The sequence below is a fragment of the Phocoena phocoena genome, chromosome 13, assembly GCF_963924675.1.
Source record: "Phocoena phocoena chromosome 13, mPhoPho1.1, whole genome shotgun sequence".
Taxonomy (NCBI): Eukaryota; Metazoa; Chordata; class Mammalia; order Artiodactyla; family Phocoenidae; genus Phocoena; species Phocoena phocoena.
The window spans coordinates 64689400-64758857 of record NC_089231.1 but is presented as its reverse complement, the minus strand read 5'-3'; the positions used below and the strand labels follow the sequence as shown (position 1 = coordinate 64758857).

At 53.0% G+C, this 69458-nt stretch overlaps 2 protein-coding genes across 2 annotated transcripts; both read left to right on the top strand.

Annotated features, from left to right (window-relative positions):
• The first annotated feature begins 32673 nt into the window (after positions 1-32673).
• Positions 32674-46347, top strand: TOP3B (DNA topoisomerase III beta). The gene is made up of 17 exons (XM_065889687.1): positions 32674-32743; positions 33798-33929; positions 34978-35084; positions 35584-35658; positions 36785-36981; positions 37368-37524; positions 38257-38370; positions 39767-39857; positions 40559-40713; positions 40818-40923; positions 41590-41736; positions 41818-41991; positions 43412-43540; positions 43939-44088; positions 44417-44517; positions 45022-45223; positions 45869-46347. Exons 1-17 carry the CDS (start codon positions 32674-32676, stop codon positions 46345-46347), a joined length of 2586 nt encoding a protein of 861 aa, XP_065745759.1.
• Positions 46348-53747: 7400 nt separating this feature from the next.
• PPM1F (protein phosphatase, Mg2+/Mn2+ dependent 1F) lies at positions 53748-68926 on the top strand. The gene is made up of 7 exons (XM_065889494.1): positions 53748-53944; positions 58935-59056; positions 62331-62533; positions 63057-63245; positions 65267-65410; positions 67363-67456; positions 68619-68926. The coding sequence occupies exons 1-7, from the start codon at positions 53748-53750 to the stop codon at positions 68924-68926; spliced, it is 1257 nt and encodes a 418-aa protein (XP_065745566.1).
• The last annotated feature ends 532 nt before the right edge of the window (positions 68927-69458 follow it).

The following is a 69458-nucleotide window of genomic DNA, read 5'->3' as shown; positions in this document are numbered from 1 at the left end:
TTTTGGAGGGGTCCCCATTCAGTGTAGGCTGACTGCAGGTAACAGCATCAGTCCCAAAAGGACTAAGAGATCTTGTATCTGTGTGAACATTGTGGATGCTAAGAAGGTCAACGGCTGTTTCTTGACATGTCAGGGCTGGAGCAGCCCTCAGTTTGCCAAATAATCTTCAGGATTTTAACTGAGGTGGTGCGGCTTTGCATTCTGTGTGGGACAGTGGCCCATCCTCCTCCTGTGAGCCCTTTTGTGTCATATCTCCTTAATGAGTGTGTCAAATGAATCTCCCTAGAGGAGGATATCATCAATATAGTGTCAGATCTGTGCTTCTGGGGAAAGTTCTGCCAGAACGTCCTGTAGCCAATGACCCAGAAGCCATGGCTCAGGATGCAGGCAAGTGTGGCTAGTTGTTGGCAGGGATGTGGAGAGAGAGGGTAGACTCATGGTCACTGGGCTTGGCTAGGCTGCATCTGCTCTAGAGTCTGAGCTGGAGGAGCTCACTCATGCTAGGGTGCAACCCCCAGGTCTCTGAGGATTGTCCCCACCCACACGGCGAGAGAGAAGCAAAGGAGGCCGAGCAGGCTGTGGGGCTGGGCTACCCAGGGCCTTTCTTCCCCTTCACTGACCCACGCAGGAGGGGCTGCTCCTATAAACTTGTACCCGCCCAACGCCTTCTCCAGCCCCTCCCTGAGCACTGCTTCAGGCCTGAGCTGAGGGCCTGTGGGGAGGGCTGTGTATGCCATTAATTATTTAAGAAAAATTTTAAGAGCACAAATAAATGACACCACTACCCAAGGAAATTCTGTGCTTCAGTGGATTTTCTTCCATTCATTTTCCTGAGCCCATTATGTACCACTGATTGTAAATTATTTCTCGAACATAAAAATAACATGGTCTCCTATAGGGCAAAGGAATGGGTGAAGACCAGAGGAGACCCTATCAACTCCAGTTAGCTAAGTGGGGGTGTGTGAAAACACCAGAAAAACCACCGTCAGTTACTCCCCATTCCAATAAATAGTTATCCAGGTCTGATGGTCACCTTTCGCTTCTCAGGAGAAGCAACATTATGGGGAGACTCTCAGATGTAACTACGCAGCTGTGTGGGTTGGGAGGTAGAAGGATAGGAAAGCAGCTTCCCCGAGATCAGCCTCCACATTCTCAACTCAGCACAAGCCAGGCTGAAGGCAACTGCCCTGTTCTGTACCCGAATACACCTGGTTCAGAGTGTGGCATAGTTTGTCTGAAGGCAATGAAACTCCAGCAGTTCCCTACCTCTTCTGTCCTCTAACGGGCAAGCTAGTGACAACGTTGAACTTTAACTGAGTCTGTGCTCCCAGAAAACAGCCATGGTTAGGAAATCCTTTTGTTTTCTGAAAACCTGTGTTCTAGGAAACAGCTTACCTCAAAGAATTACCCTTCTCCATATGACTATGATAAGACTCACTGTCCACTCTCTCATGACTCCCTTGTTTACCTGTTCTGAGGCCCTAATCCAATATGACTAGTGTCTTTATAAGAAGAGGAGATTAGGACACAGAGGAAACCCATGTGAGAACACAGTAAGAAGTTGGCCACCTAAAGCCAAAAGAGACGTCTCAGAAGTACCCAACGCTGATCTTAGACTTCTAGCCTCCAGAACCGTGAGAAAACAAATTTCTGTTTTTCGAGCCACCTAGTCTGTGGTATTTTGTATTATGTATGGCAGCCCTAGAAAGCTAATGCAAACGCCTTCCAAAAAATGAATGAATTAACTAGAGAATTTAAATTCATGCCAGGCAAGTCTTACTAAGTACAGCTTTCTGATTCTCCAATACTCACTTTAGCAAAGGTGTAAAATTCAAATGATCACATGCTTACAAAAATGTGAAAGATTAAAAGATGCAAAATACGAATAATCGTAATGACTAGGACTTACTGTGGTCTTACTGCACACCAGGCATTAAGGTAGAGCTCTCCGTGAAATTTTTGTTTACTCCTCCTAACAACTTCATGATCAACCTACTACTGCACCCATTTTATAAATGAGAGTAGGTAATTTAGTCAGATAACTTAGGGAGTGAGTTTTCAACCCAGGCCACCTGACTCCATGCAGAACCCCCACTCATAGCCACTGTGTTTCTTTGTCATTCTTGGGAAATCTCAGTTGTTTAGCTTGTGCTGCCAATACCTGAAGCAAGTCAAGGGAAAGTTTCCCTCACAAAGCAAGAACATATATCCCTTTCCCTCTTTCTCCAGTGCAGCATTAGGAATTAGGAATTTAAGTTCTCAAAACCACTGCTGAATGAGGCTGCATTGGCAGTAAACAACTTTAGGATGTGTTGTGGTCTGAACACGGGTTGGAAAAGAATTTCCAGACACAAGGCAAAATGTAAAGAAGATAGGATTTATTAGAGGTAAGGGTCACTGCCAGAACAGCAGGCCTACTTCCTAGTAGTCTGGGAGAGTCGAGCCTGAACATGTGCTATTGATCAGTTTTTATAGCCAGAAAACAAAGGAATGGTCCGAGGTGAAAATTTCGTTTACTGATTGGTTGAGGCACATATACCTTCCTTCTATAGGGTGGAAGTGGGACAGGGCAGATTCCTTTCCTTATTTGGGACAGGTCCTGTTGCCCAGGTAGGCGTCGCCCAGATGGGCTCAGGAATTTCATAACCGTCATGGTGGGGAGGGTAATTGATTAAGAGTCCAGTAGGGGGTGTAACACTGAAACTTTTTCAGGCAGGGTCATCCTTTGCCCTTGAAGCACCATTGCCCTTGGAGCACCACAGGATGGTCTTTTATCCAGGTGCCACCAGGCTCCTCCCTAGGGGAACTCCCTAAAGCTCAATCAACCACTTAAAGTAGAGCATGCATTCATGCCACATCTTGTGTGGAGCTAGGTGTCACTTTACCTGGTATCCTATGGAAAGCTGGCCTCTGTTACCATATGGGGTAGCTGTCATTTGCCAATTCCATATTGTCCATATCCTAAGGTTATTAATCTAACTCATACATTATCAATACATGATCAGGAAGGGTAATTTGAACTCTTTAACAGGACTTTACAGGGCCATACAAGATCTGGTCCTGCTTTCCTCTTTACTCCATTCCATTCCCTCAACAACATCTCAGTTCAAATGAGGCTAACTTCAGTTCCCCACACCTGCCCTGTGCCAGCTTGTAGCTGAGCCTTCTCACATTCTGTTCCACTTGCCTGGAATGTTCATTTTCTCTCACTTTCCTCCCATTGTCTCTTCTTCCGGGAATCCTTTCATGAACCTAAAGGCCCTAAATTATGGTGACAATCCACCTTTCAGTGTTCTTTTGCCCTTTTTAAGGCATTGTGAGTCACCTTATTTATACTTTCCTAAAATAGTTCTCAAAATGTTATGACTGTTTGTTTTGGCCTAGCTTGGGTGCTAAGAGTGTTCCATAGGCCAAGGACAAGATGAAGCAAAGTAGGAAGAGTTTTCATTAATTCACATAATGTTAAATGAGCATGTATAAATCCAGTACTTACTATGCACAAGGCTCAGTGCTATGTGATGTGTATATTTTCTCCCAGTAACTCTAAAACAAGTACAATTATTTTCCGCAATTTAGAGATTAAAAAGAGGAAGTTTAGAGAATATACGTAACTTAACAAAATCACACAGGAAACGAGACATAACCAGGATTTCAGCACAGATCTGTGTGACTTTATTTTTTTTTAATTTCTCTGTTTTATTTATTTATTTTTGGCTGCGCTGCGTTGCTGCTCGTGGGCTTTCTCTAGTTGCGGAGAGCGGCAGCTACTCTTCGTTGCGGTGCGCGGGCTTCTCATTGCAGTGACTTCTCTTGTTGTGGAGCACGGGCTCTAGGCGCACGGCTTCAGTAGTTGTGGCTTGTGGGCTCCAGAATGCAGGCTCAGTAGTTGTGACGCACAGGCTTAGTTGCTCCGCGGCATGTGGGATATCCCCAGACCAGGGCTCAAACCTGTGTCCCCTGCATTGACAGGTGCTATAACTCTCCTAAGCAGTGGGAAAACCTCATGGGGAAAGACTGAGGCCAAGGCCTGGCCCCAAAGACCCCTTTGAGCTTTTTTTTTTTTTTTTTTTTTGCAGTACGCGGGCCTCTCACCATTGTGGCCTCTCCCGTTGCGGAGCACAGGCTCTGGACGCGCAGGCTCAGTGGCCTCGGCTCACGGGCCCAGCCGCTCCGCGGCGTATGGGATCTTCCTGGACCGGGGCACAAACCCGTATCCCCTGCATCGGCAGGCGGACTCCCAACCTCTGCGCCACCAGGGAAGCCCCCTTTGAGCTTTTTAAAATCCTTTTCCTTGGGGCTTCCCTCGTGGCACAGTGGTTAAGAATCCACCTGCCAATGCAGGAGACACGGGTTTGACCCCTGGTCTGGGTAGAACCCACATGCCACGGAGCAACTAAGCCCGTGTGCCACAGCTACTGAGCCTGCGCTCTAGAGCCCAAGAGCCACAACTACTGAGCCCGCATGCCTAGAGTCCGTACTCCACAACAAGAGAAGCCACCGCAATGAGGAGCCCACGCACCGCAACGAGGAGTAGCCCTCCCTCGCTGCAACTAGAGAAAGCCCATGCGCAGCAACGAAGACCTAACACAGCCAAAAATAAATAAATTTTTTTTAAAAAAACACAAAAATCCTTTTCCTTTATCTTTAACCATGACTCCAGTTAGTAAAGGGCTTTATGCCAACTCTTTACCTCCAGTCTGAGGAGGAGAAAGAGGCTCATCTCACCGGCTGCACCCCCATTGTATCACTCCCTCATCCCCGGCCTTCTGGACTTTTGAGGACCAGCCCAGCCTTCCCTTTAGAGATCATTCAAGGAGATCCAGTGTTACCAAATCCAAGCTCAGTCTGCTTGCCGCATGACAGGCCAATAATTGGGAGATGAGGTGTGGAGGCAAGGAATAGTGACTTTATTCAGAAAGCCAGGCACCCGAGAAGATGGCAGGCTAGTGCCCTAGAGTACCATCTTATCAGGTTCTGGATGCCAGTTTCTTTTATAGAACAGAGAAGGGGAGGAGGTGAGGAAGTAAAGTAAAAAAGCCATAAATCTTGCTAAGTATCTGCTGGCTTGTCCAGCATCAGGGAGGGGATGTGTTCATTTCTTCTTTTCTACAGCCATTCACAGGTGGGCAGGGTCAGAATGTCTCCCTGTGAGTTGAACAAAGGCACTTCAGTTTAACATTCAGGCATAGGGGCAGGGTTCCCTGAGGCCAGCCACTATGTATGCTTACAGCTATAGACAGCATCCTTTTCGTGATTATAATAACAAAAGCAATGAAAAGCAAAGGTTAAAGTAAGAGAAACAGATCCAACATGGAGTCAGATTTTTGCTCTTCCCTTTTACACCAGTACAAGGCTCAGTACCTGTGAAATAGTGGCCTCCCCAGCCCAAACCTGAAGCGTGATAGGCCCTGCCCTCCTCCCTCCCTGGCGCCAGCCCACATGTGGTTAAGGCCACTCTGCCACTGCTCTCCACGTGTGGCCGTGCTTAGCCCACCAGACTGGCCCCGTTCCCACTGCCCACCCACTGCACAAGTGGGCAGGCGGGAGCTCCACTCTGGGGACACCAGCTCCTGGGCCACCTCATTAGTCACGAACTGACTGGTGAAGCCAGCAGCAGGCTGAGCCCACAGCACCCAGGCCTCAGACAGTGATCCCGGTAACGGGTGTGTCACCCACCTCCGTGTGGCCACCGGGTCTCCACAGCTTGTGCACCTCGCTCCACTGAGAGCTGCAGGACAACATTGCTGGAGTAGCCCAGTATTTGTTCAGCCCCAGCTGCTCGCTGGTGTCACACCTTTCGACTCAAGGTGTAATAGTGGCGAGGCAGGCGCAAGCTATAGCAGCCCTGCTCAGCCATTGGTTGGTGCCGCAGTGGGCCCCTCCCTTACCCCTGTATATAAAAGAAGCCTGACTTCAGACTGAGGTAAAATGGTTTTTCGAGACGCTAGTCTGCCATCTTCTCGGTCTGCTAGCTTTCCGATTAAAGTCGTTATTCCTTGATCCAACAACTCATCTCCAAATTTATTGGCCTGTCATGCAGTGAGCGGAAAGAGCTTGGGCTCAGTGACACCAGGGCCTTAAGAGCCTCAGCCTCATTCAATCACTAGGAACTAAGGAACAACACTCTGCCAGCAGCCCGTGGAGTGGGACCAGGGACAGACTTCCGGCTCGGCTGGATGTGCCCGGGGCCACAGCGTGCAACGGATGCCTGCCATTTTTGACTCCTCCTGCTGAGTCCCTGGAGGGCTCTCCTGTCACCTTCCATAGCCAGCTGTGGCTGGAAGTGGATCCAACTGGCCCCTAAGTGAGACTCTTCATGGGGGCTCCAAGAATCCCTTTGCCAATGTAATGTTCCTGGAGTCGTTTCAGGGTCTCATCCTTTTCTGGAATCTTAGGTCAGCTCAGACAGGTCACTCCAGCAGCGCTCCCTTCCCACATTCTCTGAGGAAACGGTTTCTCCCTTTGAATGGTTCTTTATACTCTTAGTGATAACCCGTTGCCTTCTTAAAACACTCCTGGGGGATTTCCCTGGTGGTGCAGTGGTTAGGGATCCACTTGCCAATGCAGGGGACACGGGTTCAAGCCCTGGTCCGGGAAGATCCCACATGCTGCGGAGCAACTAAGCCCATGTGCCACAACTACTGAGCCCGCGTGCCACAACTACTGAAGCCCACACACCTAGAGCCCGTGCTCTGCAACAAGATAAGCCACTGCAATGAGAAGCCCGCACACCGCAATGAAGAGTAGCCCCCGCTCGCCGCAACTAGAGAAAGCCTGCGTGCAGCAATGAAGACCCAATGCAGCCAAAAAAAAAAAAAACTTAAAAAAGCTTTAAAAAAAAAAACCCTGCGATTGTAATAGAGCGGGGCGGTGTGCAGCCCTTAGCACGAGGCGGTTGCTGGGCGCGTTCCCGACAACCCATTACCATTAACGCAGGATGGTTAGAGAAGCAGTTAGAGGTCCTGCTCAGCCATTGGTTGGCGCCGCAGTGGGCCCCTCCCCCAAGCGAGCAACTGTCAATGAGCAACTTTAGTTGGTCCCAGTCAGCCAAAGGCTGGTGGAGCGGTGGTTGTCAGGAGGAGAATGAGGTGAGAGGCGGATCCTAGCCTACTCCCCAGGCAGCTTGCCTGGCCTCAGGGTGAGCTGGGGGGCCCAGGGAACAGGCTGGAGGCTGTGTCCTGCAGGGCTCCAGAGCCCTTGCCCAGGCCGCCCACTGGCAGGACCCAGGCCCTGAGGTGGCAGTGAACCTCTCCCCCATCCCTGCCTCTGCGATCTAATGGCAGCGGCAGTCTGCGTGAGACTCAGTCTGTGGGACCTGGACCCTGCCATTCGGGTGACCTGAGGAGCCTGAGGGCCATTTGGGTCCAGGGCACCTGGCTCTGTCAGCTATGACAGCTGGGCAGGGTCTGGGGACCTGGCCCTGAGGGAGCCGCCAACTGAGATCTGCCTCTTCTTAGCCAGGACCTGGACCTCAGAGGGTGTAAGTTGTGCCTTGGGACCTTGCCCTTTCTTGTCAGAACAAAGAATAACACTTGTTTGGTGGAGATTTACAGGAACATTGTGACCTGACCATGACCTGACCTCAAGAACAAAGAATCTGACACCAAGAAGTTTGCAACAACTAACCACGCCCCTCCCTCACCTTTCCTATAAAAGGGCTTTGCTGAAAGCTTTCGGGGAGTTTGGGATTTTTTAAGGGATGAGCCACCCATCTCATTACATGTCCCTGCAATAAACATTTCTTTGTTCCAAACTCCAACGTTTTGGTATTGTTTGGCCTCACTGTGCATTGGGCCTGAATCCAGAGAAGTTAGTTGACCTGAAAGTCATCACTGAGTTAGAAAGGTAGGAGTTCTCATCCTGAGGGCCTTAATAATAATAAAAGTAGGCAAGACTTTGTCCTAAAACCCCCCATGAGGTAGGTTCTATTAATATACTCATTTTATGGTTGAAGAAACTGAAGCTTAGCTTAAGGGAAATGTCTGCTGTTACTCAGCTGCTTACTGTGGAAGAGCCAAAATTTCAGCACCAAACTGTTTTTTCCAAAACCTCATCCATTTAACCAGAATTGTACACAAAACATAAAACATCTGGGCTGATCTGCTTTACTTCTTTTTTTTTTTAATATGTATTTATTTATTTATTTTTGTTTTTGGCTGCATCCGGTCTTAGTTGCAGCACATGGGCTCATCGTTGCAGCACATGGGCTTCTCTAGTTGTGGCCCACGTGCTCAGTAGTTGTGGTGCGTGGTCTTAGTTGCCCCACAGCACGTGGGATCTTAGTTCCCCGACTAGGGATCGAACCCATGTCCCCTGCATTGGTGGATTCTTAACCACTGGACCACCAGGGAAGTCCCAATTAACCACAATTAACCAAGATTCATCTTTGTTGCCATTTCTAGTCTTTAAAACATATTTTTCTGTGTTTCCCTGGTGGCGCAGTGGTTGAGAGTCTGCCTGCCGATGCAGGGGACACAGGTTCGTGCCCCGGTCCGGGAAGATCCCACATACCGCGGAGCGGCTAGGCCCGTGAGCCATGGCCTCTGAGCCTGCGCGTCCGAAGCCTGTGCTCCACAACAGTGAGAGGCCCGCGTACCGCAAAAAAAAAAAAAAAAAAAGTATTTTCCCCGTGGTAATGAGCTTATGAGCTTTCTCCTTTGAGCCATTAATGTGGTAAATTATTTATAAATTTCTAATATTGAACTATTTTTGCATTTGCAGAATGAAATTCACTTGCTGGTGATGGGTTCTTCTTCTAATAGGCTAATAGGCTTCTGTTTGTTCTATGCTTATGATTGCTAATGAGAGGGCTTTTCCCTCTTCTCCTCTTTGTGTTAGAAAACAGTGAAGGCCGGTGAGCCCACTGCCTGACCTGAGAAAGGGAACACTGACAATAGTTCACATCTTCCTCTGTGCCCACCCCTGTTCCAGCCCCCTACCCAACCCACTAGCATGAACCACTCTTCCAAATGTTATGATAATCATACTCTATCACAAATACGTGTCTTAGTCCATTTGCGCTGGTATAACAAAATACCACACTGGGTAGCTTATAACAACAGAAATGTATTGCTCACAGTTCTCGAGGCCAGAAGTCCGAGATCCAGGCAACAGCATGGTGGAGTTTGGTGAGGGCCTTCTTCCAGGTTCATAGCTGGTGCCTTCTCTTTGCATCCCCACATGGTGGAAGGGACTGGGGAGCTCTCTGGAGCCTCTTTTATAAGGGCACTAGTCCCACCCATGAGGGCTCCACCTCATGACCCAAGAATCTCCCAAAGGCCCCACCACCTAATACTATCACCTCTGGGGGTTAGGATTGCAACACATGAACTTTGGGAGGACACTAACATTCAGATCATAGCAATGCATTTGCCTAAATGCCATAATTTATTGTTTAGTTCTAATTGTGTTTGAACTTTACAAAAAAAGGTATCAGGCTATATTTATGCTCTTGGAGTGTGTTACTAAGATTCACCTCTGTTCTTGCTTGTACGTCATTCATTTTCACTTCAGTGTAACATTCTATCATGGGAATTGTGCCATGGTACATTCATTCATTCCTGTCTATGTGCACTTGTGCTGTTTCCAGGTTTTGGCTGATACAAACTGCTTTTCTGAACATACTGGTACATGTCTCTTGGTATATGTACGAAGAGTTTGTCCTAGATTTATATGCAGAAGTAGAACTGGTCCCCTGGTGCTGTACTCGGGAGGGCAGCAAGATAGGGCATCCCCCCCTCTGGGTTCTGTGCAGGAGCACCCCTGGTGCCCTGAGGCCCCAGTCTCTGTAGCGGGGCGGGGGCGGGGGGTGGGGGGGCAGGGAGGCTCTGGAGGGGGAGGGGCAGGGGAAGGGGGTAAGTAGGAGGATTGGGCAAGTGACTCAGCATCTGGAGAGGACGGGTGGTTGCATTCCTGTACATGAGACCTGAGAAGGCTGTGGGTGTATCTTTTTTTTTTTTTTGGTTGCATTGAGTCGTCATTGCTTCGTGTGGGCTTTCTCTAGTTGCAGTGAGCAGGGGCTACTCTTGGTTGCAGTGCACAGGCTTCTCATGACAGTGGCTTCTCTTGTTGTGGAGCACAGGCTCTAGGCGCGCGGGCTTCAGTAGTTGTGGCACGTGGGCTCAGTAGTTGTGGGTCACAGGCTCTAGGGCGCAGGCTCAGTAGTTGTGGCACGCGGGCTTAGTTGCTCCGTGGCATGTGGGATCTTCCTGATAGGGACAGAGTAAAGCAACAAAGTAGGTGATTAAATCCCACTAGCGATTGTGAGTAGAAAAAATATGGAAGACCCCTGTAAGTTAATGATTACTCAAGAAAGCAGGTTTACTTAACGAAGGTTTACAAAGCAAAGCAGGCTTGCCTAGCAACAAAACCATGCAACAGAAGCACAAGACATGCCCCCAACAATAAAACAATGGTGGCATGACACCCACATCCTGCCTAGTGAGCTCAGTAAGTCAATGATCCATAGGCATGCTCTCTCCACACATAAAAAACAATTTATGGAAAGGTGCTCATTGTACAGAGATCTGAAATAAATTTTACAGTCCTGGCTTGACCATGTAGGGACAAAAAAACTCCCCTGCTGAACCTGGAGGAGTAGCTGATGATGGAAGCATGACGTCTTCTCAAGAATGAAGAAGAAAGTGGTCGTTCAGCTCCCACACTTTTCCTTTGATTATAAAACCATAACCCTCTAAGTTCTCGGGGTACGGCACCCTCTCACCCACCCACTTGTAAACCTCACAAGCGTCCTATTCTAGTAAACCACTTCTTATCTATCACTTTGCGTCTTGCTGAATTCTTTCTGCCCTGAGACATAAAGGACTGGCTCTTCAGAGCCCCCCGAAACCATACCTATCTGTTTCATTCCCGGACCAGGGATCAAACCCGTGTCCCCTGCACTGGCAGGCGGATTCTTAACCACTGCACCACCAGGGAAATCCTGTGGGTGTATTTTGTACAAATACAAAGACAGAAATATAAATCTTGAGCTGTGGAGGAAAGCCTGGGCTGGGTAAGTTTCTTGGAAATCCTCAGGTCATGGAAGGTCATGGAAACTGTTTCTGCCTTTCTGGGTGCTGAAACTGTGCTTTGATTTTTCCTTTGTTTCTTTTTTTTCTTTTTATCATTCACTTTTTAAAAAAATAGATCTTTATTAGAGTATAATTGCTTCACAATACCATGCTAGTTTCTGTTGCACAACAGAGCAAATCAGCCATATGCATACACATGTCCCCATATCGCCTCCCTCTTGAGCCTCCCTCCCATACTCCCTCTCCCACCCCTCTAGGTCATCACAGAGCACCGAGCTGATCTCCCTGTGCTATGCTGCTACTTCCCACCAGCCAACTGTTTTACATTCGGTAGTGTATATGTGTCGATGCTACTCTCACTTCGCCCCAACTTTGCCCTCCCACCCCATGTCATCAAGTCCATTCTTTATGTCTATCTCTTTATTCTTGCCCTGCAACGAGGTTCATCAGTAACTTTTTTTTTTTTAGATTCCATATATATGCATTAGCATACGGTATTTGTTTTTCTCTTTCTGACTTGCTTCACTCTATGGCAGACTCTATGTCCATCCACCTCACTACAAATAACTGAATTTTGTTTCTTTTTATGGCTGAGTAATATTCCACTGTATATATGCACCACATCTTCTTTATCCATTCATCTGTTGATGGACATTTAGGTTGGTTCCGTGTCCTGGCTATTGTAAATAGAGCTGCAGTGAACATTGTGGTGCATGTCTCTTTTTGAATTATGGTTTTCTCAGGCCCAGTAGTGGGATTGCTGGGTAATATGGTAGTCCTATTTTTAGTTTTTTAAAGAACCTCCATACTGTTTTCCGTAGTGGTTGTATCAATTTACATTCCCACCAACAGTGCAGGAGGGTTCCCTTTTCACCACACCCTTTCCAGCATTTATTGTTTCTAACTTTTTTGATAATGGCCATTCTGACCGGCGTGAGGTGATACATCATTGTAGTTTTGATTTGCATTTCTCTAATAATTAGTGATGTTGAGTATCATTTCATGTGCCTCTTGGCCATCTGTATGTCTTTCTTGGGAAAATGTCTAAGTCTTCTGCCCATTTTTTAACTGGATTGTTTGTTTGGTTTTTATTTATTTATTTATGCTTTAAACATCTTTATTGGAGTATAGTTGCTTTACAATGGTGTGCTAGTTTCTGCTTTATAACAAAGTGAATCAGTTATACATATACATATATCCCCATATCTCTTCCCTCTTGCATCTCCCTCCCTCCCACCCTCCCTATCCCACCCCTCTAGGTGGTCACAAAGCACCAAGCTGATCTCCCTGTGCTATGCGGCTGCTTCCCACTAGCTATCTATTTTACGTTTGGTAGTATATATATGTTCATGCCACTCTCACTTTGTCCCAGCTTACCCTCCCCCCTCCCCATATCCTCAAGTCCATTCTCTAGTAAGTCTGCATCTTTATTCCCATCTTGCCCCTAGGTTCTTCATGACCTTTTTTTTTTTTAGATTCCATATATATGTGTTAGCATATGGTATTTGTTTTTCTCTTTCTGCCTTACTTCACCCTGATGACAGTCTCTAGGTCCGTCCACCTCACTACAAATAACTCAGTTTCATTCCTTTTTATGGATGAGTAATATTCCATTGTATATATATGCCACATCTTCTTTATCCATTCATCTGTTGATGGACACTTTGGTTGCTTCCATGTCCAGGCTATTGTAAATAGAGCTTCAATGAACATTTTGGTACATGACTCATTTTGAATTATGGTTTTCTCAGGGTATATGCCCAGTAGGGGGATTGCTGGGTTGTATGGTAGTTCTATTTTTAGTGTTTTTGTTTTGTTTTGTTTTTTGCGGTACGTGGACCTCTCACTGTTGTGGCCTCTCTCGTTGCGGAGCACGGGCTCCGGACGTGCAGGCTCAGCGGCCATGGCTCACGGGCCTAGCCACTCCATGGCATGTGGGATCTTGCCGTACCAGGGCACGAACCCGTGTCCCCTGCATCGGCAGGCAGACTCTCAACCACTGTGCCACCAGGGAAGCCCCTATTTTTAGTTTTTTTTTTTTTTATTTTTTTTATTTTTAGTTTTTTAAGGAACGTCCATAGTGTTCTCCATAGTGGCTGTATCAGTTTACATTCCCACCAACAGTGCAAAAGGGTTCCCTTTTCTCCACACCCTCTCCAGCATTTATTGTTTGTAGATTTTTTGATGATGGCCATTCTGACTGGTGTGAGATGATATCTCATTGTAGTTTTGATTTGCATTTCTCTAATGATTAATGATGTTGAGCATTCTTTCATGTGTCTGTTGCCAATCTATATATCTTTGGAGAAATGTCTATTTAGGTCTTCTGCCCATTTTTGGATTGGGTTGTTTGTTTTTTTAATGTTGAGCTGCTTGTAAATTTTGGAGATTAATGCTTTGTCAGTTGCTTCATTTGCAAATATTTTCTCCCATTCTGAGGGTTGTCTTTTCGTCCTGTTTATGGTTTCCTTTGCTGTGCAAAAGCTTTTAATTTTCATTAGGTCCCATTTGTTTATTTTTGTTTTTATTTCCATTTCTCTAGGAGGTGGGTCAAAAAGGATCTTGGTGTGATTTATGTCATAGAGTGTTCTGCCTATGTTTTCCTCCAAGAGTTTGATGGTGTCTAGCCTTACATTTAGGTCTTTAATCCATTTTGAGTTTATTTTTGTGTGTGGTGTTAGGGAGTGTTCTAATTTCATTCTTTTACATGTAGCTGTCCAGTTTTCCCAGCACCACTTATTGAAGAGGCTGTCTTTTCTCCACTGTATATTCTTGCCTCCTTTATCAAAGATAAGGTGACCATATGTGTGTGGGTTTATCTCTGGGCTTTCTATCCTGTTCCATTGATCTATATTTCTGTTTCTGTGTCAGTACCATACTGCCTTGATTACTGTAGCTTTGAACTCAGGGAGCCTGATTTCTCCAGCTCCATTTTTCTTTCTCAAGATTGCTTTGGCTATTCGGGGTCTTTTGTGTTTTCATACAAATTGTGAAATTTTTTGTTCTAGTTCTGTGAAAAATGCCCGTGGTAGTTTGATAGGGATTGCGTTGAATCTGTAGATTGCTTTGGGTAGTAGAGTCATTTTCACAATGTTGATTCTTCCAATCCAAGAACATGGTATATCTCTCCATCTATTTATATCATCTTTAATTTCTTTCATCAGTGTCTTATAATTTTCTGCATACAGGTCTTTTGTCTCCTTAGGTAGGTTTATTCCTAGATATTTTATTCTTTTTGTTGCAGTGGTAAATGGGAGTGTTTTCTTAATTTCACTTTCAGATTTTTCATCATTAGTGTATAGGAATGCAAGAGATTTCTGTGCATTAATTTTGTATCCTGCTACTTTACCAAATTCATTGATTAGCTCTAGCAGTTTTCTGGTAGCATCTTTAGGATTCTCTATGTATAGTAGCATGTCATCTGCAAGCAGTGACAACTTTACTTCTTCTTTTCCAATTTGTATTCCTTTTATTTCTTTTTCTTCTCTGATTGCTGTGGCTAAAACTTCCAAAGCTATGTTGAATATTCGTGGTGAGAGTGGGCAACTTTGTCTTGTTCCTGATCTTAGTGGAAATGGTTTCAGTTTTTCACCATTGAGGACGACGTTGGCTGTGGGTTTGTCATATATGGCCTTTATTATGTTGAGGAAAGTTCCCTCTATGCCTACTTTCTGGAGGGTTTTTATTATAAATCGGTGTTGAATTTTGTTGAAAGCTTTCTCTGCATCTATTGAGATGATCATAATCATATGGTTTTTCTTCTTCAGTTTGTTAATATGGTGTATCACATTGATTGATTTGTGTATATTGAAGAATCCTTGCATTCCTGGGATAAGCCCCACTTGATCGTAGTGTATGATCCTTTTAATGTGCTGTTGGATTCTGTTTGCTAGTATTTTGTTGAGGATTTTTGCATCTATGTTCATCAGTGATATTGGCCTGTAGTTTTCTTTCTTTGTGACATCTTTGTCTGGTTTTGGTATCAGAGTGATGGTGACCTTGTAGAATGAGTTTGGGAGTGTTCCTCCCTCTGCTATATTTTGGAAGAGTTTGAAAAGGATAGGTGTTAGCTCTTCTCTAAATGTTTGATAGAATTCGCCTGTGAAGCCATCTGATCCTGGGCTTTTGTTTGTTGGAAGATTCTTAATCACAGTTTCAATTTCAGTGCTTATGATTGGTCTGTTCATAGTTCTATTTCTTCCTGGTTCAGTCTCAGAATGTTGTGCATTTCTAAGAATTTGTCCATTTCTTCCAAGTTGTCCATTTTATTGGCATACAGTTGCTTGTAGTAATCTCTCATGATCTTTTGTATTTCTGCAGTGTCAGTTGCTATTTCTCCTTTTTCATTTCTAATTCTATTGATTTGAGTATTCTCCCTTTTTTTCTTGATAAGTCTGGCTAATGGTTTATCAACTTTGTTTATCTTCTCAAAGAACCAACTTTTAGTTTTATTGATCTTTGCTATTGTTTCCTTCATTTCTTTTTCATTTATTTCTGATCTGATTTTTATGATTTCTTTCCTTCTGCTAACTTTGGGGGTTTTTTTGTTCTTCTTTCTCTAATTGATTTAAGTGTAAGGTTAGGTTGTTTATTTGAGATGTTTCTTGTTTCTTAAGGTAGGATTGTATTGCTATAAACTTCCGTCTTAGAACTGCTTTTGCTGCATCCCATAGGTTTTGAGTCATCGTGTTTTCATTGTCATTTGTTTCTAGGTATTTTTTAATTTCTTCTTTGATTTCTTCAGTGATCTCTTGGTTATTAAGTAGTGTGTTGTTTAGCCTCCATGTGTTTGTATTTCTTACAGATTTTTTCCTGTAATTGATATCCAGTCTCATAGCATTGTGGCCGGAAAAGATACTTGAAACGATTTCAATTTTTTAAAATTTACCAAGGCTTGATTTGTGACCCAAGATATGATCTATCATGGAGAATGTTCCATGAGCACTTGAGAAGAATGTGTATTCTGTTGTTTTTGGATGGAATGTCCTATAAATATCAATTAAGTCCATTTTGTTTAATGTATCATTTAAAGCTTGTGTTTCCTTATTTATTTTCATTTTGGATGATCTGTCCATTGGTGAAAGAGATGTTAAAGCCCCCTACTATGATTGTGTTACTGTCAATTTCCCCTTTTATGGCTGTTAGTATTTGCCTTATGTATTGAGGTGCTATGTTGGTTGCATAAATATTTACCATTGTTATATCTTCTTCTTGGATTGATCCCTTGATCATTATGTAGTGTCCTTCTTTGTCTCTTGTAATAGTCTTTGTTTTAAAGTCTACTTTGTCTGATATGAGAATTGCTACTCCAGCTTTCTTTTGATTTCCATTTGCATGGAATATCTTTTTCCATCCCCTCACTTTCAGTCTGTATGTGTCCCTAGGTCTGAAGTGGGTCTCGTAGACAGCATATGTATGGGTCTTGTTTTTGTATCCATTCAGCCAATCTATGTCTTTTGGTTCGAGCATTTAATCCATTTACATTTAAGGTAATTATTGATATGTATGTTCCTATTACCATTTTCTTAATTGTTTTGGGTTTATTATTGTAGGTCTTTTCCTTCTCTTGTGTTTCCTGCCTCGGGAAGTTCCTTTAGCATTTGTTGTAAAGCTGGTTTGGTGGTGCTGAATTCTCTTAGCTTTTGCTTGTCTGTAAAGGTTTTAATTTCTCCATCAAATCTGAGTGAGATCCTTGCTGTGTAGAGTAATCTTGGTTGTAGGTTTTTCTCCTTCATCACCTTAAATAAGTCCTGCCACTCCCTTCTGGCTTGCAGAGTTTCTGCTGAAAGATCAGCTGTTAACCTTATGGGGATTCCCTTATGTGTTATTTGTTGTTTTTCCCTTGCTGCTTTTTTTTTTTTTTTGCAGTATGCCGGCCTCTCACCGTTGTGGCCTCTCCCTTTGCGGAGCACAGGCTCCGGACACGCAGGCCCAGCGGCCATGGCTCACGGGCCAAGCCGCTCCGCAGCATGTGGGATCTTCCCGGACCGGGGCACGAACCCGTGTCCCCTGCATCGGCAGGCAGACTCTCAACCACTGCGCCACCAGGGAAGCCCTCCCTTGCTGCTTTTAATATTTGTTCTTTGTATGTAATTTTTATAGCTTGATTAATATGTGTCTTGGCGTGTTTCTCCTTGGATTTATCCTGTATGGGACTCTCTATGCTTCCTGGACTTAATTAACTGTTTCCTTTCGCATATTAGGGAAGTTTTCAACTATAATCTCTTCAAATATTTTCTCAGTCCCTTTCTTTTTCTCTTCTTCTTCTGGGACCCCTATAATTCAAATGTTGGTGCGTTTAATGTTGTCCCAGAGGTCTCTGAGACTGTCCTCAATTCTCTTCATTCCTTTTTCTTTATTCTGCTCTGCCGTAGTTATTTCCACTATTTTATCTTCCAGGTCACTTATCTGTTCTTCTGCCTCAGTTATTCTGCTATTGATCCCTTCTATAGAAATTTTAATTTCATTTATTGTGTTGTTCATCACTGTTTGTTTGCTCTTTAGTTCTTCTAGGTCCTTGTTAAACGTTTCTTGTATTTTCTCCATTCTATTTCCAAGATTTTGGATCATCTTTACTATCATCATTCTGAATTGTTTTTCAGGTAGACTGCCTATTTCCTCTTCATTTGTTAGGTCTGGTGGATTTTTGCCTTGCTCCTTCATCTGCTGTGTATTTCTCTGTCTTCTCATTTTGCTTTACTTACTGTGTTTGGGGTCTCCTTTTCACAGGCTGCAGGTTCATAGTTCCCGTTGTTTTTGGTGTTTGTCCCCAGTGGCTAAGGTTGGTTCAGTGGGTTCTGTAGGCCTCCTGGTGGAGGGGACTAGTGCCTGTGTTCTGGTGGATGAGGCTGGATCTTGTCTTTCTGGTGGGCAGGTCCACGTCTGGTGGTGCGTTTTGGGGTGTCTGTGGCCTTACTATGGTTTTAGGCGGCCTCTGTGCTTATGGGTGGGGTTGTGTTCCTGTACTGCTAGTTGTTTGGCATAGGATGTCCAGCACGGTAGCTTGCTGGTCGTTGAGTAGAGCTGGGTCTTGGCGTTGAGAAGGAGATCTCTGGGAGATTTTCGCCGTTTGATATTACATGGAGCTGGGAGGTCTCTTGTGGACCAGTGTCCAGAACTTGGCTTTCCTACCTCAGTGGCACAGCCCTGACTCCTGGCTGGAGCAACAAGAGCCTGTCCTCCACACGGCTCAGAATAAAAGGGAGGAAAAAAAGAAAGAAAGAAAGAAGAAGATAAAATAAAATAAAATAAAATAAAGTAAAATAAAATTATTAAAATAAAAAATAATTATTAAGAAAAAAAATTTTAAGTTTAAAAAAAAAATAGGACAGACAGAACCCTAGGACAAATGGTAAAAGCACAGACAAAATCACATACAGAAGCATACACATACGCACTCACAAAAAGAGAAAAAGGGAAAAAAAAAAAAAATATATATATATATATATATATATATATATATATATATATCGTTGCTCCCAAAGTCCACCTCCTCAATTTGGGATGATTCATTGTCTATTCAGGTATTCCACAGATGCAGGGTACATCAAGTTGATTGTGGAGATTTAATCCGCTGCTCCTGAGGCTGCTGGGAGAGATTTCCCTTTCTCTTTTTTGTTCGCACAGCTCCCTGGGTTCAGCTTTGGATTTGGACCTGCCTCTGCATGTACATCGCCTGAGGGCGTCTGTTCTTCGCTCAGACAGGACGGAGTTAAAGGAGCAGCTGATTCGGGGGCTCTGGCTCGCTCAGGCCGTGGGGGAGGGAGGGGTCGGGATGCAGGCGAGCCTGCGGCGGCAGAGGCCCGCGTGGTGTTGCACCAGGCTGAGGCGCGCCGTGCGTTCTCATGAGGAAGTTGTCCCTGGATCACGGGCCTCTGGCAGTGGCAGGCTGCACAGGCTCCTGGGAGGGGAGGTGTGGATCGTGACCTGTGCTTGCACACAGGCTTCTTGGTGGCTGCAGTAGCAGCAGCCTTAGCGTCTCATGCCTGTCTCTGGGGTCCGCGCTGATAGCCGCGGCTCGCTCCCGTCTCTGGAGCTCCTTTAAGCAGCGCTCTGAATCCCCTGTCCTCGCGCACCGGGAAACAAAGAGGCAAGAAAAAGTCTCTTGCCTCTTCGGCAGCTCCAGACTTTTTCCCGGACTCCCTCCAGGCTAGCTGTGGCGCAGTAGCCCCCTTCAGGCTGTGTTCACACAGCCAACCCCAGTCCTCTCCCTGCGATCCAACTGAAGCTGGAGCCTCAGCTCCCAGCCCCCGCCCGCCCCGGCAGGTGAGCAGACAAGCTTCTCGGGCTGGTGAGTGCTGGTAGGCACCGATCCTCTGTGCCGGAATCTCTCCGCTTTGCCCTACGCACCGCTGTGGCTGTGCTCTCCTCCGTGGCTCCGAAGCTTCCCCCCTTCACCACCCGCAGTCTCCGCCCGAGAAGGGGTTTCCTAGTGTGTGGAAAACTTTCCTCCTTCACAGCTGCCTCCCACTGGTGCAGGTCCCGTCCCTATTCTTTTGTCTCTGTTTTTTCTTTTTTCTTTTGCCCTACCCAAGTACGTGGGGAGTTTCTTGCCTTTTGGGAGGTCTGAGGTCTTCTGCCAGCGTTCAGTAGGTGTTCTGTAGGAGTTGTTCCACATGTAGATGTATTTCTGATGTATTTGTGGGGGGGGAGGGTGATCTCCGCGTCTTACTCTTCTGCCATCTTGAAGCTCTCTGTTTTTTTTTTTGATATTGAGCTCCATGAGCTGTTTATATATTTTGGAGATTAATCCTTTGTCTATTGTTTCACTTGCAAATATTTGCTCCCATTCTGAAGGCTGTCTTTTTGTCTTGTTTATGGTTTCCTTTGCAAAAGCTTTTAAGTTTAATTAAGTCCCATTTGTTCATTTTTGCTTTTATTTCTCTTACTCTAGGAGGTGGGTCAAAAAGATCTTGCTGCAGTTTATGTCAAAGAGTGTTTTTCCTATGTTTTCCTCTAAAAGTTTTATAGTGTCTGATCTTACATTTAAGTCTTTAATCCATTTGGAGTTTATTTTTGTGTTTGGTGTTATGTAGTGTTCTAATTTCATTCTTTACATGTAGCTTTTTGTTTTCCCAGCACCACTTATTGAAGAGGCTGTCTTTTCTCCATTGTATGTTCCTGCCTCCTTTGTCATAAATTAGGTGCCCATATGTGAGTGGGTTTCTCTCTGGGCATTCTATCCTGTACCATTGATCTATGTTTCTGTTTTTGTGCCAGTACCATACTGCCTTGATTGCTGTAGCTTTGTGGTATACTTTGAAGTTGGGGAGCCTGATTCCTCCGACTCCATTTTTGTTTCTCAAGATTGCTTTGGCTATTCGGGGTCTTTTGTGTTTCCTTACAAATTGTAAGATTTTTTGTTCTAATTCTATGAAGAATGCCATTGGTAGTTTGATAGGGATTGCATTGAATCTGTAGATTGCTTTGGGTAGTATAGTCATTTCACAATATTGATTCTTCCAATCCAAGAACATGGTATATTTCTCCATCTGTTTATGTCATCTTTGATTTCTTTCATCAGTGTTTTATAATTTTATGAGTACAAGTCTTTCGCCTCCTTAAGCAGGTTTGTTCCTGGGTATTTTATTCTTTTTGTTGTAATGGTAAATGGGAGTGTTTCCTTAATTTCTCTTTCTGATTTTTTGTTGTTGTTGTATAGGAATGCCAGAGATTTCTGTGCATTAATTTTGTATCCTGCAACCTTACCAAATTCATTGACTAGTTCTAGTAGTTTTCTGGTGGCATCTTTAGGATTTTCTATGTATAGTATCATGTCATCCGTAAACAGTGACAGTTTTACTTCTTCTTTTCCAATTTGTATTCCTTTTATTTCTTGTTCTTCTCTGATTGCTGTGGCTAGGACTTCCAAAACTATGTTGAATAATAGTGGTGAGAGTGGACATCCTTGTCTTGTTCCTGATCTTAGTGGAAATGCTTTCAGTTTTTCACCATTGAGTATGATGCTTGCTGTGGGTTTGTCATATACGGCCTTTATTATGTTGAGGTAGGTTCCTTCCATGCCCATTTTCTGGAGAGTTTTTATCATAAGTGGGTATTGAATTTTGTCAAAAGCTTTTTCTGCATCTATTGAGATGATCATATGGTTTTTATTCCTTAATTGTTAATGTGGTGTATCACATTGATTTGCATATGTTGAAGAATCCTTGCATCCCTGGGATAAATCCAGTTGATCATGGTGTATGATCCTTTTAATGTGCTTTTGGATTCTGTTTGCTAGTATTTTGTTCAGGATTTTTGCATCTATGTTCATCAGTGATATTGGTCTATAATTTTCTTTTTTTGTGGTATCTTTTTCTGGTTTTGGTATCAGGGTGATGGTAGCTTCATAGCATGAATTTGGGAGTGTTTCTCTCTCTGCAATTTTTTGGAAGAATTTGAGAAGGATCAGTGTTAGCTATTCTCTAAATGTTTGGTATAATTCGCCTGTGATGCCATCCGGTCCTGGACTTTTGTTCATTGGAAGATTTTTAATTACAGTTTCAATTTCATTACTTGTGATAGGTCTGTTTATATTTTTTAATTCTTCCTGGTTCAGTCTTGGAAAATTGTACCTTTCCAAGAATTCATCCCTTTCTTCGTGGTTGTCCATTTTATTGGCACACAGTTGTTTGTAGCAGTCTCTTATAATCCTTTGTATTTCTGCAGTGTCAGTTGTGATTTCTCCTTTTTCATTTCTAATTGTATTGATTTGCATCCTGTCCCTTTTTTTCTTGATGAGTCTGGCTAAGTGTTTATCAATTTTGTTTATCTTCTCAAAGAACCAGCTTTTAGTTTTATTGATCTTTGCTATTGTTTTCTTCGTTTCTATTTCATTTACTTCTGCTCTGATCTTTATGATTTCTTTCCTTCTACTGACTTTGGGTTTTCTTTGTTCTTCTTTCTCTAGTTGTTTTAAGTGTAGGGTTAGATTGTTTATTTGAGATTTTTCTTGTTTCTTGAGGTGAGATTGAATTGCTATAAACTTCCCTATTAGAAATGCTTTTGCTGCATCCCATAGTTTATGGGTCATCATGTTTTCATTGTCATTTTTTTCTATGTATTTTTTAAGTTCTTCTTTGATTTCTTCAGTGATCTCTTGGTTATTTAGTAGCACACTGTTTAGCCTTCGTTTATTTGTGTTCTTTAGTTTTTTTTCCCGTAATTGATTTCCAGTCTCATAGCATTGTGTTCTTTACAGTTTTTTTCCCTGTAATTGATTTCCAGTCTCATAGCATTGTGGTCAGAAAAGAAGCTTGATACGATTTCAATTTTCTTAAGTTTTCCAAGGCTTGATTTGTGACCCAAGATGTGATCTATCCTGGAGAATGTTCCGTGAGCACTTGAAGAAAGTGTATTCTGCCATTTTGGGGTGGAATGTTCTACAAATATCCATTAGATCTATCTGGCCTCTTGTGTCATTTAAAGCTTGTGTTTCCTTATTTATTTTCTGTTTGGATGATCTGTTCATTGGTGTAAGTGGGGTGTTAAAGTCCCCTACTATTATTGTGTTACTGTCGATTTCTCCTTTCATGGTTGTTAGCATTTGCCTTATGTATTGAGGTGTTCCTATGTTGCGTGCATAAACATTTATAATTGTTATATCTTCTTGGATTGATCCTTTGATCATTATGTAGTGTCCCTCATCTCTCTTAACAGTCTTTATTTTAAAGTCTATTTTATCTGATATGAGCATTGCTACTCCAGCTTTCTTTTGGTTTCCATTTGCATGTAATATCTTTTTTCATCCCTTCACTTTCAGTCTGTATGTGTCCCTAGGTCTGAAGTGGGTCTCTTGTAGACAGCATATATATGGGTCTTGTTTTTGTATCCATTCAGCCAGTCTGTGTCTTTTGGCTGGGGCATTTAATCCATTTACATTCAAGGTTATTATCAATATGTATGTTCCTATTACCATTTTTTTATTGTTTTGGGTTTGTTTTTGTGGGTCTTCTTCTTCTCTTGTGTTTCCTGCTTAGAGAAGTTCCTTTAGCATTTGTTGTAAAGCTGGTTTGGTGGTGCTGAACTCTCTTAGCTTTTGTTTGTCTGAAAAGCTTTTGATTTCTCCATCGAATGTGAATGGGATCCTTGCTGGGTAGAGTAATCTTGGTTATAGATTTTTTTCTTTCATCACTTTAAGTATATCCTGCCACTCCCTTCTGGCCTGCAGAGTTTCCACTGAAAAATCAGCTGATAACCTTATGGGGATTCCTTTGTATGTTAATTTTTGTTTTTCCCTTGCTGCTTTTAATATTTTTTCTTTGAATTTAATTTTTGTTAATTTGATTAATATGTGTCTTGGTGTGTTTTTCCTAGGGTTCATCCTGTATGGGACTCTCTGTGCTTCCTATACTTGGGTGACTATTTCCTTTCCCATGTTTGGGAAGTTTTCAACTATAATCTCTTCAAATATTTTTTCAGACCCTTTCTTTTTCTCTTCTTCTGGGACCCCTATAATTCGAATGTTGGTGCGTTTAGTGTTATCCCAGAGGTCTCTGAGATTGTCTTCAATTCTTTTCATTCTCTTTTCTTTATTCTGCTCCTCGGCAGTCATTTCCACCATTTTGTTTTCCAGCTCACTTATTTGTTCTTCTGCCTCAGTTATTCTGTTATTGATTCCTTCTAGTGTATTTTTCAGTTCAGTTATTGTGTTGTTCATCTCTGTTTGTTTGTTCTTTAGTTCTTCTAGATCTTTGTTATTTCTTGTATTTTCTCAATCTGTGCTTCCATTCTATTTCCGAGATTCTGGATCATCTTTACTATCATTACTCTGAATTCTTTTTCAGGTAGATTGCCTATTTCCTTTTCATTTATTTGGTCTTGTAGGTTTTTACCTTGCTCCTTCATCTGTGACATATTTTTTTGCCATATCTTTTTTTTTTTTTTTTATGAGTGATATTGTGTTCCTGCTTTACTGGTTGTTTGGCCTGATGCTTCCAACACTGGAGTTTGTAGGCTATTGGGTAGAGCTGGGTCTTGGTGCTGAGAGGAGGACCTCCATGAGACCTAACTCCAATTAATAGTCCCTGGGGTCCGAGGTTCTGTTAGTCCAGTGGTTTGGACTTGGGGCTCCCACCACAGGAGCTTTGGCATGACCCCAGGCTCGGGAACCAAGATCCCGAAAGCCGCGTGGGGTGGCAACAAAACAAAGTAAAAAATAAAATAAGACTGGGAAACTAACAGATATGTTAAAAAGAACGTAAAAATAAAAATAGAAGTGAATCAACAACTGGAAGATACATCAGTACCACAATAGTAAAAAAGAGGAGGAGGGAAAAGGAAAAAAAAAAAAGAAAGGGGGGGAAAGGCCTTGGCTGTGGAGGGCGGGGCCTAAGCAAGGACGAGGTTTGGGCGGTTGGCAGAGCCAATACTCAGGACCCACAGGGCTGGAAAAGGCCCTGGGAGCTGTGGGGGGTGGGGCTTAGGCTCAAGGAACAGAAGGCGCCCAGGCGTGCCCCCCAACCCTGGTCTCAGAGGGCAGAGGACCTCACCTGGGAGCCCAGCAGGCTTCCTGGACTCCAGTGGGAGGGACAAACGCCCTCCTCTACTTTCCTGCTCCTCTGGTCTGGGGTCTGGGAGGGCCCCTCCTGCCTGCCTCTCCTGATCTCCCTGGCCTCAGGGGTGCTGATCCTGCCTGGCCTTCACTTCTCCTCACCCCTCAGCCCCCCTACGTCCTACTGGTTCACTCTGGGGTTCTTCCCGTCTCCTTGGGCGTCAGAGTCCCCCACCAGCAGCCGGCAGGTGCCCTAGTTGTGGGGAGACACTAACTCCGCATCTTCCCACACTGCCATCTTGACTCTGCCTTCCCTTTATTTCTGATAAAATAATTTGTCTCTGTTCTTTTGGGTGTGGAATCCGTGTCCTCCCCTCCCCCACCCCCTGCATCACCAGGGAGCCTGAGATATTGGCAGACAGGAAACCTGGGGGCTGGTTGATCAGGCCCCAGGGACAGCCCCACCAGGCCCCTGCTGCTCCAGGGCATGGGCCTGGATTCTGCCACTGCTCTGCCCCAGGCCCATGCCACCCCATAGAATAACACCCACTGACATCCTCAGAAGGAAATGGGCAGTTGGGTTGGAAATGGGAAACGATAGAGAACAACCCAGTCCAGGGGAGGGTGAGACTTAAAGGAATAACATTTAAAAATTTACGCCCATAAAATTGACCACAGGGGCTTCCCTGGTGGCGCAGTGGTTGAGAGTCCGCCTGCCGATGCAGGGGACACGGGTTCGTGCCCCGGTCCGGGAAGATCCCACATGCCGCAGAGTGGCTGGGCCTGTGAGCCGTGGCCGCTGAGCCTGCGTGTCCGGAGCCTGTGCTCCGGAATGGGAGAGGCCACAACAGTGAGAGGCCCGCATACCGCAAAAAAAAAAAAAAAAAAATTGACCACAAAGATGAAATAGACAAATTCCTTGGAAATCAGTTTCCCAGAAGAAACAGAAGAATACATAGTAAATCTAAAATGTCCTATATCTGCTAAAGAAACAATGTCCGGGACTTTCCTTGTGGCACAGTGGTTAAGAATTTGCCTGCCAATACAGGGGACATGGGTTCCAGCCCTGGTCTGGGAAGATCCCATATGCTGAGGCACAACTAAGCTCATGGGCCACAACTACTGAGCCTGGGCTCTAGAGCCTGCTAGCCACAACTACTGAGCCCGTGTGCCACAACTACTGAAGCCTGAGCACCTAGAGCCTGTGCTCCACAACAAGAGAAGTCACCACAATGAGAAGCCCATGCATCACAACAAAGATTAGCCCCCGCCGGCCGCAACTAGGGAAAGCACGCGTGCAGCAACAAAGACTCAATGCAGCCAAAAATAAGTAAGTAAATAAATAAACGAAAAATATTTTTTAAAAAAAGAAATAGAATCTCTAAATTTTTCAGTTTTCCCCCCAAGAAAGCCCCATGTCTAGATGGCTTCCCTATGAATTTCCCTAAGCATTTAAAGCCCTAGCACTAGCCCTACTGAGGCCCCACTGCTAGAGGTGAGCAGCCCGGCTCACCTGCCCCCCCCGCCCCCCCCCCCCCCCCCCCCCCCCCCCCCCCCGCCAGTGAAGAGGGGAGGTCCTCTCTGTGCAGATCAGCTGCCCTCCTTAGCGCCGGGCCCACCCTCCCTGCGTTCTGTCAAGATGGCCCCGCGAAGGGTGGCCTGGGCAGGCACTGGAAGGCAGCGCTGGGCCCCTGGGGCACTGAGCACCGGGAGGCAGGAGTTGGTGCCCCTGTGCAACGGCCTCCGCATCTCTCAGGGACGTGCCCACAGCGCCCCCTTATGCTTACGAAAAGGTATTACAGGCACTGCCTGCTGACTCCAGCCTTCCCTGACCCTGAATACACACACACACACACACACACACACACACACACACAGCAAATTCAACCCTTAACAGGAGCGTTTAGGAGAGAGTACCTATTAGAAATGTTCCTTGTCGGAGGGATAAACTAGGAGTTTGGGATTAACATATATACACTACTATATATAAAATAGATAAATGACAAGGACCTACTGCATAGCACAGGGACCTTATATTCAGTATCTTGTAATAACCTAAAATGGAAAAGAATCTGAAAACGAATATATATAGGTCCAGCCAAACTGACTTCCAAGTATAAAAGTCACAGTGGTTTATGGTATATCAATATGCCATAGTTAGCCACGAAGGCAGACATGCACGTGGAGCTGACATAAGTAAGATCTGAGCACAAGAAACAGGAAAATGCCTTCTGGGATTCAGCTGCCTAGTTTTGAAACTTGGCTCTGTCATTTACACCTGTGTGACCTGTTTCCTCATAAAATCAAGATAATAACAATATCTAGTCCCTAATGTTGCAACGAGAATCAAATGCGTTAAAAATAGAGATGTGCCTGGAATAGAGTAAGCATGGGGTGGTGTTGACTTTTTTTTTTTTTTTAGACCGCGCTGTGATCCTAGTTCCCCCACCAGGGATCAAACCTGCGCTGCCCACGTTGGAAGCACAGAGTCTTAACTACTGGACTGCCAGGGAAGTCCTGGTGTAGACTATTAACAGAACTATGAAAATCATGGTCCAGCCTGTGCCCAATCAGAGAGAAGAGAGACCCAGGAGCTCTCAGCCATATAATCCACCAAACCCAGCACCCATGCATAAGTAAGGAGGGTCTAAGGGTCCCTCTGACTCTGAGTTATTTGTCCACGTAAAGGTCACCAGGACAGCCTGACGGCAGCTCCCTGGGAGGTCTGTGGGGAAGACTCAGCTGCAGGGCTGCCCAGGCACAGAGCACAGGCCAGCTGCAGTTTCTCAGCGCTGATGGAGACCCTCAGGCTTCCAGAGCCGACCACTCAGCCGACCACTCGGCCCTAGCACGCGGGGGCCACACAGCCCCCTCTGGGTCCAGGCCTCAAGTCCTTCCCCCTGCTCTGCAGAATGAACCCCTGCGCTGGGTTAAATGATGGAGCTCTGGTTTTGCCTCTCTGCCAGCTGGTGGCACCCGGGATCCAACATTAGCCCTGGACTTCTTAAGTGGGGGCTGTGTGGAGACAGACTGTAAGGTGGCAGGGTGGGGGCCAGGAGAGAGATGGATCAGGATGGTGGCAGCCAAGGCAGGGATGATTGATAGGATCTCAAATATATTTTGAACATAGTAATAGATAACGGGTGAGAAAAAGAGAGGAATCCAGGATGCCTGCAGGCACTGGGCTTGAGCAACCAGGACGATGGAGTTGCCATTTTGGAGATGGAGAACCTGCCAAGGAATGGGTTTGCACCAGGAGTTCTTTTTTGAAAGTGAAATCTCACTGTGACTCAATTTTTTGGCATTTCTCAATCTTAACTTGACTGTAGAATTTTCCTTTTTCCAGACTATAAGGGCTAGTCTTCCAATAAAGGCAAGTTGGGGGAAATGTCTAAGGTAGCAAAGGAATTGTGTGCATGGTATTATTTTAAAAATATTAAAATAAAGCCACGAAAATTATTTTAAACCTTCCATAAACCTATTGCTATAACACAAAAAATTACTTTTATTTTCCAATTCATCTTCCAGATATGTTTTACATAGTTCATTCACTCATTCCACAAATGTTTATAGCATTGAAAGAAGCCTGCTATACACGCATCTGTAGTTTTTAGTTTTTAGTTTAATTATTAGCAGTATATATGTTTTCATGCTCAACATCCAGTTTTCATCTTTGTAGGTAATTATTATTGCCTCCCTGCGGCGAGGAAGAACGGGGTGGAGGGCTTGGCGACCCCGGCCAGGGTAGGGTTTGGGGACCTCTGCGGACCCAGGCGGGGAGGGCTCGGGTGGGGTTTGGGGACCCGTGTGGACCCCGCGTGCTAGGGCCGACTGGAGGACATGCCCCGGAACGCGCGAGCCTCGGAACCTGTGGACGCGGGCGTGCGGCGCCGGAGGGCAGAGGGGGACCCAGTCCGCAGACGGACCCGGAAGCAGGTCGCCTCCGGCCGCCGGGAGCAGGAGGCGGAGCGGAACGGAACCCGGGACGCGGGTGAGCGACGAACGGCGAGCAGCGGGTGGAGGGCGGCTCGGGGTGTGGGCCGAGCCCTGCCGCTGGGAGCCGGTCCCGGCCGGGCTCTGCATTCTCGGCGCCTCCTACCGGGCCACTGGGTTCGGGGAGTGACCGGAGGGAGCCGGCGCTGCGGCTGGAGCCTCTCCGCGCCGAGTCCCCCGCGGCCCCCCAAGGCGGGGTCCGCGTCGCAGGCGGGGACAGAGGCCGCGTCGGGCAGGGTTGGGGTCCAGGCGTCGCCCGCCGCCCCCCGCCCGGTCCGGTCTGGAGGGCGCCGGGGTGTGTTTCTCTGAGCAGTTGGTGTAGACGCGGGGGGTGGGGTGCGGAGGGCACTTTTGTGGACAAATTAGCTGGAAAACTGGGAAGTATTTTCTCACAGTGGCCTCGTCTTCCTTCTTTGTCGCTCAGCCTGTGAGAACAGGACGTGAGAAAGTCACCCCAACGTGGGCTGAGTGGCCAGCGAGCCATAGAGTCCCTAGAGACTTGCCAAAGATCACTGACACTAGTCTGTATTGTTCTGATCCTCAGTCTACTCATAGTTTAAAAAGTTACAGCATAGGCTTCGTAGGGTTGCTAGAAAGATTAAACAAAGTAGCGTTTGCAGCTGTAGCGTGCCTGCAAGGGAGGAGCTTAAGAAAGGGTTCTTTCCCTGACTCCATAGGTGTTTGCTAAAGTCACTAAGGTGGGAAATCCTAGGCCTGTAAATGCCGTGCGGACCACTGCTAGGCCTCCACTCCCAAGCTGAATCCACCTGTGCATAAGACACTGACATGGAAGGACTTTATCCACTGTGTCTCCCAAGGACACATACCATTGTGGTATTGCTGGTGAGTTGACAGGCTAACCTCTACTCTCCTTGACTTTCAGCCCTCTTAATTACAGCCCTAATTTGGGGTGTTTGCTGTCAACATCCTCTTAGCACTTGCTAATCTCCCTTTTTGAAATAAGGGGACAAACTTCAGGCTCCGAGCTTTGGCAGGCAACGATCAAACTTGACAGACCATGTAGGTTACTGGAAAGAATCTAGTTCTGGTTATTGATTATAGGCTTTCAGCTCCTAAGAGGCTATGAAATTTCCCTTTTTTATATATTTAAGCTTTTTCTTCAAGGCAGAAACTTAAGTGAATAATAATGTTGGTAAGGCAGAGATATTAAGATGATGTATAAATGAAGTTTGCAAGCCACTGCTCTCAGCTTCTGTTCTCATTGGCTTCCATTTTGAAATTGGAGATGTGCCTTAATGGAAAAATAGGGAGGCCCCAAGATTATCACAGGCAGTTAATCAGTTAAAACTGCCAAAATCTTTTAAAAGGTGGAACCTGGTGCAGTTTAAAAAGAAAAAAAAAAAAGTACCTGGCTGGAAGTAAGGAAGCATGAGTTTCAGCCCCAACTTGGTAAATTTCCCAGCTTACCTTTGGCAAATCGCTTTCTCTGGGTCTTAGTTTGTTCTCTCTTGTGATGGTTGTACTGGATCATCACCAAGACTTCTTCCCCCAGGATTCCATGATTCCATATCCTTAAAGAAAGTGATTTTTTCCCCCTAATAAAGCAGTGGTACTCAGGAGGTTACAAAGTACTCATGCAGTGGTGGAGTATAAACTGTTAAACCAGAAGCCCTGTTTCTTTAGAGCCAGAGCTGCTGGAGACAGGCCACATATCAACTGTGGAATAGCAACTACACAGTGACAGGTGGACAGGTGCTCTGAAATTGGGACTGATGCTGATGTGACTTTTGTGACTGTCCAATTGTATCCCTTGTCCTGGATAAATGAGGTAATCCCTTTGAAGATGCTAGGGCAAAATGTTTGTCTCTAAAGGGGTCTTTACAGAAGAATATGTTAATTATTTACTGGAAGAGTATTTAGGATCCTTAGGTATGAAGGGGAGTAGTGAAGATGTAAAACTTCCAGAAACACCATGGAAAGAAGAACATGGGCTTCCCTGGTGGCGCAGTGGTTAGGAATCCACCTGCCAATGCAGGGGATACCGGTTCGAGCCCTGGTCCGGGAAGTTCCCACATGCCGCGGAGCAACTAAGCCCAAGCGCCGCAACTACTGAGCCTGCGCTCTAGAGCCCGCGAGCCACAACTACTGAAGCCCGCGTACCTAGAGTCCATGCTCCATGACAGAAGCCACCGCAGTGAGAAGCCCACGCACCGCAACAGAGTAGCCCCCGCTCACTGCAACTAGAGAAAGCCTGCACGCAGCAACGAAGACCCAACGCAGCCAAAAATAAAATTTTTTTTAAAAAGAAAAAAGAACATTGAGTAGATAAATGTTTGCAATACTCTTACAGATTTAAAGTCAGTTTTTCAATTTTAGACATCAAAGAAAGTATTTTTATTATTCACTTTGCAGTTAAAATTGCTCTTTATTCAGTCAGTATTTGCTCATCGTCTGTTACTTGTCATTAGAGTAACAGCTCTGTCCTCTTGGAGTTTACGTACGTTCTAGGAACTGTGAGACAAAAAAATAAATACGTAGCTGGAGAGGCTCTCGGGTATAGTGGTTGGTGCTGTAGGGAAGCAAAGCAGGGCTGCCGCTCCGCCCAGGATGCTCACAGAGGCTGGACAGGATGAGGGCTGTGCATGTGTGTTTAAGTCCTGCCGCTTGATCTCTGGTCTTCCCGACCCTACAATTCCTGCCGTGGGGCAGCACAGCACCTCCACCGAGGGCACTGGCAGGACAATTACACGATAATTGCTGGCTGCTCTTGTGACGCAGAAGTGAGAAAACCTAAGGGAATGTTTTAGGATAAGTCCTTCCTACTTTGGAAGGGATGAGAAACTCCCTTTGCTGCCAGTTTCCCCTTCTGGCCTCTGGCTTCTGTGGGTGAGGGAAGGGGAGTCTCTGGGCCGCCTTGAAACTCTGCCCCCGGACACTGCACAGCTCATGCCTGCCCTGTGCCACTCCTGCTCTGCTCTGCCCCTCATGGCACAGGGCAACACACTGAGCGTGCAGTGGGTGCTCTGTAAATCATGTGGGATCCCTGAGCTTGTCCCTGGATGTGGGGGTGCTATGGCCACACGCTCGTAGTTTTGAGAGATGTCATCAAGTCGCTCCGGTCAAATTCCACCAGCCACGTCCGGGTCTGCCTGCCCCCCAGCCCCATCACCTGCGACCCTTGCTGGTGACATAAGTACAGGCCTGTTCTAGCTGTACTTTGCTTGGGGGAATGTTTTGGACATCAGGTCATACCGTAAAGGGCTAATTTCCTCATTATCTAAACGACTCCTTTAGGAGTCTTTTTATTTTATTTTATTTTATTTATTTATTTATTTATTTTAATAAGACAGCAACCCTCTTGAAAAAAATGGGTACAACTATGAATAAACAGCTGACAGAAAAGGATCCATCCTGTCTTTCCCTAAAAGAGGGAGAATCCTTTAAAGAAGAGTTAGTGCCTGAGCCGGGCCTTTGACAGTAGAGCTGCCTTCCCCAGGATCCGTGGAACATTCCAGGCAAACAGATGTATTTTTTTCTTTAGACGACAATGTCCAATTTAACCGGCCAGACCCTGGCCTGCAAAGTGAGAGGTGGGGCAGGGCAAGTGCGGAGGCAGGGCAAGTGGGGAGGTAGGTCAGGGCCTTTTGCGAAGGGTCTCTCGAGCTCTGCTGGGGGCTGGATCTCCTGGCCAGTGGGTCTCAGCCCAGTCGGGAATCAGGAGGACATGGGTGCCCAGCCTGGGCATCTGCATTGGGTAAAGTGCCCAGGGCACCCTCATGCTCAGCCAAGGTGAGGATACTGTCTCAGCCCTGGGGGTAAACGACGGCTCCACGGGAGGGGGGCCAGGCCCAAAGGCCCCCAGGGCTTCCTAGCGTGGATTTGGGGACAAAATTAGCCTGGGGTCATGGGGCCACCTCATCTTTTCAAGCAAAGCCGTGGTCCTGATCCAGTTCAGTTGCCCTAGGCAGTTGTCAGGTGCCTTCAGGTTTCCCTGAGTTTCTTTTTCTTGCCTTGGGTTTGTTTTGTTCTTTAAAGTGAGAGGTTCCACTGGAAGCATCATTGTTTTCTGCATGTCTTTTCTCTTAGGAGTTGGCATGGCAGCAGCGTGACGCTGCCCTAGGTCAGTGTGTGAGCTGTTTCACTGCCATTTCCCTGAGAGCAGAGTGAGGCAGGGTGCTGGCAGCCTGAGACAAGATGAAGACGGTGCTCATGGTGGCTGAGAAGCCGTCCTTGGCCCAGTCCATCGCCAGAATCCTCTCTCGAGGTAGGAGGGCAGCCCCGGCGCTCTCAACGGCTTTGATCTGTGAGCGTGGACGTTCCTGCTCTGCAGGTCAATCCTTTCTTCTTCCTAAGCAACCCCAGCCCCCTGGAGTCAAGTCTGTTCAGGACAGCAGGTGTGGATGAAGCCCTCGGTCACTTAGTCACTTGGTCCCTGTGGGGTGCGATTACTGCCACGCTGAGCGTGAGCCGGGGCTCCCACAAGGTGCAGGCGCAGCTGGCAGCACATGGTAGGCAGGCCACTGGACGAGTGCTGTGCCAGACAGGGTGGTCGGTCACGAGCAGCAGAAACAAGCCCTGCTAACTTGAGCAGAAAGAGTCCACTGGAAGGACCCCACCCGGCCTAGTCTGCTGAGGCCATGCCGTGGGCATCAGCACCACCGCCCTGTGGACGCCCCGCTGCAGCTGCACCCACGCTCCTCACGCCACTTGATGGTGCCATGAGGCTGAGCCGTGCCCCTGAGACCGCAGGGCACTGGGAAAGAGAACACCTGCCCTTGCCTCACCCTAGCCCCTGGGTGGTTGGTGGGTGCTGGGGACCCAGAGATGGCAGGCGTCCACCTTGACCTCCCCTCAGTCCAGCGGCTGAAGGAAGAGGAGACCCCAGGGCAGCAGGCTGAGAAGTCATCTGAAGGGGAGGGGAGACCCCAGAAGTGCCCGGTCCCCAGAGGCCGAGAAAGTTCAGGGAAAGGGCCATTGTTTGGGAGTGGAGAGGTCACCCTGGAGTTCGATAGTTAGGGGGTCTTTGGGGAACCTCTGAGTAGGGTTTAAAAGGGGCAGAAATCAGATTCAGGAGTGAATACAGAAATGCAGAGAACGACCCAAGAGTGTCTGCTCTTGAGCGTCCAGAGGGGGCGCTCTCGGCCCCCACACACACGCAACTCTGCGTGTTTCCCCTGAGAGCCGCTAGATCTCTCAGCACCCGGTGACTGCTGCTGCCTGAGGAATGTTGTCACTGACCACTGTGGGGAGGGGACCCCGGCCCTCCAAGAGGCAGTGTCAGGGCCCCGGGTCCCCGCATGGCTGTGCTTCTCCTGCAGGGAGCATGTCCTCACGCAAAGGGCTGAACGGGACATGCTCAGTGCACGAGTACACCGGGACCTTCACTGGCCAGCTGGTCCGCTTCAAGATGACGTCCGTCTGTGGTCATGTGATGACCCTGGACTTCCTGGGTGAGCCCCTGCCCCCCTGCCCACCTTCCATTGCACTGAGGAGCCCTGCCTGGTGCTGCCCAGGGTCCAGTTGGAGCCCAGGGCAGGCTCCGGGCAGAGAGGTTTGTCCAGAACCCATGAGTCCTGAGACCAGCAGACTGTGGAGAGCTGACCTGGGGTCCCTGTCCCAGTGGTGCCCCTTGGTCACTGTGTGCCCTGCACCTTCCTGTGCAGAGTGGAGGCAGTGGTCCCCACCTGAGCAGGGGCCTGGCCCGTGTAGGCATTCCACAGAGGGCTGCTGCCCCTCCGAGTATGACCTTTGTCCCACAGTCAGTCAGTGGTGATTGGAAGGTCAGCATCAGTGACCCAGTGGGGCTGGGTGCAGGGTCGCAGTTGATGTGGGTCCGACCTAGGCTCTGACCCTCGCTGCACCGGAGCTGGGCCTCCATGCGCTTCTGCTTCTTGTGTGTGAAGGGTCTGAGATCATTGCCATCACCTCCCAGGACTGTTTGAGGCCCCAGTGGGGCGGGAGGTGCAGCACTGAGCGCGGGCCGCTCACAGCAGAGCCTCGGCAGTTCTTGCTCCCCTTGCAGCAGGGCATTCGGACCCTGAAGTCAGGGAGCTGGGGCTTGAACTTGGCTGTGTCTGACCAGCAAGGCCTAGAAGGAAGCCTACAGGCTGGGCGTGTGAGGCCGAACGCCAAGTAGAGAAGTGTGGGGGATGTGCTGGATGGGGGGCCTGAGGACACTGAGGCCCCCCGGGATCTGCTGAGCACCTATCGGGGGCCGGCCAAGTGCTGGGCGGGGAGAGGGTACAGAAACCTGCTGGAGGAGGAGACAGGGCATGAGTGGCAGTGAGACCACCAGGAGCGGTGCCCCCAGCCACAGAGAACATCCGGGAGCAGCTCCCACGTGCGGCTCAAGTGTGTTGTCGGCTCACAGCTCAGGCGAGGGGAGGCCCTGCTCTGGGCAAAGGGTTCTCCAAGCCTCCCCCTCCCCACCCTCCTCCTGGGGTCCAAGTCCCAGGAAGTGTGAAGTGTGATTCGGACGTCCAATGTCTGTGTTTGTAGGAAAGTACAACAAGTGGGACAAGGTGGACCCCGCCGAGCTGTTCAGCCAGGCCCCAACGGAGAAGAAGGAGGCCAACCCCAAGCTGAACATGGTGAAGTTCCTGCAGGTGCGTCCTGAGCGTGAGGGAGCACCCCCAGCCCGCCCCCCACCACGTGCCCTTAGGCCCACTCCTCCCCCACAGTCAGCCTGGGCTCCCCGGCACCCGGGGCAACATCCTGCTTTTAAAGTAGTTTGGTGGTGGTGATTTCCTAATTTTAAAACAAATGCATACATGTGATGAAAATTTAAAAATACAAGTAAGTAAAAAAAAAAATTAATTATAATCTCACTATCCAAGACAACTACTGTTAATAGTTATTTCATTTTAGCTTTTTTTTAAATGCAGTTTTGGAGGTTAAGATCACGTGGCATTTATAACTTTTTTGTCCAAAAAACAGCAGTTCTGAACTAAATTCTTTGCTGAGAGGCTAAGCCAGCCTGACTGCAGCCAGCTCCTTGGCTCAACCTGGGCCCTGCCCTGGGCTCCAGGGCTCAGGGTGATCGGGGGCACCATTGGCAGGCACTGGGGGCCGAGGCAGGTGTGATTCCCCATGTGCTGTGCTCAGGTGGAGGGCAAAGGCTGTGACTACATCGTACTGTGGCTGGACTGCGACAAGGAGGGAGAGAACATCTGCTTCGAGGTGAGGGGGCTGGGGGTCCATACATCGGCCTTCCCGCCGCTGTCATGCCACTCCTGGCTGGCACTGATGCTACCAGGGGAACCATGGCACTGGCTTAAATTCTGGTGATTCTGTAGATATTTTAAGATGCATGGGCTCTGCCCAGGGGAGGGAGTGTCCCTTTGCCTGAAGGGCACATTGTGAGGAAGCCGCAGGCAGGATTTCCTAGATGGAGGACCGCCTGGAGGAGAGGGTGGGTTCTGAGCATCGCACCCTCCTAGCGCCATGCAGGGACCTTCAGCCAGTGCTGCTTGACACCTTTTCACATACCTCCTTCTCCCCCCCGCCCCCCAAGCTGTGCCCTCCCGCCTCCCATCTCCGCCAGCCCCCAGGCGCCCCCCCTCAGACTGGAAGCAGGTGGCAGCTCCCAGGCCTGCCTCCCGGAGGAGCCCCTCAGGCTGGAACACCCCAGCTCTCACCTGGGGCCTGGCACCTCAGGAAAGTGTTCCCAGACACCCCTCTCCCGACGCCTCCCCTGCAGGGCTGCTTCTCCCCAGGGACCTTTGCGTCTGGGGTGGAGAATGTTGGCAGCTCACAGGCTTTCTCCCCTCAGAAACGGAGCCACTCCCTCCCCATAAGGAAGCTGCATGGCCAGGCTCCAGCGGCGACTCCCCTCCCGCTGCACGGCCTTCACTAACTCTTAGTGAGTCTGGGCTCCAGGCCCCCCAGGTCCCCCACCCTGCTCTAGTCCTGAGATGCACCGGCGCCCACTCCTATCCACTGCGTTTTCTTCTTCTTTTCCCTTCTCTGTCTTTCCTCCAGTCTCTGGAAAGTCTCCCAAATCCCCTCAGCCCTCCCAGCACTCCCTCCTCTAGAAGGTGGGAAAGTGGGTGGATCGGGGTGGACTTGGAGGCTGGGGTCCCTTGTGTCCCCTGCAGTAGTGCCTCCTAGTTTGGGTGTGGAAACCACTGTAGGAAGAGAGGGGGCGGCAGTAGGAAGGGGGTTTGAACACAGCAGTGGACAGAAGGAAAGGAAGCGCATGGCAGGAGGCCTGTGGAGACTGAGGCTCCAGGAGGAGGGGGCAGTGGAGGGGGCCTGGCACCCAGGTGAGGTGAGGTGTGGGCGTTACAGCCGGCCGCCTCCCCAGGTCCTGGATGCGGTGCTGCCTGTCATGAATCAGGCCCACAGTGGCGAGAAGACAGTGTTCCGGGCCCGGTTCAGCTCCATCACAGACACAGACATCTGCACTGCCATGGTCCGCCTGGGTGAGCCCGACCACAACGAGGCACTCTCAGTGGATGCGCGGCAGGAGCTGGACCTGCGCATCGGCTGCGCCTTCACCAGGTGCTGCCCGCCCCCTGGCCAGGCCACTGCCTCGCCTGGCTCCTGGCCTCCCCACAGGCCTGGTCGGCGACAGGAGATTATCAGCATTTTTAAATCCCCAAGAAAACTGTCTCTTTAGCTGACGCAGACGACAGAGGTCCCCTCTTGACAAGCAGGGTGGGCAGGTCTTGAGGGGGTGGAGGGGCACGGAATAAAATAGGGCTTCCGGCCAGGGTGAACAGAGCCTTTGCTCTTTCCTTTCCATCTTTTGAGCAGGGAGCAGTTGCCTTGGTCTCCTCCCATACCCACCAGCCAGCCTCCTGCCCGACTCCCACAGGCAGCTAACGATGGTATTTGAGTGAATGTGTGACCAAAATGTCCTCCTCTCCCCCCAACCCCCTTTATAGGTTTCAGACTAAATACTTCCAGGGGAAATACGGCAACCTAGACAGCTCGCTCATCTCCTTCGGGCCATGCCAGACCCCCACGCTGGGCTTCTGCGTGGAGAGACATGATAAAATCCAGTCCTTCAAACCGGAGACCTACTGGGTGCTGCAGGCCAAGGTTCACTTCCTTTTCCTGTTCATGCTGGGTCTTTCCGGGTTTGGGTATGGATTCTTAGAGTCTCCATCATCATTGTCATAGTCCCCAGGCCAAGGGCACAGCTGTGGGTGGCTGTCCCACCAGGAAGTGGTTGCGGGTGCCCAGGGAAGGGCCCCCAGCCTTCGTGGAGGCCGCAGGACAAGGCCAGGCCTGGACGCTCTGGCAGCTCAGGGTGAGGTCACCCGCCAGGCCCACAGTTGGGGTGGTCAGGTCCAAGGACTGGACTGAGGGCCACGAGCTGCTGACTTTTGAGCTTCTAAGAAGTCTTGGAACCCCTGCTCCAAGTAAAAAGGAAGGTTTTTTGTAAGATTTAGAGCATAATACAGAGTTGCTTCAGTCAACACAGGGCTGGGGTCTCCTAGGTGGGGCCACATCTAGTGCCAGCGGGGCTTAAGGGATGAGAGGTGGGGGCCCCGGCGCTCCCTAAGGACACCTCAGCCTCGGCTTGGGGCTCCCCTCGTGAGGCCATCTGGCTGATCTCAGCAAGGAGGCCTTGTGTCAGAGCAGCCTCCACTTGGGGAGGGGCTGGGCCTCAACCTGCACACCTGTGGCTGTGCACCTGAACAGGTACAGCCGAGAGACTTCAGAGGCAGGGCCCAGGCGAGGACCAGCTCTGTCTGCCCCGATTCTCCCTGCTGGCACTGGCTCACCTGGATGCTTTCTCTCCCGGGCTCTCCTGTTCCCCTCCTGCAGGTGGATGCCGATAAGGACCGATCCCTCCTTTTGGACTGGGACCGAGTGCGTGTGTTCGACCGGGAGATCGCACAGATGTTCCTGAACATGACCAAGCTGGAGAAGGAGGCCCAGGTGGGCTGCTCCACCCACATCAGTCCCATCTGCCTTGGGGGGGCCTCAGAAGACTCTGCTGACCTAGGCTTATATCTTTCTCTGCCTTTCTGGAACACAGACACTTTTTAGACAGAAGAATGGTTACTCATGACACGCTCCCACTAAGAAACTCCTTCCCAGGCCGTAGCTGCCGTGCACCACGTGCCTGCTCTGAGCCCTCCATGTGCCCTGTGGGCATTACCTCCTTTGGGAGGATTCCACCCATATGTCCCTTTTCTGTGACACCTCAGGCTAACAACTAGAGGCCCCTACGCACATCAAGAACCCGCCCAGGTCCCACAGCCAGCACGGGCGTCTCTGGGTCATCAGCTTTCGTGGCCTTTATGTGCTACATTTCTTACTCAGGTTTTCACGAATTGGAAAGCATGGGCTGCGTGGCTGTTAGGAAGAGGTTGATGCCACCTGGCAACTGGCTGGCCGCATGGGTGGGGGCATGTCTGCAGCTGTGGCAGCTTATGCCTTGCAGTCACGACAGCCCCCGTGGTCACTGAGGCTCGCCTGGCCTCCTTCAGCCGCCTTCTCTCGTCCTTCCTGAACCTTCCTGGGCATCCCCTTGCTGAGGGCAGTTGACTCAGGCCCCAGAGCTTCACCTAAATCTGCCCCGTGCTTCTGCCCGCAGTGGCCACCCTGTCTGAGTGCCCCCTCCCCCTGCCCGTGATCCAAGCTGCCCCTGCTGCACAGACACCACTTGGCCTCATTGTTAGCCCCACACCTGTCTGGAATTCAGGGGACACGGCCCTGGCCAGGTCCACGTGAGGTTGGCAGGGGCGAGGGGTGGCGGTTGAGAGGTTTGGATTGTTTTTGCCACAGACAAAGTGGTCACTCTTCTGACAGCTGCTCAGCCCAGAGGCTGATGGTGGTTACTCACCACCATTTTCCTTAAAGTGCATGGTATTCACCAAGTTCCAAAGTGGTTACCTACTTTTAGAAGTTAGGAGATTTCACATTAAAAAATCCCAGTTTCCAGCTTCTCCTGTCAAATTGGCAGGTGTAGCAACACTAGTGGGTGCGGTGAGGGGTCAGCAGCTGCCCCTGCGACAAGCCCTCACCCCATGGCCCCCTGGACCCCCCGCCAGCCCCGCAGCCTGGCAGACGCTGGCTCCTGTTGGGTTTCAAATATGCAGCCCTTTCTCCTGACTCTTCCCCTTTTCTCCAGGTTTTCTGTTTCCCTGGAAAAGAATTTTCTTTCATTTTTCCTTCCTGGGCCTGAACAAATGTTCATTCAAGTCCTGAGTCCGCTGTGAAGAGAACTGGAGAAGCTGGGAGGGTAAAAGAGTCTAGACCCTTGGCCACATGTCCTCAGTCTGTCATGGCGTCTCCCTGCACCCACGCGTGAATCTATTCTGTCCCCCAGGTGGAGGCCACAAGCAGGAAGGAGAAGGCCAAGCAGAGGCCACTGGCCCTGAACACCGTGGAGATGCTGCGTGTGGCCAGCTCTTCCCTGGGTGAGTGTGGATGTTGCCTCAAAGCCCCCAGGAGACTTCTTGAGGCAGGCACATGGCGTCCTGACGGTAGCGATTGTGATGATGGCTGCTACCTGAGGGGGACAGCTGCAGTGGCGTCCCTGGTGCAGGGAGAGGCCAGGTGTGGGCGGGGCACTCGACAGGTGTGACAGCTGTGACATGGCCCTGAGCCTCGTTTCTACCATAGCGAGAAGGTTGTGCTAGAAGGTTGGTCTGGAGCTGGCAGCCTCCAGGCATTGGTGGCCCCTCTGCAGCCTCAGGAAACCGTGGGCACCATCCTCTCAGGGCAGCACCTCCAGGGATGCTCTAGGGGCAGCAATGACATGGAGTGACCGCTCGCTGAGGCCAGCTTCTGCAGGTTGGGGAGGAGCAGGAGCATGAACCCCATCAGTGCCCTGCAGCGCTGTGAGCGTGGATGCGCCTGAGGGCTCAGGACGGAGGGCGCATGTGGACCATAGGGCGTGGGTGTGACCCCAGGCCAAGTAGGACACAGGCGCTCTGAAGGCCATGTTCAGCAGTATGGCTGCCAGCGTCTCGAGGATGACCCCTGGTGTCCCTGCCCTGGTGGGGGAGCTTGGCCTTGGATCGGGCTGTGTGGCCCCCACCTCCCAGGAGCCTGGGCACCTGGCACAGGGGTGCCTGCTCTCCTGGCGTCCGGGCTGCTGATCCTGCATGTCCGGCAGGGATGGGCCCACAGCACACCATGCAGACCGCAGAGCGGCTCTACACGCAGGGCTACATCAGCTACCCGCGCACCGAGACCACCCACTACCCCGAGAGCTTCGACCTGAAGGGGCCTCTGCGGCAACAGGCCAACCACCCCTACTGGGCTGACACGGTGAGGCCAGGACCCCACGGGCCAGGCCAGGATGGGCAGCCACTCCTCCCATGTGGGTTGACAGCCTTACTCAGCTCATGCCTTGCTCCGGGCTTTCCTCTCAGGTGAAGCGGCTGTTAGCGGAAGGTATCAACCGCCCACGGAAAGGCCACGACGCTGGCGACCATCCCCCCATTACCCCCATGAAGTCTGCCACGGAGGCTGAATTAGGTATGGGGGCTCCCCTCAGAAGTTTGCGCATGCGCGAACACACGCATGCACGTGCGTGCGTTTCAAGCTTCCCAGGAGGGCCGGGTGAGGAGCTTTGGCTACATGGCACCTTTGGACGGGGTCAGGCCCCATCAGCAGTGTGGGCCCCCACTGACCCCGGCTGCAGTGAAGGGGCCACCTGAAGGTTGTGCTCTGTCGCCATGGACGGGACAGGAGTGAAGTGGTGACGGCAGGTGTGTGATGTGCGGGCAGGCGCTGGAGCAGGCCAGGCAGGAGACCACAGATGGAGTGGGATGAGACCGGGGCAGGGTGACAGGCTCAACCATGGGGTGTCCTTACTTCCCACCCTCGAGGCCCTGCTGGTGGCCTGCATGCTGGGAGAAGGCAGGAGAGGGAGACAGGAGCCCCTGTGTGCAGCCCCAGTCTGAAGCAATGGTGGCAGGTCACTTATGGGGTAGGTTGGGCCCTGAAGCACAGTCCCACCCAGAAGCAGAGCCTGAAAGAGCCACCGAGGCCTGGAGATGCTTGCAATCCTTCTTGTGTGTCCCCTCCCCCTTCGAGGGCTTAGAGCAGGCCAGCCCTGGCGCCCACACCCTGCTGCTGGAGCACGAGTGCTGGGGCTGCTTGGAGCCAGAGCCCGGCACTGAGCAGCCGCGCCTTTTGCAGGCGGCGAGGCCTGGCGGCTGTACGAGTACATCACCAGGCACTTCATCGCCACAGTCAGCCATGACTGCAAGTACCTGCAGAGCACCATCTCCTTCCGGATCGGGCCTGAGCACTTCACCTGCACAGGCAAGACCGTCATCTCCCCAGGTAGGTGGAGCCAGGCGGGCGCCTCTCCCACCTCCGCGGACATGGCCACCGGCCCTGAGTGTCGACGCCCGGTCTCCACAGGTTTCACGGAGATCATGCCTTGGCAGAGTGTGCCCCTGGAGGAGAGCCTGCCCACCTGCCAGAGGGGCGACACCTTCGCCGTGGCTGAGGTCAAGATGCTGGAGAAGCAGACGAGCCCCCCTGACTACCTGACGGAGGCTGAGCTCATCACGCTCATGGAGAAGCACGGCATCGGTGGGTCCGGGCCCAGGGCTCCCATCCCAGGGCTGGGGCCCAGTGTGGCCAGCTGAGCCTGCAGGGTGGCCACGGGCAGGCCCTCGCCAGGGCCTCCACCTCAGGACCTGGCCTTGCCTATAAAGGCCAACACGCACCCTTACAGGCACTAACTACCACCGCCAGAGCTGAGTGTTGGCCCAGGTTGCCAGTGACTCACCCACAGGGAGGACACAAAACTCAGAACAAATTCACAAGGCGACAGGAAAGCCAAGTTCCCACGGCACTGCTTCCCTGCGAGGGGAGTGGACATGCCCCACCTGGGGAGCTTTGAGCTCAAAAGTGGGGTCGCTGATGCACATGTCTCACGGGCGAGGGTCTCTCCCAGTCCCCAGGCCCAGGGCTGTGACCTGAGGCCTCACACCCCGGGGGATGGCCTTGTGCCAGTGCCACCTCCCTAGGTGGTGCTTGCTCCGAGAGGCTCTGCCTGTTCCCTGATGGGCTGCCCAGCTCACCGGGCCCCTCACAGTTGACAGGCTCTGGAGGGCTGTAGGACAACCAGGCCACGGTATCTGGACTCTGTTCCATGACTAACAGTCCCGCGGGTGCCTTGCCAGGGAGCCTCTTACATGTGCCCGGGGTCCTGGTGACAGTGGTGGCCTTACCAGGAGAGCTGGCTGCTGCTTCCAGGGGCCTGAGTGCCTGCAGTGGGTCCTGGTGGTCCTCAGCCTGCTGTGGGTGTGGGTGCCGCTCCCCCAGCACCCTCTGCCCCTTCTCGTTGATGGGACGTCCGTGGCTTCTCGTGGCCACACACTAGACAGTGTCACCTACCTCCCGACAGCGGTTAAGAGCGGTCCTGTTGACCACGGGCCTTGGGGCTGTGGCCCGAGTGCAGGAGGTGCCGTGGGAGTGTACGGTGCAGCACTGCAGAGCCACATGGGGCTCAGAGCCTGGCCCACCTCATCCCGCCAGCCATGGACCTCGGGGAGCAGTAAAGGCAGCACCTGGCAGTGCCAGACAACCTAGATGTCTTTGGGGCAGGTGCACCTTGCAGCTGGGAGCCTGCCCTGGGGGCTGATCACGAGGGACCGGGAGCCAGCAAGTGGGCAAACCTGGGCAGGTTTTGGAGGGACAGTTTGTCAGGGAGGCTTCTCTGCATTTGGGGGGCTGGGGCCTTGGTTCTGGAAAGGTGTGGGTGCCACAGGGTCAAGACAGGGAGAGGCCAAGGAGGGGACGTTTCTAGATGTGAGGGGCAGACCGAGCTCTGTGACTTTGGCGGAGTTCCTTAGTCTCTCTGAGCTGGGAACATCACGCTGGGTTCACAGGACAGCCCAGAAAAGGCCTGTGGTGTGGTGCCCAGGGGCAGGGCTGAGAACCGGGGGCCACAGGCAGGCGGGGGTGAAGGGGGAGCCAAGTCTGAAAGGGCCCTGCTGTGTCTCAGGGACGGATGCCAGCATCCCCGTACACATCAACAACATCTGCCAGCGTAACTATGTGGTCGTGGAGAGTGGGCGCCGACTCAAGCCCACCAACCTTGGTATTGTACTGGTGCACGGCTATTACAAGATTGGTGAGTCCAGCTGCCAGGCGCCTCCCCTCACAGACCCGGCCCTGCAGTGAGCCCGCTACTCCCACCACAAGGAGGCCGCTCCGGCCACTCCTAGGACCTGCCGTAGCAGGGCTGATGGACACGTGGGTGTGTGTCAGGGTCCAAAAGGGGGGACGTGGGCTCTTCCCTGCAGACTGGGCCCTGGGGTCCTTGCTGCAGTGCCGTCTTTCTGTCCTGAGGAGTCCTGAGGGGCCCGTGGGAGATGGAGTACAGACCCCACCCAAGCAGCTTCATCCTGTCACGCTGTCCTGGAGACGGGGTGTCCTGGCCACTCCACATGGGATGCTGGGGGAGATCACAGGTGGGGGCAGCCCTGGCCCCGTGGCATGAGGGCTCACAGTGCGTCCCCTACTCCGCAGATGTGGAGCTAGTGCTCCCCACCATTCGCAGTGCAGTAGAGAAGCAGCTGAACCTGATCGCCCAGGGTAAAGCCGACTACCGCCAGGTCCTGGGCCACACCCTGGACGTCTTCAAGAGGAAGTTCCACTACTTCGTGGACTCCATTGCGGGTGAGGCCCGCCTCTTCCCTGCTCGTCGGCCAGAGGACCCTGGTCAGGGCTGCCGCCTCCAGCAGCGATACCAGCTCCCAGATCCAGGCTCTGGGCTCCAAGCCATTGTCGGGGTTACAGAGCGAGTGCAGTGACAGCACGTGCAGCACACTTGGCTCGTGTGACGAACAGGGCTGCCGCTCGCCGCTCAGTTACCCTCGGGTGGCCGTATTTACCCTCAGACTCTTGGCCCCGTTTGGTAGCTCCCTCAAGCCTGCCCGGTATACCGGCTGTCGTGGAGGTGGGCACCCCGGGGTCGGGGTGTGAGTCCCGCCCTGCTCACTTTCAGGCATGGATGAGCTGATGGAGGTGTCCTTCTCGCCCCTGGCGGCCACCGGCAAGCCCCTTTCCCGCTGTGGGAAGTGCCACCGGTTCATGAAGTACATCCAGGTAGGGGGGGAGGGGCCGGGACACACGGGGCAGGTGTGCACAGATGGGCGGTCTTGCCACCCCGCGGGCCTTTCTCCAGCTGCTTTCACACGGAGTGACGTGGGGGGCCTGGGCAGCTTTGCCAACAAACCCCCACCGCTGCCCCCAGCAGCACGTAAGCCATTAGGCCACTGAAACACGCACTGTCCATGTTCTCTTGACAACATGTTCCTTGCTGTCACAGATACTAATGTACGTGCAGGGATTTTAGCACCTTTGTGTACGTGTGGAGCAAGTGTTCTGAGATTCAGTGACCAGGGATCCTTGCCTGAGAGGTCCTGGTGATACTCCATACTATGTGCTACCTACACGTTATGCTTTAGCATCACGCACTGTGTGTTACGTTCTAGGTGTTACACGTTATGTTTTACATGTTACGTATCCTATGTCTCGGGGAGAATGAGGGTGGGCAGGAGAGTCAGCAGCCCCAGCAAACCTGTGACCACCCCCCCGACTTTGCCACAGGCCAAGCCAAGCCGCCTGCACTGCTCCCACTGCGATGAGACCTACACCCTCCCCCAGAATGGCACCATCAAGCTCTACAAGGAGCTCCGGTGCCCGCTGGACGACTTCGAGCTGGTTCTGTGGTCATCAGGCTCGCGGGGCAAGAGCTACCCGCTGTGCCCATATTGCTCCAACCACCCACCCTTCCGAGACATGAAGAAAGGTGAGCTGTTCCCTCCCTAGCCAGCTCGCCTGTCCCCCGGGCACCTGTGGTCCCTCCTTAGCACTGGCCCTGCTCATGCCACGCTGGACTCTGAGGGGACCCCGCGCCTACCATTCCTGAGCTCCCTGCACAGGGCCCCAAGGACCCAGGTGTGCTCGGGCACTGCTCAGGGCCCAGCCGGCCAGTCTGCCGCTTTCTGCTTATTCGCGATTGGATGGTTGACCGTAGTCAGATCACTTGTGATCTGGGCAGTGGGCATGCTCCTGGGCTGGGGGGAGTGAGAGGATGCAGTGGGAGGGGGCCGCCCCTGGCAAGGGGTGAGCCCTCAGTCACCACCTTTCTCAGGGAGACCCATCCCTGCCCTCCAGCAGCTTACAGGACAGCAGATGGCCCCACCTGGGCCACGGGGAGCAAAGTAAAGCGGGGGTGGACTTGGCTGGAGGCCGTCCGGAAGCTGTCTGGAAACCTCAGAGTAGGGGGACGTCAAAGGTCAAGGAGGTCTCAGAGAAGTAGAGCCCAGGGCCGGCATGCGCAGGGCGAGATGAGCGCAATCTGCTGGGATGAGGGTTGGGGTGGAGGTCCCGAGGGTGGGTGGGCGGGCAGGTGTGTTTGCATAATGGTACCCCCCCCGCACCCCCCCCCCAGGCACAGGCTGCAACGAGTGCACACACCCCACCTGCCAGCACTCGCTGAGCATGCTGGGCATTGGCCAGTGCGTGGAGTGCGAGAGTGGTGTGCTGGTGCTCGACCCCACCTCAGGCCCCAAGTGGCGGGTGGCCTGCAACAGGTGCAATGTGGTGGCACACTGCTTCGAGAATGCCCACCGCGTGCGTGTGTCTGCCGACACCTGTGGTACCTGCGAGGCCGCCCTGCTGGACGTCGACTTCAACAAGGCCAGGTCCCCACTGCTGGGTGACGGCACGCAGCACACGGGCTGCGTCTTCTGCGACCCGGTCTTCCAGGAACTGGTGGAGCTGAAGCACGCAGCCTCCTGCCACCCCATGCACCGCGGGCCTGGGAGGAGGCAGGGCCGGGGCCGGGGCCGGGGCCGGAGGCCAGCGGGGAAGCCAGGCACCAGGAGACCCAAGGACAAAATGTCGGCCCTGGCCGCCTACTTCGTGTGATGGCCCTGCCCAGGCTCTGCGAGGCGTCGTCTGGGTTACAGAAATCATTAAACACATTGTCTTCTCCAGAACGAGCAGCTCGCTGGACCTTGCCTGCTGTCAGAGGGTTGTGCCCATCCCCCATTGGCCCTCCGGCCCCGTCCGCTCGCCTCTCCCTCGTCCTGCACACGCCCCCTTAGTGTCCGCTCTGCCCGCGTCCTGCAGGGAGACCACCACACACGTAATGGAGAGCAGACCCAGTCCAAGGCTCCTGTCACGTTGAAGTGCATGTGAGACACGGCACAGTAACTGTGTGCATGCCTTGGGGGTAGCCCAGGCGCCTGGAAGGCAGGAAGCCACCAGCTGCCCACCACCAGCTGTCCTAGGTGGGAGGAGGCGGCTGGGAGAAGCCTCCCTGGATGTTGGCCCTCACTCCCACCCACTGCCCCGGACCAGACCCCCGCTCCCCACTTGGCGTCTGGGAGCGGGTCTGAGCGTGGGGCCTGCACCCTTAGGGCCCATTCCCATTTCAGTTCTCAAACTCCCGTCCTTTCAGACAGAGGCAGGCAGCAGTTTACATGAGGGAATCGCCCACGTGCCAGGTGGAGAAAGTACCCCACAAGCCACACCGCCCTGCGCCCCCTTCCCAAGCCTGTTCTACCAGAGGGGTGCTTACGTCAGACCTCCACACTTTGGGATTTCACCCCCTGCCCAGGCTCCACCGCAAGAAGAGGCTCCATGAAACACCTCTCGGAGCCTCTGCAAGGGACAGTCAGAACCATGCTGCCCACACACGGACCAGTACCTCAGTTGTAGATTCACCCTAGAGGCTGGAATTCAGGGGCCGGGTGGGCTGGGTGTTGTGGGCAGGCTCCTTTCCCAAGGGCAGGAGCGGAGCTGGGAGCTGAGGCGGAATGGAATGTAGCGGGGAGGGATTGACGGAAGCCACAGGGCATGTCCTTGGCCCAGCACCCACCAATAGGAGGCAAGCTCCTGGCCAAGCAGCAGTGTCTCGCTTCCCCGTCATCTCCCAGCACCAGCCTTGAATGGAATCAGTGCTCCGAGGAGTCTAGTGTGGGCCCTGCTGAGGAAGCCCATGGGTATGTCAGCGTTCATGGGCTGTGCAATGTGGAGTCCTGTCCCAGGACTGCCTCACCCACACTGTGGTTCTCAGACTTCACCCTTTACTCATTCTGATGCAAGTGGTCCTGGGCACACTGAGAAACACTGAGGCGGGGTCGCACAACAGCACTAGGAGATAGGTTGGTTGCTATTGTCCCCATTTTTCTGGTAAAGAAATGGCACAGGGCAGCTAAGGAACATATTCAAGGTCACAGGTCCTAAGAAGTAGCCGCGGGCCTTGCTGGGGTCACCATGGTGATGGACAGGTTATAGGATCTAGGAAGGCGTGAGGAGGAGAATGGGATGAGCAGCACCCGCTCCACCCTGCTTCCTCTGCCCAGGCACCCCCTACCTTCCACACCCACCCCCTCCCCAGACTGTGTCCTTTCATATCTGCCAACTGCTTGTTCTCCAGACCCTCCTGTTAGTGAACCTTAGTTCCTGGGATGGACAAAAGCCACGTGTGGGACTGGAGGTCAGGTGGGCAGGGCCCCAGTGGGGCTTCTGAGAGCTCTTCCTCCATAAAAAGTTTAAATTATGCTTTACAATTGCATTGATATAAAGATGAACATATTAATATTATATACTAAGACATTTTCTTCGACCTAAAAGTTCATTTATCTTTTCTGGCGTTAAAACATTTTCTGGGAATTCCCTAGCGGTCCAGTGGTTAGGACTCTGTGCCTCCACTGCAGGGGGCATGGGTTTGATCCCTGATTGGGGAACTAAGATCTCACAAGCCGCGTGGTGCAGCCAAAAAATATATTTTTTTTTCCTGGGCTTCTAAGGTGGCAGAAAAATGACCCCCAAAGATGTCCAGGTCCTTGTCCCTAGAACTGTGCTGTTAGATGACGTGGTGGAGGGGAGGCAGGGCTGCAGGTGGGATTAAGGTTGCTCATCTGACTTTAAAACAGATTATCCTGGGTCATCTGGGTGGCCCAAGGTCATCACAAGGGTCTTTTCGGTCCTGGCTTTGAAGGTGGGAGGGGCCATGAGCCAAGGGGCGGGGCAGTTAGAAGCTGAAAAAGGAGGGAGAACCTTCTCCCCTAGAGCTCCCAGAAAGGAAGGCACCCTGATGACCCTTGAACTAGCCCATTGAGACCTTACCAGCTTCTGATCTTCAGACCTGTAGATATTAAATGTGTGTGTTTGTGGCCATTGGAAGCTAACCGTCCCTAAAAGTGTCGTGGGCCCTGGGCAGTGTGGGCTCGCATCCCTGTTCTGCTGCTAACCGTCTGTTGACTGCACAAGTTGCCTAATTTCTGGGCACCGCCCCATCTACACAGCCACCACAGGTAGAGACCTGATGCAATGGCCAGGATGCAGGCCGCAGGTACGCTTGCCCTGCGGGTGGGGCCGCCGGCGCGCGCAGCGGGCCGCCAGGGGGCAGCAGAGGCCGGCCCCTCCCGCCTGGGCCCGACTGCGCCTGCGCGGCGTCCGCGGTGGCCGGACGGGAAGTGGGCGGGGTCGGCTGGGAGCGGCTAGAGGGCGCCGGGCGGCCGAGTGGCAGGTGAGGACCGTGGGGACCCGGGGTGCAGCGGGGTGCGGGCGGGGTGCTGACGCGCCCGGGGAGGGTCCGGCGGCGGCGCCAGGGGTGCAGGGGCGGGTTGGGGAGATGGGGAGGCCGAGATGGGGAGCCGCGAGGGGCTGGGAGCCGAGTGGGGGCTGAAGAGCGGGGGCGGCAGCCGGGACCCGGGGAGCCCGGGGCGGGCCTGGGGGCTGCGCGCCCAGGGTGCAGCGGTGGGGGTTGGGCCCGCGGGGGTGTGGCCGAGCCGGGGGGCCGAGGGCCGTGAAGTAGGATGGGGTGCTGAGGGTTGACGTGCCCCCAATGCTTGGGGTTCCTCCTTCCCCTCCGCCCGCATGGGAGCATCTGGCCGGGCCCGTGCCCAGACCCCTACCCCAGAAGCCCCCGCACCTTTGCCGGACTGCAGCTCTGCCCCAACGCCTCCACCCCTGGCCTGCCCCCACCCGACCCTCCCCCAAGCGTTTTTAAGGTGTTTTAGTTAAAGCCAGTGCTTGGGCTACAGCAGCTTTAGCGAGACGCGTATGAGATTGAACCTCCGGTAGGGAGGCCATGGCTCTAGCAGTGCAGCTGTGTGACTTCAGGCAAGCCCCTTAGCCTCTCTGTGCAACAGAGAGATATGGCAGCTGATTGTAGGGATTTTAGTGCAGGGCTTAACATAGTGGGGCCTAGTCAATGGTGATGGACGCCTCCCCGCAGCCTTCCACTCAGCTGGACACGTGTCTTGAGTGACACGTCCTGAGTGACACATCCTAATGACATTCCCTGGCGCTAGTGAGCTGTGCTCCCACCATGGGAGATAGAACATGAAGCTCACTGCTGGCTTTTGTGCCATATCTGGCCTATTGTCACAGTTCACTCTTCCTCCTGCAACTGAGCTGGAAATGACAAAGGCGTGGGAAGACCCCACCTGATTCCGGCTTTGCCATTTCCTGCCTGTGTGGCCTCAGGTTGCTGACCTTGCCTGAGTCTGTTTCTTCATTGCAACCTGGCTGAGTCCAACAGCGTGTACTCAGCATAGTTGTGAGAGGTAAACAGGACGCAGGCCACTCTGCAAACCTCCACACGTTCATTCCTAGAATTCCTTTGTGATATGGCCTGAAGCCAGCCCTGTCCTTAGGACCTGTTCGCTGCCCACCACCTTTAGTAGAGTGTCTTAACTTCCTCTTTCAAGGGGCCAGGCCTCAGGCTGCACCTCCCAGCCCACACCATCCGCTGCGGGGTGTTGGGAGGAGGCCGACACCTTCCCTCTGCCCACACGTGCCAGCAGCCGTGCACAAAGGGGCCTTGCACGGAGGGCCGTGGTACAGCCGAGAGACCGGGTGTGGGAGTACAGTTTCTAATCTTGTGAGAAGTCAAGCCTGTAAAAAGTGGCATTTGCACGACAACGTGAACGTGCTTAATGCAGCAGAAGTGTGCGCTGAAAAGGGTAGAATGATAAATTGCATGCTATGCATGGTTTACCGCAAGTGTTTCAAAAAGAAAAATATACATACGTGGGAAAACGTCTGGAAGGGTTTCTGCCATACTCTTCCCAGTGTTTGTTTATGAACGAAGGAGTAAGGCTCTCTACTTGCAGAAAAATGTTCAACTGTGAATACTTTTGTAACAGTGATGCAGTTTCCCTTCCTAAAGACTGCTGTTTTCTCTCTTCACTCCTGTTCTGAAATCAAACAGGACTTGACAAGTATCTTGTCCATACTGCCGAGAAAAACACAGTTGTACAAACACACATTGGTTGAGCTTCGAAGTCAAAACGGTTAAACTGGAGGATAATAAATATTTTAAATGGAAAAAAAAGAAAAATGGGCTTTTACAAGTCAGATGCGAGCAGAAGTGCTATAGAGCCGTGAAGACGGCTGTGCCCCAGCCATGGGGATTTCAGCAGAGGCAGGGCCGGAGCTCTCAGGGCTGCACCTGGGCGATGGGTGCGGAAATGAAAGAGGGGCCTGGGAGCGGCCAGCCCCAGGGTCGGCGGCCCATGAGGGGTGGGCGGGGTTCTGTCCAGTTAGCAGCCGGGCTCCGCGGTCCCACCTTGGCCTGACTGGGACCCTGGCTGGGTAACTTGGCCCTTTCGCTGATGCCTCGCCTGAAAGGTGAGGGTAATAACACGGGGTATTGGGGGGGGGGGTGCAAGAAGAGGCGGCAGCGGAAGTGCGCTCAGAGGGTGGCGGCCCTGCAGTCCCCTGGCGGGTATTAGCTGCAGCACCATTATTCCTGCTGATGAGCAGTGCAGAGGGGCTTCATTCCAGGAGCTGGAGGACCTGGCCTCAGGCCACATTTGGCCAGACCGGTGGAGCAGGTGGCAGTGGGGGCTGGCGGCCCAGTGTCCCTCCCACGCCCCCCCTCCAGGTCCTCATTCAGGAGTCTCCCCCCCACCCCCGCCCCAGCCTCTCACCAGCTCCCTGGTCAGGACCCCCACACCAGGCCCAGCCCTGCCGCATCCCCCCATCTCACTGCCTGCCTGCTGGCCTCCATCCTTCTTGACCGGCTCCTCAGTTGGTCCTGGGAGAGCTCAGGGCTATGGTCCTACCCTTGCCCCTCCTGACCCTCCCAGGGCTGCCTCTGGGCCCCTTTGGGCAGGAATTTCTCCCTCCCGCTGTCATCTCGGGCCCCGGGCTCGTATCAGCTGGGGTATGTCACAGATCCAGGAGCTGGTTGAGAAGAAGATAGCAAGGAAGGAAGTTACTCTTGTCCCTTACCCCAGCTGGCCCCAGAGAAGGAAAGACATGTCCCGGCTCATTTCCTGGCCCTTTGTTCTGCCAGGCTATGCGAAAACAAGCCTGGTAGGTCCTGGTGATGCCCACCTGTCTAGCAAAGGCGGGGCTGGGCCAGGCCATGAGAGTAGCAGCCCTCATCCCTCAGGTACACAGTCATGCCTGGGCGTGGGGCGGTGGGCACAGGGGCACAGCGGAGACCAGGCCTTGGTGCTGCAGAGGGGAGGGGCTCCCAACCCCCAGAGAAACAGACTCAGGGGACTGGGGTCCAGGCCCAAGGAACAGCATCCCAAGGCTGGGAGGCAAGAAGGAGGCCCCTGCATCCCCAAAAACCCCCACCACCATCAGCGAGGTCGAAGGTGAAGGGCCTGAATTCGGTGCTTTGCTTTCGGCTGTGGGCCCTCCCATGCGCCCTGGGAGGTCAGTGAGCACCATTTGACCCTAATCACGTATCTAATGAGCGTGCTTTGGGCCACCAGCAATTTCAGGGCCTCGTATTTGTTTGGACTCAGAATTGCAGGGGAGCTGGGGCGCCTGGGGCAGCTCTGCGTCACTCACATTTCTCTCCTCTATGCAACAGGCCAGAGCATTTCACAGGCAGAAGAGGCAGCTTGGCCTCTTTCCCTGCCCAACGGTGTCTGAGCTTCCTGGGAAGTTCACGCCACCTTCCTGTTGTTTATCGTTGGCTCAGGCCCGCCTGGCTGCCTCCTCCCTGCCCTTACCACCCCCACGGTGCCTGGTCCGGCCCCCCATCTCACAGTCTCGGACCCTTGTGTTTATAACGCAGTGTCTAGCTTGCTCTCACCTGATTGTTCTTTATCTTACGTCCTTCATTTGTTTCCCTGTTTGTTTTTTTTGCGGCCTGGAGCTGTGTTGTGTCACTCACTTGCGAGCAGACAGGAGGGATGGCCATGAGTGGGAGCCTGTCCCCAGAACCTTCCATCACAAGCGCCCCAGTTTCTGTGTTATTCATGTGTGTCTACTTCAAGAAATTAACTTCCAATTCTCCTCGCTGACAGATGAGAGAGGTTTTGTGTTTCTTTCTTTCTTTGGCCGTGCCACGTGGCTTGTGGGATCTTAGTTCCCCGACCAGGGGTCGAACCCAGGCCCCAGCAGTGAAAGCGCTGACTCCTAACCACTGGACCTCCAGGGAATTCCCTGTTTCTTAATTCTTCACCCTTTGCCCTCCAGACCCTCCACTGATGACACATCTTGCTTCCCCTTCCCCCTCACCCCCATGCCTGCTTGTCTGCTGTGTCCTGTCTCTGTTCTTCCAGGAGACTTGTGCTGAGTTAGGAGCTCTGATCCTCAGTGGGCAGTGAGCCCCCTGTATCCCCCATCCTCCAACCCATTTGAAGCCCAGGACGGTTGGGGTGTTTGTGGACATGGACAAACCTTTTAAGCCTCAGGAGGCCTGGGACTCCTCCTGAGAGGACTTATAAGGCTTGACCATGTCCCAAAGGCCCTGACTCTCCTGGGTTAACCCTCTGCTTCCCTCCTGCCCACACGCCCTCTGTACGATGGCCCTGCCACCGTGCCGTCAGGTAGCCCTGCCCCCCTCTGGGCATGACTTCCAGGCTCCCAGGCCCAGTGGCATCACCTCCTCACCTTCCTGCTGCCCAGGTCCGGGGTCAGGTGGAACCCCTGCTCTGGCCGTGTCCACCTGCCTCCATGGCCTGGCCCTGGGTCCCTCTCCTGCCTGCCTCTGGCCACACCGGCCGTCCTCTGCCAGGAACATGCCTTCCTCCTCCTTCAGGACATCCCTCTGCCCCGGGCTCTGTCTCCTGAAGCAACTTCTCTGGGCTCCCCCAGGTCCCCTCTCAGGGTTGTCCCTCCCACGTGGGCCCCGGAACTGTGTGTGAGGCCCGGGGGGCCCCGCCTTTCTGCCTGGAGCCCCGGACTTGGTGCAGCGCCTGCCCCTCAATGCTTCAAGGGGAAGCAAAGAAAGTGAGGCACTCAGCACTGTAGGGTGCCAATCGACTGTATTCTTGCCAACCCTCACGTCTCTCCCCAGAATGAAGACCAGTGACCCAGCAGCAGCCCCCCAGGATGCTCTGGGCATGGCCTCGGGAACCCCACAGCAGAACAGCCGGAAGGCAGAGGAGAACTCCAGCTTCCTGGACGACCTCCTCCGCGACTTCCCAGCCCCGCTGGGCCCAGAGAGCCCTTTGCCATGGAAGGTCCCAGGGACGATGCTGAGCCAGGAGGAGGTGGAAGGCGAGCTGACTGAGCTGGCCATGGGCTTCCTGAGCAGCAGGTGAGCGGTGTGGGTGCCGGGACAGGGGCCCAGGATGGAAGGGGGAGGGGAGCACAGGGCACGACCCTGACCCTGGCTGCCTTCACCCCCTGCCGTCCGCTCCTGCTGACTACGTTCTGCGCAGAACTCCCCTGCCAGCCCCGTGGGCTTCCCAGGGCTGCCACCGCCAAGTGCCACAGACCACGCAGCTTAGAGCAACAGAAGTGCCCTGTCTCATTGTCCTGGGGGCCGGAAGTCAGGGCCGCTCCAGGCCTTCCTCTTAGCTTCTGGTGTCATCTGGTCCTGAATGTGCCCTGACCTGTAGACACATCACCCCAGACTGGCTGTTGTTGTCACCAGGCGTCACCCTTGTCTGTCTGTGTCTCTCGTCTTCTTGTAAGGACACCAGTCCTGTTGGATTAGGGGCCCTGCTCCTGTGTGACCTCATCTTATACCTGCCAAGACCCTAATCCCAAACAAGGTCACGTCCTGAGCCACTGGATTAGGACTTCAGCGGACCTTTCCGGGGGACACAGTTCAACCCCTGATGGATGCTAGCAGTAGGTCCCATTTCTATCCTGTCTTGCAGTCAGGGAGGCAGAGGCTAAGAGACTGGCCTGAGGCCTGGCAGTCCACCGGCCACCAAGACCTGAGAGGTGGTGGCACTGTCCCCGTTTCACAGGCCGTGAAGACAAGGTTCAGAGAGGGACACGACCAGCTTGGCAGGTGTCGGGGGAGACGTGCGCCACCGGCAGCCACAAGGGAGGCTCATGGGTGAGGGCTGGTGGGTCACTCGTCCCCTGTGAACCTCATCCCTCCCCAGGGGCTGCACCCACCAGCCCTAGTCACTGGGTTACCCCTTGTGCTGGGACACGCCCCGGCCTCTGCAGTGGCGTTCCGTGTCCCCAAGTGCTCTTTCTTTGTGGCAGGTCAGCCCCACCCTCTCGCAACCCCGGGACACCTGCTTGGTGGGACCCGAGGCCCCATAACAGTCAGAGATAGGAAAATAAAGGCTACGGGCCCACTCCAGGGCCGCGTCCATGGAGCTCGGGGGAAATGGCCGGTGACCTGTCCCTCGGTGTGGTGTGTGCAGAGGGCAGTGCGGGCTGCTTTGTTTTGCTTTGGGAAAATATTTCAGAGGCAGGTGCCGTAAAGCAGATCAGTGGAGCCAAGCGGGCCTGGGGCCTGACAAGGCCACATTGGCGGTCTGGGTGCTGGATGTGGGAGAGACGAGGGGCTGGGAGTGCAGAGGAGGGAGGGCCTGGCACCCACCAGGCACCACAGTGGCACTTGGGGGACAGAAGGAACATTGAGGGGCCCTGAATCCCCAGCAGCCACTGGGCAGGGCTGGTGCCCCTGCCAGGCATGAGGAGGGCGAGAGGACCTTCTTGCGGGCAGGGCCTTGGGGGGTGAGTTTAGTTATGGGGGAGGGCGGGTCCCTCAAGTTTCCTCCTCAAGTAGGGGGGAACTCTCAAGGTGGAGCGGGGCCCCTCAAGGCCGAGCAGCGGGCGAGGCTGGGGGAGTGGGGAGAGCACCAGGCCCTGAGCACAGGGGGTGAATGAGCTCCCGTTAATTAGCAGATGACATAGCAGGCCTGAGACCATCGGTGATCGGCGAGAGGCCAGGGTTCACAGCCCCAGAGCCTGAGGCTGGCAGGGGTGGTGCAGGTGGGCTCCCATGGCCCCTATAGGCCCCCCATGAATCCACCTTGAAGGATTTTTTTTTTCTTTTGGTTCTGCCGCACGGCTTGCGGGATCTTAGCTCCCTGACCAGGAATCGAACCTGGGCCCTTGGCAGTGCAAGCACAGTCTTAACTAGCCAGGGAATTCCCAACCTTGAAGGAATTTTAAAGTCTCATATTTTCCAGCCATTTTAATGGATTTATTTTTGTCCTTCCCTAGTATTTCTTTACTGTGTAGACACAGATGTCACATGTGTCACACGTCTACACACGTCTGGCAGTCGGGGCCCCTACCCACATGTCCCAGCAGCTCATGTGTAGGCTCTTGGCTATCCAGTCCCGAGTGTGTTGGTCCGCGGGGTTTTTCAGGTTGTAAATAGAATCCTTCCTGCGTGAGACTGTCCAGGAGTCAGATCACGAGGTCGGGACTGCGGTGATTTACCTCCAGTCCTCCCCTTGTGGTCAGCGGTCACCTCTCAGGTCCCTAAGTGGTGCGTCCCTGACATTGTGGCCACTGATGTGCGTTTTCATTTCTGCTTCTAGACTGGTGGCTCCTTGGAAACCCCGAGGTGGCCAGATAAGAGCGGTTCTTTTTTCTTGGGTACCTGGTCCTGGTCTCCGAGGCATCACTGTCATCTTTAGGGGCCTCGGGGCACCAGGCAGGACCCCTGGATGAGACGGGAGGTCGGCCAGGAAGCCAGGCTGGGGCCCACATCCAGGCATTGTCCTCTCCCCATGGCCGGAAGCTGCCTCACTGCCCCCAGCGCCGGGAGCAGAGGTGTACTTCTCCCCGCCCTGAAAAAGGAAAGCCCAGAGGCTGGCAGGAAATCCCCACACGGCAGAGGAACACACTTCTCATGCCTTGGCTGGTTGTTTTTCTTTTTTTTTTTTTAATTAATTAATTTATTTTTATTTTTGACTATTTTGGGTCTTTGTTGCTGCTCGCGGGCTTTCTCTAGTTCCGGCAAGCAGGGGCTACTCTTTGTTGTGGTGCTGGGGCTTCTCATTGTGGTTGCTTCTCTTGTTGCGGAGCATGGGCTCTAGGCACGTGGGCTTCAGTAGTTGTGGCACGTGGGCTCAGTAGTTGTGGCTCGCAGGCTCTAGAGCGCAGGCTCAGTAGTTGTGGCGCACGGGCTTAGTTGCTCTGCGGCATGTGGGATCTTCCGGGCCAGGGCTCAAACCCGTGTCCCCTGCATTGGCAGGTGGATTCTTAACCACTGTGCCACCAGGGAAGTCCATGGCTGGTTGTTTTTTAAAGGCAGGTCCAGAGGCTGCTCCCCTGAGTCACTATCTCATTTTAAAAAATGACTAATTCATCCCAGTAGATCCCTAAGGCCATCTGTAGACACACACTGGGACGCCCAGAGGGATGTGCCCACCCACCTGGCCCAGACTTCGGGGACAGGTCAGGATGCAGGATGAGTTCTAGAGGCTGCAGGGATAGCTGGGGGATGGAGCCACCCCTTATACTCGGGGAGCCAGGGGGCTTTGTGGCTGGAGCGGGCCCCCGAGGCTGGGGGCTAGGCGGGCAGGCCCTGGAGCCTGTGGAAAGAATTTCCTATAGTGCTTCCCACTGGCCTCGGTCTCTCCACCCCCCGACCTCCCGGAGCTGCCTAGTGTCCCTCTTGTCCCGTACTGGAGGCTTCCCATCCCCCGTGTTTGCTTTCCCGCTCCTGCCTGCACTGACCCTCAGCTCTGCTTTGTGCAGCCTGTCTGACATTGGTAGCAGCCAGCGAGGTCTTGCTTCCCAGACTCAGCCCCAGGTGGCACCGTTGGGGTCACCCCACTTCTCCAGCTGCTCCGGCTGCTCTCTGCCCCACCTCTTTCATCCACCCAGACCACTTGCCCACTGGCCACAGGCCTCTTGACCTCAGTGGAACCTGAGACTCACTGTGGACCCACTGGTCCCCTGCCCAATGCCTGCTCTGTCCCCTCCCATCCACTGCCAGGCCCACCCTCCAAGATGAGGCCAGGAAGTCTAAAAAAGCCCAATTGCAAGACGGGAATAAAGACGCAGACCTACTAGAGAACGGACTTGAGGACACGGGGAGAGGGAAGGGTAAGCTGGGACAAAGTGAGAGACTGGCATGGACATATATACACTACCAAATGTAAAATAGATAGCTAGTGGGAAGCAGCCGCATAGCACAGGGAGATCAGCTCGGTGCTTTGTGACCACCTAGAGGGGTGGGATAGGGAGGGTAGGAGGGAGGGAGACGCAAGAGGGAAGAGATGGGGATATATGTACATGTATAGCTGATTCACTTTGTTATACAGCAGAAGCTGACACACCGTTGCAAAGCAATTAGACTCCAATAAAGATGTAAAAAAATTGCAGTGTATGCAAAGCACAATAATCAAAGTGCAAAAAAAATTATATAAAATTAAAAAATAAAAATTAAAAAGCCCAATGGGATTATATCATGTCTCTCGTCAAGCCACACCAAGGTCATGCTGCCTCCCCAGGTTCCCCTTCACCAGCTGTCCCAACAGCCTGCCTTGCCCAGGGACACCCTGGGCTGCACACAGCCTGATCTTCCAGACGCTGCCCATGGGTCCCACGCTCCCTGGATTCCTTTCCTGGGGCGTACGTGACAAAGCACCATGGGCTGGGCAGCTTAAACAACCGTATTGTCTCAGGATTCTGGAGGCTGGAGGTCCCAGGGCGGGACGTTGGCTGGGCTGGTCCCTCTGGCAGTTGCTGGCGGTCCTCGGCTATAGGCTCAGCTCACCAGTCTTCACCTTTACAGAGCATCTCCCTGTGGGTCTCTGTCTGAATTTCCCCTTTCGATAAGGACACCAGCATTACTGCATTAGGGGCCCAGCCTACTCCAGTGGGACCTCATTTTAACTCATTGTATCTGCAGCGACCCCATTTCCAAGTAAGGTCACATTCTGAAGCACTGGGGGTTAGAACTGTAACATACACATTTTGGGAGACACAGTTCAACTTATAGGACTCCCCAACCCCCAAGGGTCCCCAGCTGGTATTGGGGACCAGGAGCTGGTATAAGGCTGGACGTCGGGCAGTTTGGCCTGGCCACTGTGACCAGCAGAGAGGCAGCTCGCATGTCTGTGACTCCCCCTCCCCACCAGCCCCAGTGAGGGCCCCATAAATGGTACTGCGTGGATGGCCGTCCAGCTGCACGAGGACCAGAGGCCGACCTGCCTGTCGTGGGTGCATGTGGAGTGTAAGCGGTCACCGCTACCTCTGGAAGGGCCTCCGGGAGCAGAAAGGGGCTGGGGATCTCTGCCTGGAGTGTGGGGCAGGCTCTGGGGTGCTGGCTCCTGCTGAGGAGCCAGCCCCTCACTCTGGGTTTGTGCCCCCAGGAGCGCTCCGCCACCACTTGCTGCCTGCCTGGCCCACGAGGCAGTTTCCCAGCTGCTGCAGACGGACCTTTCTGAGTTCAGGAAGTTGCCGGAGCAGGAGGAAGAGGAGGCCCCTGCGACCCGTGAGTCTCCCTCTTGGGGCCCTGGGCTTATTAGGCAACACTCTCCAGCCAGATGGGGGCCAGGCTGCAGGGGAGTGTCAGGGCTCACCTGGCCCCCCTTTCCTTTCCCGTTTTTCTGGTGGACAGGGAGGTTGTGGGCAGCGCTGGGCTCGTGTGCTTACGACAGGGTGCCAGAGACCAGTCGCAGGGAGAGACCTCCCCAGCGTGGAGCCAGCGGGGTGAGCGCCGCAGCCCGAGAGACAAACAGCCCTGTCCCGGGTCACACAGGAGGACCCCGAGGTGCCAATGGGCCTCACCCACACGCTCTTCCACTTCAGCGGGTGACAAGTGGGTGTTGATGCGAGAGCTGGTCCCGGGGTCCAGTGATAGAAAACCCAGAGCTCGGGCCGTGTCTCAGCTGATCCAGGTTGGGACCCTTGTCAGGTGGAGACTCGAGGGTCCCTGAGAGCCTGGGGAGGCGCCACAGAGGCCTGTGTCCTGTTCCTGGGACAGCAGTCAGTGGCCAAAGGAGCCCAGGATGGGAATGAGCCTCGGATCAGGCAGGGCCCTTGTTTTGCAGGCCTTTCTGTCCCTTTCTTAGTAGTTCCTTCCAACTGTATTCCACCCAAAAGTCGGTTCACGTTGGACCAGAACTGCAGAGAGCGAGAGCCTGTGGACCACCCCGCTGTTGGGTGAGCCCCGTCTGAGCAGGGTCTCAGTTCCTCCACACCTGCTGGAGAAGGTGCGGGGCTGTGGGCCAGTCGGGGTGCAGAGAAGCAGGGTGGGTCCTGGGGTCCAGCCCTGGGGTGGGCAGGGGGGTGGGGGGCAGTTGGAGCCTCAGCAGATTTCCCCTCCTTTGCCATTTCCTATTGGACAGTGTTGCTTTATTATTGTTTGTTTTTTAATTGAGACATAATTGACTTGTAACTGTAACTTAAGTGCACAATGTGTCGATTCGGTCCTTTTATGCATTGCAGTTGGTTACCTGACACCTCCACCACTCACTATCCAGCTATGTCCCTTTAAACTCGGTATTAATGCCACATGGAGGGCAGAGCCAGGAGGGGGGGGACACACGTGGCCTTGCCCTCCACCCTGTTCTCTGGCTCCCCGCCCGGCTGCGTTCCAGCCCAGCCCAGCCCAGCTCCGAATTCCTGCCCTGAGGGCTGTGCGGGTGACAGACCGCCTTTGTCCTGTGCAGAGCCTGCTGCCCGCGGCCCACAAAGGGGCGCCCCGCCAGCTCCGCCCACGTCCAGCGGGAAGTCAGCGCCACCTGCTGGCGGGAAGGAACTGCGCAGCTGACACCCTAGAGCCAGGCCTGGGGGCCCTGCGGGCTGGGGAAGGGGAAGGACATCTCGGCCGGCCCTGCCCTCCAAGCAGGCCAGGGCCCGCCGCCCTTAACAGCTCACCCCTGTCATGGGAGTAGAACACAGTCAAATCAGTCTATCGAAGCCATTCTTGCAAAACTGGCATCCCTCGAGTGTTATAATAATCACTGCCCTGGGACTTCCCTGGTGGTCCAGTGGTAAAGAATCTGCCTTCCAATGTAGGGGACGCAGGTTCGATCCCTGGTCGGGGAACTAAGATCCCACATGCCGCGGGGCAACTAAGCCCGTGCGCCACAACTACTGAGCCCATGCGCCTCAGTGAGAGAGCCCGCGTGCCACAAACTACAGAACCCACACACCCTGGAGCCCATGCACCACAACTAGAGAGAAAACCTACACGCCACAACTAGAGAGGAGCCTGCGCACCGCAACAGAAGATCCTGCATGCCGCAACTAAGACCCAACATAGATAAAAATTAATTAATTTTTTTAAAAAAAGAATCAACTCCTGAGGGCAGAGGTATGACTGAGATCTCTGTGTGGCCGGGCAGGTGGAGCCTCCAGCCGCCCCGCCCTGCCCCAGCAAGCAGTTCCCTAGAGCAGCCTCGGCCTCTCTGTGGGCCGAGGTCCTCCTTCCTGCCCTCAAGGGGAGGGGATTAGGCCCCATTCTCGAAGGGAGAAATAGCAAAGCATTTATGGACGAATTTTAAAAACCAGCTCCTGGTTGTAGTGGAATACGGGAAAAGCACAAAAAAGTGTCTTTAAGGAAAAGCCTCAGCCGCGGACCCAGCCCTGCGGATGCCCACTGCTGACCTTATGGGGTTTATGCCTTTCTCGCCTCTTATCTTCTGGGCCCAAGCGGGTCGAAGGCTTTTCACGTTCTCATGATCAAACCATATGTGTAATTTCCTCTTTTTTTTTCACATTTTTTCTTAATATCAATTTTTTTTAATGTCGTGACATGAACATCTCTTATGCTTGCAAAATCTATTTCTGTTTCACCCTTTAACTTTTTAAAATTAAACTCAGGTAACCATAGCCTCGCGTGCGGTTGTGAGAAATAACAGTGAGGGACCCCCTGCATCTTTATCCTGTTTCCCTCAATGGTAACATCTCGAAAACTAGTGAAATATCACGACTAGGATCATGACGTAATCTCATCCCACAAGGATGTCCTGTTACCTTTATGGCTACCGTAATACCCCCTCCCCACCCTAACCCCTGACAGCCACCCATCTCTATAATCTTGTCATTTCAAGTATACGTATAAATGGAATCACATGGGATTGGCTTTTTTCACTGAGTGTGGTTCCCTGAGATTTGCCCAGGTCTCTGTGTGTCAGTAGCTCTTTCCTTCCTTCCTGTGAGCACTGTTCGGGGTGCGATGTTTGGGAGTTTATCGTTCACCTGTTAAAGGATGTCTGGGCTGATTCCAGCTTTTAGCTGTTGCAGATAACACTTCTGGGACCACCGGGCGCATGTCTCATGGTCTCATGTGAACTAGGCTCCATTTCTCTGGGATTTGAGCCCCAGGGTGCAATTGCTGGGCCGAATGGCAGTTACGTGTTTAGTTGTGAAAAATAGCAGCTTAATTCGTCGCCGGGAGAACAGACCATAATTTACTCTGTTGTTGGATGCATATTATTTCTAATTAATGCACGATTATAAATGATTCTGTACTTGTTCTTAAATCATCTTTGCACATCCAGCTCTTTCCTTGGGGTGGGCTCCCGTGAGGGGCGTGGCCTCGCCATGTTGAGGTGGGGAGGTGCTCCTTGTGTGTGTTGCCAAACCAGACACTTCTCATGCTGATGACACAGGCTGTTTGCGCAGTTTCTTAGGCTGCTGTGCTCAGGAGGCCCTGGGCGGCGACGGGCTACAGGGGCCACGGAAAGGGGGTGGAGAGTGGGGAGCCCCCAAGGGCCTGCAGTGGCGCTTCCCTAACAGCCCCCTTTCCTACACCTCAGTGCTGGATGCTGTGGGCCTGGCGCGGAGCCTCTTTGACCGGCTCTGGGAAGTGTGCAGTCAGTGGCAGAAGCAGGTGCCTGTGGCTGCCCGGATCCCGCAGCGGCAGTGGCTGGTCTCCGTGCACGCCATCCGCAACGCCCGCCGCAGGATGGAGGACCGGCACGTGTGCCTCCCTGCCTTCAACCTGCTCTTTGGCCTATCGGTGAGTGCTCTGCCTGGGCGGGGAGGGCCGGGCGGCAAGTGGGAGGTTGCAAGGGCGGGGGAGGACCCTGGGTACCGAGCAGGGCTGCCGGCTGGAGCCGAGACAGGAGGGGTGGCCATGGCTTCCGTCAGGGGGCCAGGTCCCAGCGCTCCTGGGCCTGGGCAGCCCGCAGCCCCTGGCTTTCCCGGCTGAGGGGCTAAGGAACGGGAGGCCCCAGCACCACATGCACCTGGACCCCTGCTTGCTGAGCCTGCTCTCCCCACCCACTGGGAGCCACCTGGCGCCTCTCCCCTCATCCCATGCTCCCCCCAGCTGGGCCCAGAGCAGAAGTTGAGGTTCCCGAGGGTCATCCTCTCCCAGACCCCCCAACGTAGCCTGTCTAGTGGTGGAAACCATGCTGTCCTGCCACACCCTGTCCCAGAAGTGCCCATGTCCACCCCCAGACCAGAGTCTCTGGCTAGGTTGCGGCCTCAGTCAGGCCCAGGGCTGGCAGGATTGTGACCCCCACCACGCTCCCCACCAGGACTCTGTGGACCGTGCCTACTTTGCCGTGTTCGATGGTCACGGAGGGGTGGATGCCGCGAGGTACGCATCTGTGCACGTGCATGCTGTCGCTGCCCACCGACCAGAGCTGCCCACTGACCCCGCGGGGGCCCTGCGAGCAGCCTTCCGCTGCACCGATGAGATGTTCCTTTGGAAAGCCAGGCGAGAGGTGAGAACCATGGTGGGGCCAGAGGGGCCAGGCCTCACAGAGGGAAGGAAGCCGAAGTGGCTGGTGCTGGCAGAAGGCCCTTGCTCAACCCTGCTGGCAGTCGTGTCCTTTCACTTGTGCCTGGAAGGGGGCTTGAATAGAAGCAGTGTGAGTCTGCCCCCACTCCAGCAGAGGGTGTGAGGGCCTCACGGGGAAGGGCAGCTTGTCTTAAAATGCACCCAGGATTTCCTCCTAATCAGGTACAGTGGGATGACAGATGCAGAGGCATCTGCCTTGTGGTTCCCAAGAGGACGCCACCCCACGCAGGGCCACATGGGGAGCACCAGGGTCAGCCAGGAGGCCAAGAGAGAGGAAAGCGTGGCCCCAAGGCTTCAAGGTGACCTCCGTAGGCAGGCACGTCACAAGCTGAGGACCAGATAGTTTGAATAAGCCTGACAGGCTCTGGGCTACGGGCTGGTCCCCAGCCATCCAGGCCAGGGAGATGTTGGCCTGGCAAGGGACCCTGGCTGAGGACATGGGTTCAGACCACCTGGCTTGTGCAGAAAAGGCACAGTCCCTGGGGAGACATTTGCTTTCTTTAGGAATTAGCCCTGGGAGGGGTACTTTCTTCAGGATTCAGAAGGCCCTTGATTTGTCTAAACATCGTCAAGTACAGAAAACAAAACACAGCACTGATACAGGCAGACCTCAGATCTTGCGGGTTTGGTTCCAGACCACCTCTGTAACATGCATATTGGGATAAAACGAGTCACATGAATGTTTTGGTTTCCCAGTGCAGATAAAAGCTGTGTTTACACTGTACCTTCATCTATAAGCGCCAGCAGAATTACGTCTAAAGCAACACAGGTACCATAAAAAAACACCTTATTGCTAAAAATGTTAGCCATCATCTGAGCCTTCGAGTTGTGATCTTTTTGCAGTAGGAACATCAAAGATGACTGATCACAGATCACCATGACAGAATAATAATAATGAAAAAGTTTGAAATATCGCAGGAGTTGCCAAAATGTGGCACAGAGACAGGAAGTGAGCAAATGCTGTTGGAAAAATGGTGACAATAAACTTGCTCGAGGCAGGGTTACCACAAACCTTCAATTTGTGAAAAACGCACCATCGGCGAAGGGCAATAACGGGAAGAAGCAACACGTGGTCCACCTGAGGCTCCCCACCCTCCAAACACCTCCCCCCGGGCAGGTCTCCCTAGGCTGCTGGTGTCGGCAGTTACCGCTATGAGGCGTTTGTTTCTGAAAGAAGAAAGGACGCATCCGGTCCCTCTGTGACCTTACTGCCCACTGAACCTCACCTTGGAACCTCGGGGGTCCTCCTAGCAGGGTGGATACTAAGATCGTGTCCCTTTCTGAGATGGAGAAACAGGCCCAAAGAGCTCAGGCCTGGCCCCGTCGACAAGGCTGAGGAGGAGACGTGGTGGGGGCAGGAGGCAGTGTCATCAGATGCTCTGAGCACAGACCTCACCAGAATCAACAAGGCTGGATTTGAATCTAAACAGAAAACCTTCCAGGTCTAAGACTGTGAGGTGGGAGCCCCACCAGCCGGGAGCTCAGGGCTGCTGCTCTAGTCAAGAAAGGAGTCTCTTAAGCAGAGCTGTTTAGTTTAGGCTCTATTATTAAAAACACCTTTGCCGATACGTAATTAACATGTAAGAGACTCCACTTGTCCAAAGAGTACCATCTGGTAGGTTTTGGCATGTCTATGCCCGTGTGCCCCTCACCATGGTAACAGAGGTATTCATCACCCCCAAAGTTTCTTCTGTCTTTGGTCATCCCCGCCCCTGCCCCCCAGCTCCCCAGACACCCACCTGTCTGCTTTCTGACACTGTGAAATGGCAGAGTCTGCTCTGCTGACTTGATGTAAATGCCCCTTTCCTGCTGCCTGGTCCCTGCGTGCATCGGTCTGTTCCTGTTTCCCACTGAGCACTGTTCCGGGGTTGGTGTCTGGCCAGCGTGGGGCGTGTGCCTGTGGCGGCCTCGCTATCCTCACCCAGGTGCGCCCTCTCCCTGCAGCGGCTGCAAAGCGGCACTACAGGGGTGTGCGCGCTCATCGCCGGGAACACCCTGCACGTGGCCTGGCTCGGGGACTCCCAGGTGGTCCTGGTGCAGCAGGGGCAGGTGGTGAAGCTGATGGAGCCACACAGACCTGAGCGGCAGGTAAGGGGTCCCCGGGCAGGCAGGTGGTCAGGGGGACTAGGACGTAAAGGGGCCCTGGACCATCTTCCCAGGAAACTCCTGGTGCTCCTCCAGGGGAGGGCTCCCTGCCTGACTCAAGTGACTGGGGGTCCCGGGACGTGAAGCTTGGGGCTTTAGCTGCCAGGAATCCCGCGCGAGCCCTTCCTGTCACAGCAACATGGAGCCCAGAGCTGCGGGGGAGAGCTGGTCCCTCTGCCCAGCAGGCGGCGCAGTAAGTGGAGTTAATGGGCAGAGTCCTCTCCTGCACACAGGTGGGGAGTGGTCAGCCACCTGGGCTGTGGGGGAGGAGGGCTTCAGGGAGGAGGTGACGCTGAGTCGGAGCTGGAAGGGACCAGACTTGGGGCTGAGAGCTGCAGGGCATGGACAAACTGTTGGGAGATGCGGAAATGAGAGGGAAGGAGGCAGAGCCGGATCCCAAGGCGGGTGTGGGCCCGGCAGGCCAGGCCTGGGGTCCAGGAGAGAGCAAGTTAAGCCAGGACCGGCCGCTGAGGCACTCAACGGCTGCTGCTCCTGGGGCAGGAGGCACTTTGGAAGGAATCTGGTGGCTTCTGGAATGATCGGACCAGCGGAGGGCAAGCTGAGGCCTGGGTCACAAAGATGCCACTGTAGTCGCCAGCCAGCTGTGGGGAGGACCTGCCTGTCAAGTCAGGAGGGACGGAGAAGAGGGAGGCCAGGCTTTGGGATGGGGAGCCAGAGAGGCCTCGGGCCTCTGAGAGGGTGGTGATGCCTTTGGTCTGAGGGCCGGGGAACTCGGGGTGGGATGTTCCCTGGGAGTGCGAGGGCTGTTGGGACACCCCGTGAAGACTGGAGGGGCTGGGGATATGGGCCCGGGGGCCACGCGTGGAGCTGCAGGGTCTGCAGTGGGGAGGGTGTGGCAGGAGATTGAGCGAGTCCCATCAGAGGTAGGGGGGAAGCAGGAGAGCGCAGCCCTGTGGCAGCGAGCATAGGAGGAACGGCCACCTGCCTGGGCGCACACAGGTGAGCCACTCAGCCCCTCAGCCCTGGGCGAGTGGGCAGGAGGTGGCGCCGGTGAGAGGAAGCAGTGGGCAGGGAGCCTTGGAGAGCCAAGCTGCTGGGAACCCACCCACCGGCCACCAGCTCTGGGCTTGCCCTTGCGGAAGCTGTTTCGGGCAGGTGGGAAGGATGAGGTGAGAGGACAGCCGAGGCAGTGGGTGTCCCAGGAGACAAGAGGTGAAGATAGGGGTGCCCCGAGCCCCAGGATGCCCCAGCCTTGTACCAGATGAGGTAACAGAGGTGGGAACCACAGGGGAGGGCACGGGGCAATGGGGTTTTGCTCCAGCACAGACGCTGTGTTACCGCCCTTCAGGCAGCAGGCTCACATCTGGGAAACCTCTCCTTCAGGGGAGTTGATAGGACCGAAACGGTTTTTAGGACTCATGGCTAGACCAGGCCTCTGTGCTGTCCTCTTAACGCCTGGAGCACCGTCGTCCTTTGTGGAGCTGGACAGCGCCTGGATGGGGGTAGGGGTGGGGTGAGAAGGACAAGAATGCAGGGGCACAGGGCTCGTCCAGGGCCTGGCTCAGGTTTCATCTAGCTCTGCAGAGTGGCCGCAGGTACACATGCTTGGTCCATTGAGGGAGGCACAGCATCCCCACCTGGACCCCGGGGCTCTGGCTCTTTCTGCTGCCGTGAGCATTTCCTGGACCCCAAAAGGCTGCTCGGGGACTGGCCGTCTGTCCTCATTGGCACCATCACCTGCTTAGCCATTCCTGCATCTTTGGGATGATTTAGGTTGTTCATCATTTCTCACTGCCTCACTAAGGCTTCCCTTGGGCGTTGATCAGAGCCGTGGCTCCCAGTGCTGCCTTGGAACCAGCTGGTCTCCCCTTGGGCAGCGCGGGCACGCCATCGGCACACGCGGCCCACCCGGCCCACCCTGGCTGTCTCCGCAGGACGAGAAGGACCGCATCGAGGCACTGGGTGGCTTCGTGTCCCACATGGACTGCTGGAGGGTCAACGGGACCCTGGCCGTCTCCAGAGCCATTGGTAAGGAGGTGAGGGGTGTGGGAGGGGGCCCCAGGGCCTGGGAATGTGCTCACCGGGTGGTCTGGGAATGCAGCCTCACCTGCTCATCAGTCAGATTGCAGAAGGGCTCTGGTGAATCCAGAGCACAGGTTGTAGCCACCTTGGAAATTTGCATCCTGCACAGATAATTGCAGCTTGTTATGTTCATTAAAACAGTTTCTCAGAAAGATCTAGGAGGAAACCCTTGGCAGTTACTGTATGTGCTAAAGGTAATTTTTAATAGACTATAAATGAGGCTCACCCTCCCCTACCCACCTTTCACGCTGATGATTCTTTTTTCTACCTTAAAAAAAAAGTGAGAAAAACGGCACCCCTCCCCCACCCTATCTTCTCCTGTGGCTGCCAGGCCTTGGTCTGGGGCTCAGACCTCCCTCCAGGGCTGAGAAATCGCTCCCTTCCTGCTCCCCCACCACACCCTGAGATGTGGCCCTGGCCCCTCCAAGCCTCCTGAAATGTTCTGTGCTTCTTGACACACATGGTGCCTTCCTTACAGCTGGACCCCAGGAGGTGGCCCACATGGAGGCCAGGAGGGGTCAGGCTCCTTCCAAGGGGACCGGGACTGGAGAGGGGACCACTGGGCAGCTCCGTGTGAGGGAGCAACATGTCTGGCTCGTGCCCTGGGGAGAAGTGAATGTCAGGGCCACAGCGGGGGGGGGGAGGACCAGCGGGAAGCCCTCAGGGGAGGCCTGAGCAGGAGAGGAGCCCAGGGCAGGATCCTGCGGAGGCTGTGCCCTGTTCTCTCCTGCGATAGGGGGATGGGAGAGGGTGCATGGGAGGCAGAGCCAGCATCCCGACTCGGCCTAGGTGCCTGTTGGGTGCGCAGGGAGCCACAGGGGCTGGAGAGGGCCAGGGCCACACCCGGACAGCATCCTCAGCCTGTGTGCCCTGTGAAGTGAGACAGCTTTGTAGGCAGCCGCCCTTGGCCCCGCTGGGTTCTGACTCTGCCCGCAGGGACACAGGGCAAGTCTGTCGCATCGCCCTGCTCTGTTCCTTTGGAGCACTTGGCACCCTGCGAAGCTACCTTTTCACCCTGTGTTGGAGGCGGGGTGGCTACAGGCAGGCCGGGGCCTGGGGAGGGGACAGCTGCAGGGGCATGGCCCTCACGATTCTCTCCCGCGCCCAGGGGACGTCTTCCAGAAGCCCTACGTGTCTGGGGAGGCGGACACGGCCTCGCGGGCGCTGACGGGCTCCGAGGACTACCTGCTGCTGGCCTGCGATGGCTTCTTCGACGTGGTCCCCCACCAGGAGGTGGCCGGCCTCGTGCAGAGCCACCTGGTTGGGCAGCAGGGCAGTGGGCTGCGCGTGGCTGAGGAGCTGGTGGCTGCCGCCCGGGAGCGGGGCTCCCACGACAACATCACGGTCATGGTGGTCTTCCTCCGGGAACCCCGAGACCTGCTGGAGTCAGAGACCGATGCTGTGCCAAGAAGCTAGGAGGTCCGGGCCCCCTGTCCCCGTGATCCTCCCCTGCGGATGCCTTAGGACACGGCAGGAGGTGGGCAGGTGACGCCACTCACGGCCTCTGGCCCTGCTTGCGTCACCCCATCCTGGTGGCTGCCAGGGGCATTGCCTGCTCACAGCAGACGGGGTGACAGTGGGATGGCAGGATGTCCAAAGGAAGTCCAGGAAGGAGACCTCACGGAGGAGAAGGGGCCCAGGAAGTGGACAGGCTCTGGGCCCCATCGGGCAGGGGTGGGACCAGAGGCTAAGGCGGCGGCCACAGCCAAACCAAAGACATTGGGCATGCTTGCAGGGTAGCAGGACTCTGTGTGTGGGACCTTCGGGCAGAACCAGGAGCCGCAGACATTTTCCAGTGCCTGGGTGTCCAGCAAAGTTTTCCCATCCACCCCTCACTGCCCGTCACTGGGAGGACTTGTATGGACCAATGTTCCTGTCTGGTCCTGGTGCCCAGCAGGTCCTGGCCAAGCCAAGTGGCTTCCCAAGTGGGGAGGGTGGCCTCATGGGG

Excerpts from the sequence above, each read along its gene's own strand:
- TOP3B (XM_065889687.1), top strand. The coding sequence starts at position 32,674 with ATGAAGACGGTGCTCATGGTGGCTGAGAAGCCGTCCTTGGCCCAGTCC. Across the intron at positions 39,858-40,558 it reads TGTGGCCAGCTCTTCCCTGG|GGATGGGCCCACAGCACACC; the intron begins GTGAGTGTGGAT and ends CATGTCCGGCAG. Across the intron at positions 43,541-43,938 it reads GCACGGCTATTACAAGATTG|ATGTGGAGCTAGTGCTCCCC; the intron begins GTGAGTCCAGCT and ends CCTACTCCGCAG.
- PPM1F (XM_065889494.1), top strand. The coding sequence starts at position 53,748 with ATGGCCTCGGGAACCCCACAGCAGAACAGCCGGAAGGCAGAGGAGAAC. Across the intron at positions 53,945-58,934 it reads ATGGGCTTCCTGAGCAGCAG|GAGCGCTCCGCCACCACTTG; the intron begins GTGAGCGGTGTG and ends TTGTGCCCCCAG. Across the intron at positions 63,246-65,266 it reads TTTGGAAAGCCAGGCGAGAG|CGGCTGCAAAGCGGCACTAC; the intron begins GTGAGAACCATG and ends CTCTCCCTGCAG.